The sequence below is a fragment of the Pistacia vera genome, unplaced genomic scaffold (assembly GCF_008641045.1).
Source record: "Pistacia vera cultivar Batoury unplaced genomic scaffold, PisVer_v2 Contig575, whole genome shotgun sequence".
NCBI lineage: Eukaryota > Viridiplantae > Streptophyta > Magnoliopsida > Sapindales > Anacardiaceae > Pistacia > Pistacia vera.
This window is the reverse complement of record NW_022196418.1, coordinates 616,791-688,879: the sequence shown is the minus strand read 5'-3', so window position 1 is coordinate 688,879 and position 72,089 is coordinate 616,791. Positions and strand designations below refer to the sequence as shown.

Here is a 72,089-nt window from a genome sequence, read left to right as displayed (position 1 = left end):
AGAAGACGATGTTTGGTTGGTTTGTAAAAAATTATTCCTGAAATATTTTATGACAAATAGTAGCATNGTGAGATAACTTCTCCCGTACCCGAGAGTGATGAATCCTCTATCAATCCACCATAGTCTTGATACACTCTTTGATGCAGCCAATCACCACTGTATTGACAGCTCTGAAAAGAACTGCGTTAGCTAGTGTCAAACTAAACCATTCGGTGCACAAGGCGCTCCGATGATCTCAAGTCTAAGGATCACATGCACTACCATTCGTTAGAGGATTTGTTCCATAGACACTGGGGTTACCATCCATATGGAATCCTCTAGTAGGTCAATCCAGTGAACTTATGGGGTGTAATCGCCTACAACAAGCGCCCATGTGTTGCACCAGGTTGTCACCAAACAACCTTGACAAGTGAGATCAGTCACTGCCTTTCAACAGGGTCGTTCAACACTATGATAGCCTTACCATATTATCTGTGCCCTTACTTCAGAAAAATACTGGGGCTACAAACGTTTCTAAAATGGCCACCATATGTGCTCATAGGGTTCTCACTATCAAGATTTGAAACACTTGATACCCTCGTCATGGTTCTACCATTCTAAGGACATATAATAATACATATTGCAATAATAATGATTTACACGATATAGAATAAAATGCCTTTTATTATTGATTAATGAACATTATTACAAAGAGTCAATTCTACAATAATTGATTGGCTCTAGGGCATCTACTCTAACAGCTTACCTAAGCTCTGACCACTTATGCTGACTAAGCTCTGCATCACCCTACTTTTACAAGCATAACAGAAGTCCCCTGGTTTTTAAGGTTTGAGAATTGAACCTTGGAAACTATATATTATGTCGTGACTTGATGCTTTCGAAGAGATTCTGGTCAACTCGACTTGATTGAAAAGAGGTCGAGGTGACACTTTTATGCATGCGACCTGAGATGGTCATTATTTTAAGGATGAGCGACCTGCTCTTAGACCACATCAGTGCCATGATTTTGATCTTCCGAAGTTCACAACTTGATTGCACTTGGAATTCTTTACTGAAGACAAGGGATCGTGTTGCTTCAGAACTGATACACGTTGAGAGTAGGATAAGATCGAAGAGTCACGTCGCTTTACAACTGACAAGACGAAGAGTGTTCTTCTTAACGACCTCTTCAGATATTATCCATTGAACTTTTGTAGCGGATACATTTAATGAAATACCTTTTGTTCTGACAGACGTGTCTTATGCGCAATAAGTGCCAGCCATGCGCATTAAATGCGAGCCATGCTAAAACGACATTCCTTATCAGAGCATTAAATGCGGACATGGGCGTATTTAATGTGGAGGAGGGAGAACGTGCTGTCGCTTGAGTTTTTCAACAGAAGAGAACGACGATTTGGTTTCTTGAAGCGTGATGGTCACTCTTCTTTGCTGATCTGCGACATGTGGTTGAGATCAATGGTAAGATGCGTTTTTCTGCCCAAATATCATTCGACTTAGGGAAACCAAAGCGTCATTTCCTTCACTATAAAACCCTAGGTTTACTTTAGGCATTGTCACAATATTCATCTTCTTAGAGAGAGCAAGAGATTTTCGTGAGCTTTGATTCTTTGCCTTTCAAACTAGTGCGCACTTGATATTCAAAGCAAGAGGATTCATTCTTCTCATTCCAGGAGGTAAGGATGGTTTCTCTTGCCATTTTTGCTATTTTTTGCTTTCAATAGTTTCCATATGATGACAGTCTTCTATTAGTTGATCGGAGATGTAATCTTCTCCTTGGGCTCGAGCCATGAATGGTGGCTTTGAGGTTATTCTATTAGGGTTTTTTCTTTTTTTTTTTTTTTTTTTTTTTTTTTTAAAGGGTTTAAGGGAGGAAGTATTTACTTTCTCCTCCACGTCATCGTACGAAATAGTGTATGAGGACTAAACGATTCCCTGCTTGTCGCTTTTACGGACCGCAGTAGAATGGACCCCCCAACGACTAGAGCCAAGGAAGGAACCAGTTTGCCTGTGCAGGATGCTCCTACGGGTCCCCCTCAAGAGATCCTACCGGTGATGACTGCCAAGGATCTTGAAAAGGTAGTAGACTAATACGCTCTCTGCGTGGAGGTCTTCCGAGATAGGACACGCATAGCTCGAAATCTGCCACAGGGGCTGGCTGCAATCTTCGAGAACATATTCAAGAGTGAAGGGTTGATCCCCTTCCACCCTTTTGTCAGGTCGGTCCTCGATCATTTCAGGATCGCACCGCTTCAGCTCACGCCAAATGTGTACATGATAGCTGTGGTTATGTACATTGCGTGCCATGAGAGCGGATTGGGCGAGCTAACCACAGTAGAGCTCGGTTGCTCATACATTCTGAAGAAAAGTAAGGACAGAGATTCTTACTATCTCTCTAAGTGAACTACCATCGAAGTGGGAATACACAATTACCCAAACAATGTAGGAGCATACGAGACGGAGTTCTTTTTCTTTTGTTATGATGGCATTTGTTATTTTCAGGATCCAAGTAGGTTTTCCTTTTTTATGAATTTGTGAACTCTTTTAGTCTTCGCTAACGAGCTCCCCTTTTTTTTCTTTGTAGTTAACAAAACGACCAGGTTAGAGCTCCTCGGCGATTCGGATAGGATTACTGCCTTCGGCTTTCTACTTGAAGAAAGTCGCGATTCTAGATTGCTCGTGACGACTGCGAACTTACGGAAATACGATTTCTTCAACTCGGAAACGACCCTAAATCCCCCACCGAGTAAGTTTCGTACCCTTGGTTTATTCTTTGATTGTGCATGTAGTGAACTGTTTTACTAATGATGTTCACATGCAGCACCTATGCTCCAAAGGTGCCCAGATCACCACGACTGAGGCAGTTCACTTTCCCTCGAGTGGGCACCATCGGACAGACTAGAGCTGTTCCCAACGGTTCCCCCATCGGAGGGGTAACATCAAGAGCTTTGGTATGACCTATAGGGGCTCCTCAGCCTTCAACTGTTCGCCCAAGGCAGAAGACGACGACCCAACGACCTAAGAAGAGGAGGCAAATTTAGACCAAAGAGTCAGAGTCAGAGTCTGAATCAGAAGACCTAGGCCTTTAGTTCGGGAGGTCGTAGCCCTACCAAGCATTCCGCTAGGGAGGGTCTACTGGAGGTGCAACCAACATTGCCATTACTTTAGGAGCACCACGAACAGGATAGAGTGAGGTTGCTGACCCTGGAAAGAGGCCGGGGAAGAAATCGATACGCGACACGACTCCTACTGGAGGCGCGGGCATGGACACTCCAGTGTTGGATTCGATGGGACAACTTCCAAATCATCTACAGCCAGTGGTTTTTACCCTGTTGGAGTGCAGACTTGCAGAAACATTTGAGCAGTTCATGGATTCCAATCATCTAGACCTGATGTCCACATCTATCCAACACCTGAGCAAGGTAGAACGAGCTGTCCTCGACGAGGACTACATTTATCTTTTCTAATAGCAAGCTAACTTTTACTCTTTTTTGTTCGTAGGCTCTGCTCTCCATTCAATTGTCCCTACAAAAGGTCTGGCTGGGAGCTACCGAGGGGGAGGTCGCACTGAGAAAAGAGAATGCGCGGCTCAAACAAGACTTAGAAGTTGCTGAGGCAAAGAAGGAATTATCCATCGCATCAACGAACCAGTACCTGAATGACAGGAATGCTACTCTTCGCATGGTGGATTTTTAGAAGGCTGAGCTAGAGAAGTACAGAGAGGAGATAAAAGAGCTCCAGAGGACAGTGGCCAGACTCTCCAAGGAGGCTAGCGAGAAAGACCAAGATCTTAAAATGACCTCCGAGCAGGCCTTACGAGTAGAGCAAGAAAGGGCCGAGCTATGGGAGGCCTCCGAGAAGCAAAGGTTGGTGCTTGAGGCTGAACTCCAAGCTAGTCAGGGAAGAGTCACTTCGTTGACTGAAGAGATACAGCGTTAAGGGGCGGAGATCGAGTCGAAGGTTGCTGAATTGGCAATTCAATCCATCTATGCCCGACAACCAAAGAATCCTGAAATATATATTTCCGACCTCCCAGAGGAATACCAACAAATTCTTAGCTCCATGGTGTGGCTTGACGATGAGGATACAGCAGAGGCTGCCCGAGGACCCGATCAGGGAGAGCATTCGAGATATGTCCCCGAGGAGGTCGTAGTCGGCCAAGTGGATGGTGATCAGCCTAGGGACGATGAGGTCGCGCCTCCAAGAATTGGGGATGAGGGCCAATAATTGCTTTTGGAATCTTTTCCTGCTCGTTTATGTACTTCCCCTTATATTAATGAAGAAATACATACCTTTTTTTAATCTTTCATGAGTATTTACAATTTCTGTACCCTATGTTATACATGAGATCGCATTCTAACTTTATAATAACATTGGAACAAGTCTATGCGAACAGAATTATAACAAGTCTATGCGAACATAATTATACACTTGGAAAGGTAATTCTTTTATTTACAAGGAAAAGATGAGCTCGGAATTACTGATAATATGGTCGAAGATGTTCCGTATTCCAAGCTCGCGGTACTTCAGAACCATTCAGCCTTTTCAGATGATAAGTCCCCGGCCTTATCACTTTGGCGATGCAGTATGGGTCTTCCCAGTTCGGCCTTAAAACTCCCACACTTGGTTCTCTAGTACCGAGAAAAACTTCCTTTAAAACGAGGTCACCAACCTAGAAGTCTCTTCTTCTGACCTTAGAGTCAAAAAACCTTTTCGTGCGTTACTGATAGGCTGTTATTCTCAATTGAGCCTTGCCGCGATGTTCTTCAACTGGATCCAGACTTGTGCGTATTAGCACCTCGTTGTCTGTCTCGTCGAACAGGTCCCTCCGAAGTGAACTAGTTCCTACCTCCATAAGGATCATTGCTTCGTAGCCATATGCTAGCGAAAAAGGGGCTTCTGAGGTAGAGGTTCTCGGAGTTGTCCTATATACCCATAGAACTTCAGGAAGGTCGTCGGCCTAATTTCTCTTGGCTGTGCCAAGTTTGGCCTTCAGAGTGTGCTTGATGGTTTTGTTGACAGCTTCAACTTGACCATTTGCCTACAGTCTTGCAACCGAGGCGAACTTCTTATAGATGCCCAGCTCGTCGCAAAATTGCTTGAACTCCTCGTTATCGAACTACTTCCCATTATCAGAGATAAGGGTATGAGGAATCCCATAGCGGCACACAATATTTTTGAAGATGAAGTCCTTGAGCTTTTTGATGGTGATCGTGGCCAGGGCTTTGCTTCAACCCACTTGGTGAAGTAGTCTACCGCGACCACCGCATATTTGACCCCTCCTCTACCAATTGGCATAGGTCTGATGAGATCGATTCCCCACATGGAGAATGGCCAGGGGTTGGACATGGTTACCAGCTGGTGGGAAGGAGCTCGCGATACGTTTGCGAACCGCTAACACTGGTCACACGTTTTAACAAAGTTGTAGGTGTCTTCTTGAATCAGGGGCTAGTAATACCCTTGACGAACAACCTTGTTGGCGAGAGATCGTGCGGCCGTATGATTATTGCAGATCCTTTCATGTATCTCTTTTATGATGTAATCTGCTTCTTCATCGGTTACACATCGGAGAAGAGGGGCGCTAAACCCTCTCTTGTATAGCTGATCTCCTATGAGTGTATAACAAGCAGCTCTTGTTCGTAGGGTTCTTGCTTCGACCTTGTAGTTGGGCAAGATCCCATCTCGGAGATACTAAATGATAGGAGTCATCTAGGAAACTGATTCTGCTGTATTCATAGCCTGTTCGGTCGAGCTGACACCGGGGGCCTCAATGAACCGAACAGGAATACTTTCCAGTGCATCCAAGTCCAGCGACGAGGCTATCTTTGCCAAGGCATCTGCCACAGAATTGCTATCTCTAAGGATCTGTGTGATCGTGAAGTGCTTGAACGGCTCGAATACGACCTTAGCCTTCTTCAGATAGCAGATCATATTTTCCTCCTTGGCTTGGTATTCCCCCAAAATCTGGTTGACAACTAGCATGGAGTCGTTATGGATGCTGATCGCAGTTGATCCCAATTCTTTGGCCAATTGCAACCTAGTGAGCAGAGCTTTATACTCGGCCTCATTATTGGTCGCTTTGAACCCGAACTGGAGGATTCCATGAATACAAGTCCCCTCGGGACTTAGGAGAAAAAGACCTGCCCTGGCCCTCTTTTTATTCGATGATCCATCGATGTACAAGCTTTAGGTCGTCAGGTTTAAACAGTTTCCTGGGTGACTTCACCGGCTTGTTGCTCGGATTCCCTTACTGACTGATGGGAGAATTCTGAGATGAAATCGGCAATAGCCTACCCTTTGATAGTTGCTTTCGGTCTATATTACAGATCGAACCGACTTAGCTCTATGGCTCACTTAAGCAATTTACCTGATGCCTCTAGCTTCTAGAGAACTTGCTTAAGTGGGTAACTGGTCATTACATGGATTGTGTGGGCGTGGAGGTAAGGTCGCAACTTTCTGGAAGTGATCAGCAAGGCATAAGCCAATCGCTCCATTTTCGGATACCGTATCTCGGTATCTAGTAGACACTTGCTCACGTAATAAACCGACCATTGAACCCTGTTTTCTTCCCAAACTAAAGCTGCACTGACTGCGTACTGAGAGACGGACAAATACAAGAGCAGAATTTCTTGCGGGAGTTGCTTGGACAGAAGATGTGGTTTTCTGAGGTGCTCTTTAATGCTCTAGAATGCCTGTTTACACTCGGGAGTCCACTCAAACTTCTTATTGGCTTTTAGGATATTGAAGAATGGAAAGCAACGATCTGTTGCCTCGATATGAAGCGACTAAGTGCCGCTATTTGCCCATTGAGACTCTGAACCTGTTTTCGGTTGGTCAGGCTTTTCATGTCGATGAGAGCTTAGATTTTCTTGGGGTTGATCTCTATTCCCCGCTGGTTAACCATGTATCCCATAAATTTTCCTAAGGATACCCCGAATGAGCATTTGAAAGGATTGAGCTTCATTTTGTATCTCCAGAGGATGTCGAACATCTCGACGAGATGCGCTATGTGATCTGAAGTGACATGCGACTTGACTAGCATGTCATCAACATAGACTTCCATCGACCTTCCAATCTGCTCGGAGAACATTCAGTTAACCAAACGTTGGTAAGTCACCCCAGCGTTTTTTAGGCCGAAGGGCATGACCTTATAGCAATGCAGCCCTCGATCTTTGACAAAGGAGGTATGCTCTTCGTCCGACACATACATCAGAATTTGATTGTATCCCAAGTATGCATCCATAAAACTCAGTAGCTCGTGCCCCAAGGTGGCATCAATGAGCTGGTCGATCCTAGGTAGGGGAAAACTGTCCTTTGGGCAACCTTTGTTGAGGTTAGTGAAGTCCATACAGGTCCGCCACTTGCCGTTGGGCTTTTTCATTAGAACTGGGTTAGCAACCCAACTCGGGTAGAGGGCTTCTCGAATGGACCCATTTTGAAGGAGATTATCTACCTCGATTTTCAAGCAGCATATCACTCTAGATCCATCGCTTTCCTTTTCTGGTAGACTAGCCTGGCTTCACTATCGATGTTTAAGGCATGGCAATTGATGTCCGGGCTGATCCTGGCCATATCGGCATGCGACCATGCGAACACATCTATATTTTTTCTGAGGAAGCTGGTCAGGTCGTCAGCGAGCTAGGAGTCGAGATTGCTTCTAATCCTCAATACCCAACTCGGCTCGTTCAGGTCGACTGACACTTCCGATAGATCCTCAATTGGCCCATTGGAAAGGCATTCTTGGATACGAGGATCCATATTATCCTCGGCTAGGCCAGGCTATGGTTCAATCCGAATGATCGCCATTGCCTATTTGGGAATGCCACGGGGGATGCCTTTCCCTTTGCACGCCATCTGCACTACCCTCACATAGCAGTCGCGAGATGCGAGCTGAGATCTGCTTACTTCCCCTATCCCCGGACCTTGGTCACCTTAAATACTTTCTTGGAATTGAAGTTGCTAGGTCCTCTAAGGAATTGTTTTGAACCAGAGAAAATATGCATTGGAATTAATTTCGGAGGCTGGGTTATCTGCTACAAAACCTGCTGACACTCCTCTTGAACAACATTTAAAACTGACTTCATATGAGTTTGATAAAAAATTTCCACCAGATGAAAAGGATGAATTGCTGACAGATCCTAGTATGTTCGGGAGGATGGTGGGAAGGTTATTATATCTAACCATGACTAGGCCAGATATTTCATTTGCTGTCCAGAATTTAAGTCAACACATGCAGACTCCTAAACAATCACATCTAGAAGCAGCATTGAGAGTTATAAGATACGTGAAAAAGGAACCAGCTCTTAGGTTGATTATGTCTGCAAAAGTTACAAAAGATTTAACAGCATTTTGTGACTCAGATTGGGCCTCTTGTGCTGTTAGTAGAAAATCAGTATTAGGATACTGCATCAAGATAGGAGATTCTCTTCTGCCTTGGAAATCAAAGAAGCAAAATACCATAGCAAGATCATCTGCAGAAGCAAAATATAGAAGCATGGCTAGAACTGTTGCAAAACTAGTTTGGTTAACTGGCTTACTTAAAGAGCTTGATGATGAAGCCAAAATCTCGGTGTTACTTTACTGTGATAATAAATCAGCATTACAAATTGCAGCAAACCCCATGTTTCATGAGAGAACAAAACACATAGAGATAGATTGTCATTTTATAAGAGAGAAAATTCAAAGTGGTTTGATCATTACGAAATACATACCAACTGGAGAACAATTAGCAGATGTGATGATGAAAGGGTTGGGAAGGTTACAGCATGAAAAGCTTCTTTCCAAGTTATGCTTGAAAAATATTCATAAGATGCCAACTTGAGGGGGAGTGTTAAGATTCAAGTTGGTATATAGGAGGAAGCTTAGTTAGTTAGAAATCTGTTATGCTGAGCTGTAATTAGTTGAAGTAGTTAGAAGTAGTTAATTGATAGTTACAAGTTTATTTCTTTGTATGTAAACAGCAATGTAACAGACTTTCTTTAATAAATCAAAATTCTCTCTTTTCACGTTACTTGCCCCCAAATTGACAATTAGTTTACAAGAAACGGATTGGCCTATCCCTGCACAAACTAGTCGGGAGTTGGAGCAACTTCCCTAATGAGCCCATGGCAGGATGAAACCAGTAGACCTCAAGCCGAAGAATGGAGCCTGTGTAAGCTTACCCCCTCTCGAGTGCAATGTTAAGGTGACGCAAGGGTAGTTCTACTGTGTCATACTCTAGACCTAGTTAAGGGGCGCTCGGCCCACCAAAGGCATAGGTCTAAACCAGAAGGAAGATCTCTCAAACCTCGCAAATGCTAAGTTGGGAGACTACAAACATGTGGAGTCATGCAAGTGAAAACTGGGCTTAGGAACTGAGCCCCGCTTCAACATCCTCTTTTTTCCCCGGGGTGTTAGGAGCCTTCACCGTCGGTCAAACATTCTGATAGGGAAATTGGGCATCGCAAGTGTAAAGAGTGTACGAGGTTGAAAGGTTTCTCAAAGCATTCACATGGGGTGTGACAGGTGAGACGTAAGGTGTGTTTCCTCCTAGCAAATTGATAATGCTTTTTTAAGACTTTTTAGAAGGGAGGTGCTATGTGAAAAAGGAGTGTAGGAGCCGTTATGAAGAAGGAATTAGGCCATCCCTACACAAACTGGTCGGGAGCTAGAGCGGCTTACTTGGTGAGTCATGGCAAGACGAAACCAGTATACCTCGAGCAGATGAATAGCACACGTGTAGGCTTACCCCCTCTCGAGTGCGATGTTAGGATGCCGCACGGGCTGTTTCGCTGCTTCGATACTCTAGGCCCAAGACAATCATTTCAAAGATAGTGATTTCTTTGGGGAAGAACATCTCACTTGGGTTAATGATGACTGTAACTCATCCACCACTCTCCCAATCTCGACAACTATTCAAGAGTGTACGTCCTTGGAAGCCTTTGTTCTTATGGCTGGTGACCTGAAAAAAATTATTCATTAAGCACAAGCAGCAGCAAGAAAATCAAGAGATTGGTCTGATGTTTTGATTTGAAAGATGAACTGTGTGTGTAAATGGGTTAGTTTATTTTTTCTTCATCTCTAAACTTCTTGCTGGACATGTGGAAATGTTCTTTGATTTGTGCTATGTATGTACTATTTTAAGTTCGGCTTTATTTAGCTCTTGAGCAATATCTCTTAAGAATTCACTTCTGTTTAATTAAAGATGCACACTTCATGAATTTAATAGAACTGTATGCATTAGGGTTGCCAATACATGCACTGCTCAGAATAGTATTCTTAATTTTATGTAGTTAAATACATAATTATTTCTCAATCGGGCATACGTGACCAGAAAATGACTTGTCGGTCATTTAGGCCATACAAAAGGAGAAATTATTTGCTGGAAGAATACTAGAAATGCATGTTAATTGTTCTTGCTTTGTTTACAGTTTAAAAGACTTCACATAATATTTCTATGACTTCTTCCCAACAAAGACACATTAATTATACACTTGAAACTCATAACAAATGTTCAATTTTTATATGTAAAACATCACCTTCTTAGAGTTTACCTACATATTTGAACCAAGTGACACAGGCTGAGAGTTTCAGCCTCAAAAGGCTAACGTATTAGGTGGAGTGACTCTCTCCTTATAAGCCCAAGACCTCCCCAATGTGCTTCTGTCGATCCTATAGCACAAGACAGATCAAGTTTGCACTGATACCATTTGTAATGGGTTAAGAGTTTCATACCCAAAAAGCTAACATGTTAGGTGGATGAACTCTCTCGTTATATGCCCAAAACCTTATCAATGCACTTCCGATAAGAAATTCGTGACATAAGGCACCTAAGACATCTATCGGGAGTTGCTGAAAAGAATTAGCTAGATTGGTGAAATTTTGCGTGTACATGCTTCAGTTAAANTTTTCACGTTACTTGCCCCCAAATTGACAATTAGTTTACAAGAAAGGGATTGGCCTATCCCTGCACAAACTAGTCGGGAGTTGGAGCAACTTCCCTAATGAGCCCATGGCAGGATGAAACCAGTAGACCTCAAGCCGAAGAATGGAGCCTGTGTAAGCTTACCCCCTCTCGAGTGCAATGTTAAGGTGACGCAAGGGTAGTTCTACTGAGTCATACTCTAGACCAAGTTAAGGGGCGCTCGGCCCACCAAAGGCATAGGTCTAAACCAGAAGGAAGATCTCTCAAACCTCGCAAATGCTAAGTTGGGAGACTACAAACATGTGGAGTCATGCAAGTGAAAACTGGGCTTAGGAACTGAGCCCCGCTTCAACATCCTCTTTTTTCCCCGGGGTGTTAGGAGCCTTCACCGTCGGTCAAACATTCTGATAGGGAAATTGGGCATCGCAAGTGTAAAGAGTGTACGAGGTTGAAAGGTTTCTCAAAGCATTCACATGGGGTGTGACAGGTGAGACGTAAGGTGTGTTTCCTCCTAGCAAATTGATAATGCTTTTTTAAGACTTTTTAGAAGGGAGGTGCTATGTGAAAAAGGAGTGTAGGAGCCGTTATGAAGAAGGAATTAGGCCATCCCTACACAAACTGGTCGGGAGCTAGAGCGGCTTACTTGGTGAGTCATGGCAAGACGAAACCAGTATACCTCGAGCAGATGAATAGCACACGTGTAGGCTTACCCCCTCTCGAGTGCGATGTTAGGATGCCGCACGGGCTGTTTCGCTGCTTCGATACTCTAGGCCCAAGACAATCATTTCAAAGATAGTGATTTCTTTGGGGAAGAACATCTCACTTGGGTTAATGATGACTGTAACTCATCCACCACTCTCCCAATCTCGACAACTATTCAAGAGTGTACGTCCTTGGAAGCCTTTGTTCTTATGGCTGGTGACCTGAAAAAAATTATTCATTAAGCACAAGCAGCAGCAAGAAAATCAAGAGATTGGTCTGATGTTTTGATTTGAAAGATGAACTGTGTGTGTAAATGGGTTAGTTTATTTTTTCTTCATCTCTAAACTTCTTGCTGGACATGTGGAAATGTTCTTTGATTTGTGCTATGTATGTACTATTTTAAGTTCGGCTTTATTTAGCTCTTGAGCAATATCTCTTAAGAATTCACTTCTGTTTAATTAAAGATGCACACTTCATGAATTTAATAGAACTGTATGCATTAGGGTTGCCAATACATGCACTGCTCAGAATAGTATTCTTAATTTTATGTAGTTAAATACATAATTATTTCTCAATCGGGCATACGTGACCAGAAAATGACTTGTCGGTCATTTAGGCCATACAAAAGGAGAAATTATTTGCTGGAAGAATACTAGAAATGCATGTTAATTGTTCTTGCTTTGTTTACAGTTTAAAAGACTTCACATAATATTTCTATGACTTCTTCCCAACAAAGACACATTAATTATACACTTGAAACTCATAACAAATGTTCAATTTTTATATGTAAAACATCACCTTCTTAGAGTTTACCTACATATTTGAACCAAGTGACACAGGCTGAGAGTTTCAGCCTCAAAAGGCTAACGTATTAGGTGGAGTGACTCTCTCCTTATAAGCCCAAGACCTCCCCAATGTGCTTCTGTCGATCCTATAGCACAAGACAGATCAAGTTTGCACTGATACCATTTGTAATGGGTTAAGAGTTTCATACCCAAAAAGCTAACATGTTAGGTGGATGAACTCTCTCGTTATATGCCCAAAACCTTATCAATGCACTTCCGATAAGAAATTCGTGACATAAGGCACCTAAGACATCTATCGGGAGTTGCTGAAAAGAATTAGCTAGATTGGTGAAATTTTGCGTGTACATGCTTCAGTTAAAGACAAGCAATAGAAGGTGGTTAAAACTGACAGAAGGTGATGTTGTTCGTTAGCAGAGCCATTAGTTTGTTTGATGAAGCTGTGTGTTTTTTACTCTAAGAAGAGCTTTGCCAAAACTCTGTGCTTTTACACTTGAACAATCAAGTTCAAACTTCAAAGTAGAAGCATAAACAGAGTTATGTTTTTCTTCTTGATTTCAATTACTCAGATTTAATATGTTCTTCCAAAAAGTGTGTTTGTTGATCTGGCATTTTCACTCACCAGCTTGGATTATTTGTAGTATTGTTAGAGTCATGAAAGTGACTCTATTTTGTTGATAAAAAGATCACATGTGTAATTGAATTGAAGTTATATTGAAACAATTAAGAGAAATTATGAATTTATGTATAAAAATCAGATTTTGAGTTTTTCTTACTAATTTGGTTTGTTTGGATTGAAATTGGGGATTGTGTAAGTTGATATTAGGATGTGATTTATTTTCTAGGGTTGATATTGTCTCATTTATGCTGTTAAGGGGTTAAATTGTCATAAAACTTGGGGTTGATTTTGTCATTTTTCAATATGTAGGGACCAAATGGATATTTGCCGCAATGTGTATAAATTTCCAGGTGAAGGTCGTGAAATGGGGGACGCACTAGAAAACCCAAAAACCCTAGCCTCTCACTAGAGTTTGGTCATTGGCCGGCGACGTTTCATCTTCCAAGTCGGCAACCCTTCACCTTCCGCCGGCGAAGCTCCACCCGCCACCGTGAGACACGATTTGCTGCCGCGACGCTTCATATTCCGCCGCTGCGACTCTTTGCATTCCAACCGTGATTTTGGAATTTTTTGGCGACGGTTGGGCTCCCCAGGACCTGATCTTTCTTCCACACGGCTGGATCTACCCATTCCAAGCTTAAGTCGCCGCAAAAATCGTTGAAATCCGCCAAATCGCTGCCACGCCTCTTCATCTTCCAGTTGAGATCTTGCTCATTTCTGGTGACCTTTCACCTCCCCAGGTCCTGATCTAAACTCCCCATCACCAGAGCTTTCCATCGGTACCTTCGGATCCCATTTTCGCCACCATTTTCCAGAAGACCCGCCGAAAAATTAACGTTTTCTAGGGAGTGCGACTATTTGTATTTCAGGCTGTCCGTTGGTCATTTTTTCCTCTTCTTCGCATCATATCACTTTCGGTTACCTCCTCTCCGCCATGATCAGCTTCGTTTCCACCGTTTCAGCCTCCGTCATCACCACCATGAGCGACTGAGTTCCTGGTTGTTTGTTACGGTGTAGGCGAGATCGAGATTGACTCCATTGATCTCCTCATCTGCTCTCGACTAGTTGGTTGAGCTCGAATGTTGGACATTTGGTTAAGTTTCTTGTATTCAGATTATATTTGTTTTCGTTTTAGTTTGTTTGCGATGCTTTAATATTATTCTGATGCTCGACGTGTTGAATTGATAATGTCCATTGAGAACTTTTATTGATATATAACTTTTCGCATAATTGAATGTCGGTTTGAGATTATTGAATGTTGATTATGACTTTAAATTGCTTCAGTACTGATTGCAATCAAGTTGTAGTAGCGTTTAATATCATTTCTACTAGGAATGCATTTGTTGTGTAATTAGTTGATTGGATGATACAGGTTGATAGGTTGTACTTGTTAACGTTGTACCAACTAGTGGTGTTTAAGGGTTTAGCATTTTTCGGTTAGTCAATGATAGTCTTTAACCAATCGATCTGTAACTAAGACGACGGGGAGACAGGATAGATTATACCTAGATTGCCGGGAGATATTTTTATTGATTTGCCTAGCCTTGTAGGTTTAGGAAATTGAAGAGCGAGGAGAGGAATTGTGAGAGTTGGTCTTGAGTCAAACCGAACCAGTAGCGACAACATTTTTAATATCGTGTTTTAGTTAGCAATTTATTTGATGCTTTTAATTTCCTGCAATTAATTAGTTTCCTCAGTTTTAATCAATCATTTTGCCAATTTCTCTTTCGTTAACTCAAATATACATTAGGTCATTAGTCTTGCTCTCTATGGATTCGACCCTGCTTACTGCTAACTACGGTATTTAGGTTTAATTTTGTGGCCGTGACGATCGGCTCGACAAGTATATAAAAAAATGTACTGCGTTTTATCATTAGTTAACTAAAGAAATTTAGATCCTGTGTCAAGATTGATTTTCTTTTTATTTATTGAATTGGTTAATTTTTCTTGTTTTGATTGTAATAATTTTTCCTTGTATACTCATTGTGGTAATATATACTAATGTAGTCTATATTTAGCTTGTGACCTTATTAATAAAAATCAGATTTTTTTTCGTTTTGAAAATTTCCTGTCATGGAGTCGGTAAACATCACTTGTGGATTTGAGATTTGTTCCAGGAAGGCGTCAATACTTGGCTTCAATAGATGGTATATCCAGGGCATATTTTGATTTAAAATTTTCCTTTTTTGCAAAATTAAGGTTTCATGATACACATGTGACATGTCCATCTTAAAACTTTTTCTTTTTTATTTGTTCTTTATGTTCATTGGTAATTTATAACAGAATAAAGACTTCAGAATTATTTTTTCTTAAATGTTGTACGTTTTATACTCGAATTGATTTGGAGAGAAAGAAAAAGATGCATCCAAGTGCTTTCTTCCAGAAGTGACAAATATAATTCATATAAATTTCTAATTAGTTGATGAACAAAAGAGACCGATATCAATAATTCATAGAGTCTATATCTATTATCTTAATTAGGAAGGCTCTCAATTAATTAAGTTAATTAGGAGATGATATCTCTCACCAAAAAAAAATTTCTCCTTAATTGAGACAGATCAAGATTTATAAGCTAATTCAAGTTGCCTCCATCATTATTTTTATTTTCATGACATATAAAATCCCACTAGTCTTAAACATTCCCTTTTGCTTTGGTAATAAGGAAAAAACATTTTGTGCTTTGTGTTAATGACCTGTCCTGCTTTACCTACTTGTTTACGAGGAAATGTAATACTAGAATCTAAGCAATTAGATTATTTTTATTTTTATTTTTGATGAACGGGAGTATCTAAGCTAGCTTGTATGTATCTCAACTAATCATTCGAGATCTTGAAACTATCGGCTTAGTAGAGCTCCATTGGCCACCTCTATTAACAACCGTGAGGGCTCGAATTCAAGAGACCATGTTAGATCATTCTCATGCTCTTTTACCAATAAGAGGACTTGAACTTGAGATACTATGTTAGATCTTCCTCTTGCTCTTTTACCATTAAGGGGACTCGAACTTAGGAGATCATGTTAGATCCTCGTTTGCTTTTTACCATCAGGTCACCGAATGGTGGTTAGCAATTAGATTATTATTTTAGCAATCAGAATATTATTTCAACTAATCCTTCGAGATCCTAAAACTACCGGCCTAGTAAGAGTTTCAGTGGCTACCCCTATTAGCAACCGTGAGGGCTCAAAATCGAGAGACCATGTTAGATCTTTCTCATGCTCTTTCACCATTAAGGGGACTTGAACTTGAGAGATTATGTTAGATCTTTCTTTTGCTCTTTTACCATCAAAGGGATTCAAACTTGGGAGACCATGTAGATCATCCTTTGTTTTTTTACTATCAAGCCACCCAGTGGTGGTTAGCAATTAGATTATTATTTCAGCAACAAAATTCTCATTGCTACAATTTGCATAACTCTAGATATCTTTAAATAATTTTAAAATTAAATTATACTATTTCATCGTAATAACCATTGAAGTGCTTATTTGTGAAGGATATTTCTGCACATAAAAGACAAAAAAAAAGAAGATATTTATATATATAGCTATGCTTAATAATTTTTATTATCAAAATATCAAGATTTTGTTTAAAGGACATATTTAATCATAAAAATCACATGACTTAACTTAATTGCCCTTAATGAAAATAACAAGGACAAAAGTAACTAGAATGTGCTATAATCAATGGCGGATACAGGATTTCTGTTGAGGGGGGGCCTCCACAGCTCCATCATTGTTTGTCAAACAACTAGTGAAAACTTAAAAAAATCACAAAACTTTAAGCAAAGAAAATAATACAATATCAAGAATTTGAGAGAAAAGAATGCAATAACATAATACTTTCCTACTTGAATAAAATGATGAGAAGCAAAATTTTGAGTAAATGTGTTAAGTAAACCTTGACCAAAACCTTTTAAATTATTATTATTATTTATTTATTTATTTTTGGCTTTCAAAGATTATAATATAAATTTTCATAACTTTAACTAGATCTAGCCTAAGCTAAAGTTAATAAAAACTTAAATCAAGTCAATATTTCATTAACTTTTAATATGAATTAATAAAAAAAAAAAAAAGGAATTTTCTTGATATAAACATAGATAGTAACTCAAATTTCTTTGGCTTCGTTTGGCTCAAGTTTGGGAATACTACTTTTAGTATTCCCAATAAAGTTAAACAGTAAAATTGCAAAAACTCATGGCTCCGTTTGGTTTATTATTCTGATGGTTTTTAGAATAATATTTTGAAAAAAGTTAAATTGGGTGGGTATTACGATGTAGGATTTGGAAATTAACAAAAACATCCCCTATGTTTGTTTATTTATTAAATACCCCTATAATAAAATATTAAGAGTTAACAAAAACACCTCTAACTCATCCATTAAATACGGACAGCCGGCCACCACTGTCAGAGTGTGGCCGGAGTGTTTTTGCAATTTATAAAAAAAATATTTGGGGGTGTTTAGTTAAATTAACAAATTTAGGAGGTTTAAAAGAAATTGAAAAATATAGAATAATATTTTGGGAATAATGACATTTTACTGTTTAACGTTTTTGGGAATACTAATAATAGTATTCCCAAAAGCGAACCAAACGGAGCCCACAATATTATTCAACTTTTTTTAAGCCCCCTAAATTTGTTAATTTAATTAAATACCCCTAAATATTTTTTTTAAAAATTGCAAAAACACCCCAGCAATCCACATTTACCGGATTCCGGCCACCAATGTCGGAAGATGGTCGGAATCTGGTATAATGGCGCACTACCGGCTGAATCTGGCCGGTAGTGCACCGATCTAGCCTTTTCCGACCAGATCCACGGTGGATTTGGCCGGAAAAGGCCAGATCTAAGGCCAAAGATCTGGCCGTAACCAGTCGTCAACAATGGCCAACATATGGTCGTCGTTGACCATCAACGACTGTTGTATCTTTGGCCGTCGTTGATTAGCAAATGCGGTGGCTAGATCTAGCCGTAGATCTGGCCTTTGTAGGCCAGATCCATCGTGGATCTGGCCAGAAAATGCCATATCAGCACACGACCAGCAAGATCCAGCCGGTCATGCACCGATACCGTGACTCCGGCCACCCTCCGGCGGTGGTGGCCGGCTGTCCATATTTAATGGGTGGTTGGGGGTGTTTTTGTTAACTTTTAATGTTTTATTATAGGGGTGTTTAGTAAATAAATAAACATAAGGGGTATTTTTATTAATTTCCAAATCCTACATCGTAATACTTGCCCAATTCAACTTTTTTTAACTTTTTTCAAAAAACTTTTCTCAAAAACGTAAAAATGTGAACCCAACAGAGCCTTTAATATTTTGAGTAGCAAAACGGTGACGTTTGAAATATAGGAAAGTGGCGGGTGAAGGGTGAAGAATAACATCCTTTAAAATATAGTTAAGGTTTTAATTTGGGAAAATAGGTTCATTCTTAGACACAAAATACAAAATAAACTTACAAGATCCATGTCTTTTTCCCTCAAATTAGAATAAAAAACCTCTAAAAAAAAAAAGCATGATTCAATCCTAAAATAAATTAATTTGAAATGAACAATACACATACATAAAACTGATAAAACAAAAAACATAGCTAATTGTGACACCTTGAGTAGTGAAAGCTTCAGCAATTTCAGTCTTCAAAAGTTTTAAGATCAAATAGCATGAGGAAGAGAATGAGAGAGTAAAGATTTTTGAAGATAAAATCATAAAAGGCAAGTGGAGCTGTGGAGAAGATTAGTAGAGAGAGTTTTAAATTTTTAATATGATGTGGGCTTGGAATATATATATATATATTACTAGTAAGTTTTTTGAGGGTCTAGATATATGTATAATAAGAGTAATACTTCATTTACAAAGAAATTTTACAAAGATCTCCATACAAAGTGATGTGGTAAAAAATGAATGGAAGAGTGAATTTAATGAGTTTGACTTTTTGTTTCACTCTTCCATTTATTTTTTGCCACCTCATTTTGTATGGAAATCTTTGTAAGATTTCTTTGTAAATATAGTATTATTGGTATAATAATTCTCATTTTTTTAAAATCTGAAGGTAGGCTTGGGTATAAATATTAATAGCAAATTTTGTGGGTGTATATATTAATATTTTTTTTATTTTTTTTTTAACCTTGAGGCCTACCCTCAAAGGGGCTGGATCCGCCCCTGGCTATAGTATTATCTAGTATGATTTAATATGCTTTAATTAAATTATTAAATTGTATTATTAAATTTCGGTTATCAAGTTTTTTTTATAGTTTAGTATAATCTATCGTTATATATTAAGAATATATCATTTGTTGTTTTACTAAAGATATAATTTGTAAATCATTGGATTTTGTGACTAAATTTATTTTTTAAATAAAACTACACATTTTAGAAAATTGTAATTATTGAGTTAGCTATATATATTTAAACTCTTAAAGAAGAATTTACCCTATCAAGGCTGGGGAAGTCTCAACTTTGCCTCTTATTTACTTAATAGATCAACTAGCAATGTCAGTAAGGTTTGACAAGGAAATTACCATATTGAAAAATAAAGTAAGTTGGCTCGGACATCTCAGTTACCAAAAAAAATATGGTGAAAAGGAAAACGAAAGATTATGTATATATAGCAAGAGATTACTTAAGATTTTAATATATAACTAACGCTTTTAAAACAATTCAAACATCATATAAACGTTGTGAAAATTTGACCTGGAGCTGCAATGTGTTGCTGTATTAATTATAAATATAAAAAAGATATAAAATAGAAATAATGTAAGAAACAAACACTTTGGCTCTTCCTTTTTCCCCTTTCCAGCAACAAATAAGAAATTCCAACCATCTTCAAGTTAAATAGTTCCTCCAAAAAGCGTAAACATATCGAATTATAGAAGTGAAAAGATAAAGGGTGTTTACGACTTTAATTTATGCTCCCCTTTTGCATGCGTTACATATTAACTCAGCGTCTTCCAATTAATCATTAAATACCCTTTGCTAGCCTATTTGCGTTAGATTAAAATTACATTTTGCAAATAGAAATCCAAAGACTTTCGCGTTTGTTCAGTATGTAAGTGATTGTTGAACGCAAATTTATATTGTGTTTTAGTTTTATAAACATTAAGTGCCCGAACCTAGCTAATAATTAGCTTATCGCAAGTGTTTAATTAATTTATGTATTGTTCAGGTTGAGTTGAGAGATCAGTGATTCGAGTGAAGGAAATCCACAATGCAGTAAGAAAAACTTACATTTACTGATAACCAAAATTTTGAAAAATTTAACATAGATTCCGGTTGGCAGTGCTGGGCTTATATTGGGGCATATATTTTTGTTATCTTAATTTATCCTTTGCATTACTGCGGATATGTTGTTATGCCTGGAAAAGTAGGGCTGACGCCGAGCCTTGTCAGCATGGGCGGTCAAAGTTTAGGTAGATTCTGCAGCCGTTCAGACGCAGCCACGTAGCATGCTGACGTGAGCGGTATGCTCCTGCACTCCAATCCCTGTACAAGTCAAGGAAATCGCTCGAACAGGTGAGCAAGGGGACATAAAGAAGGATTTGCACGGCAATCTGACCCACTCACAAATTTAGTAATCATTACCTTAATTCATTCCACTATAAATAGAGGGCTTCTCTCCCGTTTGTGGGATTAGCTAATTTCACTCTAGAATAGCTCTCTCTCTCTCTCTCTCTCTCTCTCTCTCTCTCTTGTATTCACTTGTATTCTCAAAGCTATAAATCAGCTTGCTAGATGCAACCTGACCTCGCATATTAATACAACATCAGTGGACATAGAATTCGCTTATTTAAGCATCTGAACCACTTTAAACATGGTTCTTCATCCCTTATTCAATCCAATACCCCCATACACATGTGTTTCTTCTGAGTCCGCTCAGCATTTCTCACGTGCGGTTCGTTGGTGTCAAAATCAAGCATCAACAGTTTGGCGCTAGAAGGAAGGCTTGATTTAGTACTTGTTCTTCATCAGGAGAATCTCTGACTAATCGGTCCCACTACAGCAAATGGCTCACCGATTCGAATTTGAGTGAACCAATCACGGTGATAAAGAGATCCCCCAGGTACAAGAGGAGAGTTCTCCCGAAGGGCCCTCAATCCCACAAAATACCATGGGGGACATCCCTTCAAGCTTATGGCTTGATCCAGCCGTCATGAGCTACTTGGAAAGGTTCAACAATACTCTCCAAATGGTCAGCCAAAGGCTGGACTGATTGGATCGGGTCGTGCCACTCGAATCAAATGAGGAGGTGCAACTGCCAAAAACACCTACAGGTCGCGTGAAAGCATGGAAAAGGGAAAAAGCCCATGCCACGTGCACTATAGCGCCTGAAAGAAAGGGAAAGCAAGTGGTTCACGGTGAATCCAGAGGCTCTGAGGGACCGGCAAACACCGATCATACCTCGGGTAGAATACCCGTGGCATTGCACTCGGTGACATGTCGTGGCCCGAGCCGTCCCGTGTCACGTCGCGCGAGCACTCCCACAAAAGTGCAAGGCGGGGAGATTCCCATTATCGTCGAAATGATGACTCCAATCGTCGTCGTGCAGAAAGTTCCCACTGTCGGCGAGTCAGTTCGCACCACCGCGAAGGTCGGGAAAATTTCGCAAATCATTCAGCGCCATCACACGACTCTAGCCAGCGTGTGTCGAGATTAGCCGAGATTGTCGGCTGAGGCGAGGAGGAATCCAACTTACGGTATTTCCTCAACCACAATCATGAGGGTCAAACCCATATTACGGAAAGTGATCCCCAGGTGGCTCCGCTACCTCAAATTAAGGAGCTACAGCGAGCATTGGATCAGCTAAAAGCTCAGCGAAACGAGCAAGGGTAGGTCACAGAGGTGTCTCCCTTTTCTCCGGCGGTGTTAGCCGCCCCTCTCCTATCAAGATTCAGAATGCCTGATATGTAAGCATTCGATGGAAATTCCGATCCGCAGGATCATCTGTACTAGTTCAACGACCTCATGGAACTCTACCAAGTCTCTGACTTGGCAAAATGTTGTTGCTTGGCAGTAACTCTTACTTCTCATGCCAAGCGATGGTTGAGGTCGCTCCCAATAGGATCAGTCAGCTAGTGGCCTCAGATGAGTTCGACAGTCCTGAGATAGTTCTAGGCGAACAGGAAGTTCTCAATGCCTTTGAGCTACCTCAAGAACATAAGGCAAGAGAGGGACGAGTCCCTCCAGTCTTATATCGACAGGTTCCACAGGGAGCTCCATAAAGTAGCTCATACTCCCGAGGAGTCCGTGCGGACTCTCATCATCGCGGGAGTTCATCCACAGATAGATCTATGGAAAGAGCTGCAATTAGGGGACGATGTTTCCCTCACCCATTTCTACAGTCTTACCGAGAAGTACCTCCACATTGAAAAATCCATGGCGGCGCTCAACCACCATGACTTCGGTCCTTCGAGTAGTGCACTTGCTTGGGGGGAGAATAGGAGGGTTGATCGCTGATAGGCTAATGACGATCAGCGAAAAGGAAAGAAACAGCGATATGAGCCCAAGAAATCATATGCCGTAGTTCCTTGTCACGATCGCAACAAGAGTCACTATACTCCTTTGAATGCCTCGGTCTCGGTTATCCTTGACAAATCAGAAGAAGTCGGCCTGCTTGGGGAACCTAAGCTCCTGAAAAATCCCCCTTCAGCCAGAAATAGTAAAAAATACTGTTGCTATCATCGGGATAATGGGCATCACACTGATGAGTGTCGAGCCTCGAGTCCTTAAGCAAGCAATTGAAGACCTCATCAAGCAAAGGCACTTCAAAGTGTACATCGATGACTTTGCTCTTGTTCGAAAGAAAAATCAAAAGGAACCAAGCAAGAAGCGTTATGGTTGCAGGGGCATTTACAACATAGGGATTATCTTTAGGGGCCACATCTCCCAGGGAATTCGCGAGTTGCCCAAGAAAGGTATGCTGGCGCAGCCCATCATGACCCCATCAGTGTATTGAACATGGCGCGGCATTGCCTAATTTCGCAGAGAGGACAAAATCACCTTCTTCGAGAAAGATGTAGCATGATTGCATCATCCTCATGACGATGCTCTCGTCATCACACCCCAAATAGGGCGGTGCGATGTCCACCGAATGTTGGTGGACAATAGAAGCGTTGTGAACATCTTGTTCATGCGAGCTTTCGAAAGAATGAATCTGGATGAGGCTGATTTGAAGCCTGCCTCTATCCCTATATACGGGTTCACCGGGGATCACTGGATCCCCAAAGGAACGATCTCACTCCCAATCACATTGGGTGACTCCGATGAGGTGACCAAGATCATTGACTTCTTAGTAGTGGACTGCTCATCCACTTTCAATGGCATTTTAGGGCAACCTCTACTGAGAAGCTTCAAATCAGTCACTTCAATTTACCATCTCAAGATGAAGTTTTCCACCCCGACGGGGATAGGGGAAGTTAGCGGATCTCAATATGCATCTCGCGACTGCTATGTAAGAGCAGTGCAGATGGCGTGCAAGGGAAAAGGCATTCTGCATGACCTTCCCAAATAGGCAACGGCGATCAGTCGGATCGAACCATAGCCTGGTCCAGCGGAGGATAACTTGGATCCTCATATCTAGGAAAGCCCTTCCAATGGACTGGTTGAGGACTTATCTGAAGTGTCAGTCGACCAAAGCGAGCTGAGCCGAGTGTTGAAAATTGGAAGTAATCTCAACCCCCAACTCGCCAGTGACTTGACTAGCTTCCTCAAAGATAATATCGATGTGTTATCATGGACTCATGCCGACATGGTCAGGATCAGCCCGAATGTCATTTGTCATGCCCTGAACATTGATAGCGAGGCTAAGTCGGTCCACCAGAAGAGGAGAGCAATAGATCCGGAGCAATATGTTGCCTTGAAGATTGAGGTAGATAATCCCTGCTGAATGGATCCATCCGAGAGGCGCTCTACTCTAGCTGGGTTGTCAACCTGTTCTAGTAAAGAAGCTTAACTACAAATGACGGACGTGTGTTGACTTCACCGACCTCAACAAAGCATGTCCAAAAGACAGATTTCCCTTCCCAAGGATCAACCAGCTCATTGATGCCACTTTTGGGCACGAGCTGTTGTGTTTTATGGACGCCTACTTGGGATACAATCAGACCTCAATGTATGCACCGGATGAAGAGCATACCTCCTTTGTTACAGATCGGGGGTTGTATTGCTACAAGGTTATGCCCTTCGGCCTAAAAAACGTTGGAGCAACTTACTAGCGGCTGGTTAACCGAATGTTTTCTGAAAAATTGGGAGATCGATGGAAGTCTATGTTGATGACATGATGGTCAAATAGCATGTCGCTTCTGATCACATAGCACATCTCGCTGAGATGTTCCCCTTGCCAAAGATCGACCAGCTCGTTGATGCCACTTCTAGGCATGAGCTGCTGAGTTTTATGGACGCCTACTCGGGATACAATCAAATCCCAATGTATGCACCAGACGAAGAGCATACCTCCTTTGTTACAGATCGGGGGCTGTATTGCTACAAGGTTATGCCTTTTGGCCTAAAAAACATTGGAGCAACTTACCAGCAGTTGGTTAACCGAATGTTTTCTGAAAAATCCAGAGATCGATGGAAGTCTATGTTGATGACATGCTGGTCAAATCGCATGTCACTTTTGATCACATAGCACATCTCACTGAGATGTTTGGCATACTCCAGAGTACAGAGTGAAGCTTAATCCTCTCAAATGTTCGTTCAGAGTCTCCTCAGATAAATTTCTAGGATACATGATTAACCAGGGGGGAATAGAGATCAACCCTGAGAAAATCCAAGCTCTCTTCAACATGAAAAGCTCGACCAATCGAAAACAGGTTTAGAGTCTCAATGGGCGAATAGCGGCACTCAATCGCTTCATATCGAGGGCAATAGATCGCTACTTGCCATTCTTCAATATACTCAGTGCCAATAAGAAGTTTGTGTGGACTCTTGAGTGTGAACAGGCATTCTAGAGCATTAAAGAGCACCTCGGAAAGCCACCTCTTCTGTCCAAGCCTCTCCCACAAGAAATTCTCCTTCTGTATCTGTCCGTCTCTTAGTACGCTATCAGTGTAGCTTTAGTTCGGGAAGAGAACAAGGTTCAATGGCCAGTATATTACATGAGCAAGTGTCTGCTGGATGCCAAAATGTGGTATCCAGAAATGGAGCGATTGGCTTATGCCTTGCTGATTGCCTCCAGAAAGTTGTGACCTTACTTCCATGCCCACAGAATCCATGTATTGACCAGTTACCTTCTCAAGCAAGTCCTTCAGAAGCCAGAGGCATTAGATAAATTGCTCAAGTGGGCCATGGAGCTAAGTCAGTTCGATCTGCAATACAGACTAAAAGCAACGATCAAAAGGCAGGCTGTTGCTGATTTCATCTCAGAATTCTCATATCATCCGATAAAAGAACCCAAGCAATAAGCTAGTGAAGTCACCTAGGAAACTGTCCAAAATCTATCGACCTGGAGTCTGTATGTCGATGGATCATCGAACAGAAAAAGGGTCGTGGCAAGCCTTCTCCTCCTAAGTCTCGAAGGGACTCATATTCATGGCATTCTCCGTTTCGGGTTCAAAGCGACCAATAATGAGGTTGAGTATGAAGCTCTACTCACTGGACTATAGTTGGCCAGAGAAATAGTCAACTGTGATCAGCATCCACAGTAACTCCACGTTGATTGTCAACTAGATTTTGGGGGAATATTAGGCCAAGGAAGAAAAGATGATCGGCTATTTGAAGAAAGCTAAGGCCATGCTCAAGCCGTTTAAGCACTTTATGACCACGTAGATTCCTAGAGACAGTAATTCTATTGCAGATGCCTTGGCAAAGATAGCCTCATCACTGACTCAGATGCACCAGAGAGCATTCCTATTCGGTTCATAGAGGGCCCCGGTATTAGCTCACCTGAACAGGCCGTGAATATGACCGAGTCAGTTTCCTAAATGACCCCTATCATTCAGTATCTCCGAGATGGGACCTTGCTCGACGACAAGATCGAGGCAAAAACCCTCGTTACACACTTATAGGAGACTAACTATACAAGAAAGGGTTTAGCGCCCCCCTCATCCGATGTGTAACCGATGAGGAAACAGACTATATCATGAGGGAGATACATGAAAGGATTTGTGGTAATCACACGGCTGCACAATCCCTTACCAACAAAGTTGTTTGTCAAGGGCATTACTGGCCCCTGATTCAAGAAGACACCTACAGCTTTGTTAAAAAGTGTGACAAGTGCCAATGGTTCGCGAATATACCGCAAGCTCCTTCCCACCAGCTAATAACCATGACCAGCCCCTAGCCATTCTCCATGTGGGGAATCGATCTCATTGGTTCCATGCTAGTTGGTAAAAGAGGAGTCAAGTATGCGGTGGTTGCGGTAGACTACTTCACCAAGTGGGTCGAAACAGAGCCATTGGCCGCGATCACCACTAGAAAACTCAAGGACTTCATCTTCAGGAACATTGTGTGCCGCTATGGGATTCCCCATACCCTTGTCTCTGACAATGAGAAGCAGTTTGATAACGAGGAATTCAAGTAGTTTTGCGACGAGCTGGGTATCCATAAGAAGTTCACCTCGGTCGCAAGACCGCAAGCAAATGGTCAGGTTAAAGCTGTCAACAAAACCATCAAGTACACTCTTAAGGCCAAACTTGGCGCAACCAAGGGAAATTGGGTTGACGACCTCCCTGAAGTCCTATGGGCATACAGGACAACTTCGAGAACCTCTACCTCAGAAACACCCTTCTCGCTAGCATATGGCTGGGAAGCAATGATCCTTATGGAGGTAGGAACTGGTTCACTTCGGAGAGACCTGTTCAACGAAGTAGACAATGAAGCGCTCATGCGCGCAAGTCTGGATTTAGTTGAAGAACATCGCAGCAAGGCTCAACTAAGAATAGCAGCCTATCAACAGTGCATGAAAAGGTTCTTCGACTCTAAGGTTAGGAGAAGAGACTTTTAGGTCGGCGACCTCGTTCTGAAGGAAGTCTTTCTGAGTACGAGAGAACCGAGTGCGGGAGTATTGGGGCCAAATTGGGAAGGCCCGTACTGCATCACCAAAGTAATAAGACCGGGGACTTATCACCTCAAAAGGTTAAACAGTTTCGAAGTACCACGAGCTTGGAATGCTGAGCATCTCCACCTCCACCCATATTATCAGTAATTCCAAACTCATTTTTCCTTGTAAAGATTTTACTTTTCTCAAGCTTTGTAAATAATACAAGTTCTTTTGTAAACACTTTTTTCCGCATGTATATGACTCTACTCGCATAGACATTACTTGTACGAATGTTATTGTAAACAGTTAGAACGCGACCTCATATGTAACGCTTGTGAGGAACAAAAAATTGTAAGTACTCACAAAAAATTAAGAAAGCGAAGTCTTTATTTGTTTAATAAAATGGAAAAAGTACATGTAACCAAACATAGGGAAGGCGGTACAAAAGAAATTGTGTGAGTCGGTCTCGTGTCGAACCAAAACCGTAATGGCAACATTTTTATTATAGAGTCTTTATTTGTTTAAATTTCACTATTTCATTATTTGCATTTAGTCTATTTAGTTTCATTAATCTATTGCCAATTTCATTTCCGCTACTTAAAATACATTAGGTTGTTAGTCTTGCTCCCTGTGGATTCGATCCTGCTTACCACTACTACGGTATTTAGGTTTAATTTTTAGACCGTGACGATCGGTCTAACAGCGCACAAGTCAAAATTGGTGTTGGAAGAGACTCCAAACATTGGACTCAACCAATCACCATCTCATCTCAAGTATGCATATACGAATTTGAAGTTCCGAAAAGATGCTTATAAGAATGTCCGAAATTCCAAAGGAAAGACCAAGAGGTGGCAATGGGAAGTGAAGCACCCCACAAGGATCCGGATTGACGAAGGACCATGGGAAAGTCGAGCTTCCGACTATAAACAAGCGCTTCTTAGGAGGCAACCCAAGTCTTTTCAATTGTTCTTCATTTCATTGCTGTTTGAATTTGTTTAGTTTTCTTATGATTTTGAATTAGTTTTAATTTATGTGTTTTTGGGTGTTTCAGGTGAAGTTTGAAGCTAAGGAAAAGGAAAGAAAATGCTCCAGACTTCGCCCGGGCGAAGAAGTATTCTTTGCCGCGGCGAAGCACATCGTATGAAAATGAAGTTGAAAAGTCCCAGACTTCGCCGCGGCGAAGATTGTTCTTTGCCAGGCGAAGTAACCTGAAAAATGATACCGCTTCTGTATTTTTTCGTCTCAGCGAAGAATTTGTCTCCGCCGCGGCAAAACCTGGGTTTTAATTTATGTTGAATGAAGAACTTCGCCGCGGCGAAGCTTGTCCTTCGCCACGGTGAAACCTGACAATTTTTTTTAACCCACCTTCATTCTCTCCATTTTTGCGATTTCAAACCCTAGCCTCCAAAGAATTTCTTTGTCTCTTCTTCAATTTCACCTTTTTCCCTCAAAATTCTTGCACCATTCCACTCCCTTACCTTTTTAAACAATCATGCACCTTTCAATTGCCCCAGTTTTAATAGTCGCCTGACCTTTCTTTTTTGCAAAAATTTTCCTGAAGCACTTTTCTTTTTAGTTTTTGTTTTTATTTCTTTATGTTTTGTAAGTAGGAATTGATGTTGATTTCCTAGTTTTAAGCTCTTTATTTGTTTTTATTTAGATTTTAGGTTTAGTTCAATAAGGTTGAGATTAGGATGTAATTCTTTCATATTAATCGGTGAGGATATCTAACACATTTGGCACCATAGACCTTCAATTGTTTGACAGATGATGATGATGAGGAAGCCAAGGAATGGATGCCAGGATTTAGCACAAGAATCGGCCTTTACAGATTAATCAGGGGAGTATCTCGTAACCTTTACTTTTGTTTTTTTCTATTCCTTGGATGTGCATGATGTGACATTGGGGACAATGTCATTTTAAGTTCAGGGGTAGGGAAATTTTGAGAATTTGTGTGTTTAGTTTGTTTGTGTGTTTCTTTTTGTTGTAAGTTCTTTGATTGTTAAATGTTTAGTGTGTTTTGTGTGTGTTGTGTTGTTGTTGCCTAGATGACTTGCATAAGTCCATGATGAAACTAGAATTGTTGGGATATTATTCTTGGAAAATGTTAAGCATTGCTTCAAGTTTAGGTTCATTGACTGAATTTTGATTGAGGTTTGTTGAGTGGCTCAACCACCATTTTCATTTTTTCGATATGCTTAGAAACATTTTATGTGGTTAGATGAAGTCTTGATAATGTTGGTGGACTCTAGAACCTAGTAGAGAAGTGCTTGAGGCGAAATTCTAGGATTAGACATTGTTGAGGAAATGATTTAGGCATTTTTCGGAACATCTGAGCCTTTCCAGCCGACCCATGAATGAATCTTTCCCTAATCACCCATTTGAGCCTTATGAGATTATCATTGTCTTATTTTCCTTGCAAACAAAAAAAATTGTCCAATCCCTATACCCTAAACACTTTATCATACCCTTTAGGAGAATTATGGACCTAATGCATGACACAAAAGAGCTTTGAGAGGTGTGTGAATAAGTGATGGACCAAAATCTTAAGTTTAGGGGTTGCAAAAATGGCACGAAGAAGGGGCAAGAGACCTCAATGGTGTTGTAAATATTTTTTAATCTGAAAAAAAAAAAGAAAAAAAAAAAAAAAAGAAGAAGCAGAAAAAAATTTCTTTGGTTCAATTCAAAATCAAAAATAAGAAATGCATAAGTTTGAGGGTTGTAAAAAGGTTGACACTTTGATTGGTGGTTGAGAAAGAAAGCGAAGATTGATGTAGCTCTTAGTGTTTGCATGAGGAAAACCAAGTTCTCTTACTTTGTTATCATATCCTTTTCCTTGGAACGCACTACCCGAGCCTAAAGTTACAAGCTTGCAAAGACCTTTTGATCCTTAGCCATGTCTAGTCTATATTAGTGGAGAGTAGTTCCATACTTAGGCTTATGGAGTCTGCCACCATTTGATAAACTTACATTTCTACATAAAATAATCTGGGAAGTCGGAATGTGGACTGAAGTGGGGATCACCTACTCGAGGGACTAATAGAGAAAGATAGTCGATGCAACTTATAACTTCTTGGAGTGTTGAACATTTTCTAGTAATAATTTTTCAACAACCTTAGAGACTTGCATAAATTCTAGGCAATTCTTGTGTTGAGTTTGAGTCTAATTTTTGTTTGTTCATTTTTAGTTTGTTGTTTTGTGTTTTTGGTTGTTTGGTGCTTTTCTTTCTTTGAGTTTTTATTCCTTTTTGCTCGAGGACGAGCAAATCTTAAGTTTGGGGGTATTCGATAATCATATTTTACACTGTGATTTTGCATTGAATTTCGATAGGATTTAGGATACTTTTCATACTATTTGAGCCATAATTGCTACCTAATTCTATTAATTTGTCTTTGCAGGCCTAAACGATGATTTTGAGCATAAATGACAGTTTTGAGCGTAAATTGTGTAACTTGAGCTTGGAAACTCGGAATGACCTGAATTTAGAAGCTTTGGAAAGCTAAGAAGAAGCGCTACAACTTTCATATTTTCGGTTTTTCCTAATTCTGATTGGACAAGGGTGGAAACTTGGCTTGAAGTCGTGAAATGTACACTGGGAACTGAAGAAAAAGGTCTTTGGAAGTGCTTCAGTATTTCTGCCATAACTTGAGCTACAGACCTCTGATTGTGCGGATTTCTGAACGACCAGAAATATAATTTAAAGGGCTACAATTCATATGTTTAACACTTTTCCAGATTCAGACTCTATCATGCTCAAAATTGGCCCGAAAGTCCTCTGCATCAGTTGTAAAAATAAAACGACGCGTTTTGGCTTGCTAGGGCTTGGTCCTTAAGTGAAAAAGGTATAAATTAGAGCGAAAAGGAAAGAAAAAGGGTCTTGGTTCATCATTTGGGAGGCAGCTCATGGAAGGGGAAGATTATTGAAGATTTGGGTTTCAAATTAGAGAAGATTTCTCCATCTTTTGCTTGTTTTTCAATGATGAATCTTGATTCAGTTTGTTTTTGTTCTTTTATTTCGTTTTTGAGTATGAACTAAGTTGTTTAGCTAGGGTTTGATGTAACCTTGATACAATGATTCAAATTTATATGAATTGATTTACTTTGAGTTTTAATTTCATGATTGAGTGTTTATCTCTTTGCTTAATGACTTTTGGATGCTTGATCACCATTCAAATGTGTGTTGTTCACAATGAGACTGAGAAGTGATTTGTGATTGTGCCTCTTGGGATAAATACCGTAGATTAAGCAAACGCTAGAGATAGGTTTAGCGATCTATGAAATCTAGATAGAATTCCATAAAGCTTAAAATCCTTTGAACTATTAATCTTCATTTTGTTGGGTGCGGAAGCTTAATAGGGATAAGTAGGGAAATGTAGCATGAGAATGTATGTTTTACAACTTAGGGAATTCGATTTTCAATCAAGGAATTAGAACTTGGGTAATAGATTCTATGATTTGGGTTAGCGTATCTAGGTGAAATCAACACCCTAGCATTTTTTAGCATTGTTTAATTAGTTAAGTTGTTGGGTTTTACTTTAATTTCATTATCATTCATTTATATTTTGTTAATTTGCATTTAGTTTGTTAATTTTCCATCAATCCAATTTGTTGTTGCTTCAATTAGGACTTAAACTAGAGAAATCGGTACTTAGTAACACTATCCTCATGGGAACGATACTCACTCATCACTTTATTACTTTGTGCGACTAGTGCACTTGCTACATTTGCATGTTGTAGGAAACACGCATCAATGCATTTGGCATAAGCTATAGCGGCGCAATCCTGAAGTGATCTAGGACCGACCTAACTTAACGAAAGGGTGGAAAAGGATCAACCCTCCACTCTTAAAAATATTCTCAAATATCGTAGCCATCCCTTCTGGCGGATTCCGAGCTGTGTACGTCCTTGCTAGAAGACCTCTATGCTGAGGGCGTATTGGTCTACCACTTTCTGAATCTCCTCAATGGTGATTGCCGACAGAATCTCCTGAGAGGGACCCACTAGGGCATCTTGCACCGGCGAGCTAGTTTCCTCACCTGTCCTGGTCGCTGAAGGGTCCATTCTCCTAAGGTCTGAAAAAAGCGACATGCAAGAATCACTCAGTCATCATACACTGTTTCGTATGATGACGTGGAGAAAAAAGTAAATGCTTCCTCCCATAAACCCTAGAAAAACCCTAAAATAATCCTTAAGAGCCACCTCTAATGGCTCAAACCCTAGGAGAAGATTTTATCTCCGATCAACTACCAGCAAACACTGTCACCGCATGGCAACTATCAAAAACAAAAAAGAAATAAAGTGGCAGAGGAACCATCCTTACCTCCTGAGTATGAAGATTGATCCTCCTGCTCCGAGTGTCAAGCGCGCACCAGTCTAAAACACGGAAAATCAAGGCTCACGAAAGTTTCTTGCTTTCTCTGAAGAAGTGAATATTATGCAATTACCTGAGGTGAGCCTAGGGTTTTATAGTGAAGGAAGTGGCTTTTGGTTTTCCCGAAGTCAAACGACATTTGAGCGGAAATCACTTCTCACCATTGATTGCGACCACGTGTCGCTAATCAGTGAAGAAGAGTGACCGTCATCTTCGAGAAACCAAATCGTCATTCTTTTCTGTTGAAACACTCAAGCAACGGCTCGTTTCCCTCCTCCACATTAAATCCGCTCACATCCACATTTAATGCTTTGATAGGGAATGTCGTTTTAGCATGACTCGCATTTAATGCCCATGGCTGGCACTTATTGCGCGCAGGACACGTCTATCAGAGCAAAAGGTGTTTCATTTAATGTATCAGCTGCAAAAGTGCAACGGATAACATCTGAAGAGGTCGTTACATTAAACACTCTTCGTCGTGTCAGTCGCAAAGGGACGTGACCCTTTGCCTTCGTCGCATGTCAGTCGCGAAGCAACGTGACTTTGCTTTCAACAAAAAAATTCACCAAGTGTATTCAGGTCGAGGACCTCGGTCGAAGACCAGAATCATCGTTATGGCACTGAATAAGATCTAGAACAGGTCGCAGATCTTAAAGAAGATCATTTTAGGTAGCCTGCATGGGAATGTTTCCGCAGCCTCTTTGCAACCAGGTCGGATCGACCAGTGTCCATCCGACGCTCATCAAATCAAGGCATAATTGTGTAGTTCTCAAGGTTCGATCCTCAAACCTTAAAAATTAGGGGACTTCTGTTATGCCTGAAGAAGTAGGGCTGACGCCAAGCCTTGTCAGCGTGGGCTGTCAAAGCTTAGGTAGGCTCTACAGTTATTCAGACGAAGCCACGTCGCATGCTGATGTGAGCGACATGCTCTCGCCAGTGCAGTGGGTATGCGCCAGATTGGCGAAATGCTGGAAAAGGTCCACGTGTCCAATCCCCGCAGAGGTCGAGGAAATCACTCTAGCAAGTGAGCAACGGGACATAAAGAAGGATTTGCACGGCAACCTGACCCACTCACAGATTCAGTAATCATTACCTCAATTCATTCCACTATAAATAGATGGCTCCTCTCCCGTTTGTGGGATTAGCTAATTTTTCTCTAAAATAGCATACATTCTCTCTCACTCTCGTGTATTCACTTGTATTCTCTAAGCTATAAATCAGCTCGCTAAACGCGATCTGATCTCATATATTAATACAATATCAGTGGACGTAAGATTCGTTTGTTTAAACATCTGAACCACTTTAAACATTGTTCTTCATCTCTTATTCAACCCAATATCCCCATATACACGTGTGTCTTCTGAGTCAACTCAACATTTCCCACGTGCGATTAGTTGATGTCAAAATCAAGCTTCAACAACTTCCAACCTCACAATTTTGAAAATTGTTCACTAAACACCCCTCATAGAAGTTAAAAATGAAAATCTACGATAATATTAGAGGCTTAAATTTACATTTGGTTGAAAGATAGTGTTTGGTTCATTCGTCAAGTATCGACTGTTGCTTTAACCTTTTTTTTTTATATAAATATTATAGTATTTAAAAAATCCTTACTAATGAATTAGGAATCAACTGATAATGATTTTTAAGATATTCTTATCTATTTGCTCTTCAAAATTTTAAATGGTCAAAATCAAGAGTTTATAGAGTCAAATAATATAAATTAAAAAGTTTGAAGATGTTGTCTCTTAAATTTTAGAATTTAGGTGAACAGTGATACATCACGCTATTAACCGGTTAGATTATCAAGCTAATTTTTAAAATAATGTCATGTGTAGACTAGTTTTGCATCATATATTTATTATTATAGTTTTGCAAAATACAATTTCATTAAGGAGAGAAATATGTTTAGTAAATTAAAACAACCCTTACGTTTTGAAAAAATTATAAAACAGCCTCATAATTTCGAAAATGGTTCACTTATTAGGGTTTAAATGTACCGTGTGAAGGTTAAAAATGGAAACTTAATGTATATTACAGAGTAAAATTGAAATTTAATTTAAAGATAATATTTTGAGTTATTGTCAAGTGTCGACTATTTCTTCAAAGTAATTTATTTTTTATAAATTTTATTAAGATTTAAACAACCCTCGACTAATGAATTTTGAGTTCAATTTATAGTGATATCAACTCGACCCTCAAATTTTTCAAAATTACAAACTTGTCCATGTACAATAAAACATCTCTATAGTAATACTTTATATAAGAATAACCTCTATATAATTATAAAACATTACAATCCCAACTTGGGATAGTTATAAATAAGAATAAACTCCACATTGTAATAAGTTATAATTTTTCTAATTCCTGTCTTAAGAAAGTTGCTTCCACATAATAATAATTATACATATATTGCAAAGAAAAACAAAATTGTTATGCTACATTAAAGGTTTAAGATGAAATAAATTTTTTATCTAAAGTTGTTTGGGACAATGATTTATGCTTAAGAGTTGTTACCACATCTTTTAATTTTGCAGGCATAGAATAATTTGCTAGCATAAACACCTTTTTGTTGAATCAAAATATTTCTACCTTTTTAAGCATGTTTAGAGCTTCTACACACGAAACTTTTTGTATTTCCTACTATCATCCTCAGGATTATTTGCTTTCTCTTTTTATCTAATTGTAGCAATAACTACTAAAATAATGAATTAAAATCCTAATACATACTACTAAAACGTGAATTACAAAATAACTAAGTCAAAACAATAATTTTTGTAACTACGTCTCTATTAAGTTATAACATCTTCATAGTAATAAAATTAATTTGTCCTACCATTACGATAATACAAAGGTTTTACTTAAGATTTTGGTAATCTTCCAAAACCAATAGTAATTACTGTTGGTTAAATAGATGGTATTCTAATTACCTCAATTTTCTTAGGTATTTTAAGATTACTTGGTAATGTTAATTTTATTATAATTTTACCTTTTATTAATAAAATTTTTGAACAATAATGCCCTTATTTAAAAATTAATTTACATGAACCTATCATTACAATTTTACCCTTAATTGTTTAAGTTTTTGGACAGTAATGCCCTTATATTTAAAACAAATTGCTAGCCACCCAAGACCATCACCACCTGCTAGCAATATTGCGATTAACCACCAATAATAGTCTCATTATTCACCGACCAAGATTGGCCTCTAGCAAGGCATCATGGCCACCCAACAAGTAGAGATCAACGAACAACTAATACCTATCAACGGTACGGTTACTATGTTAGAGTAGGTGCTCCAAAGCCAATCATATTATCGTATATTGACTCTATGGATCATGATTATTCAATCTATAAAAGGCATCGTTTATATTATGTAAAGCATATCTCATATGTATGTATTAATATTTTCTTAGAGTGGTTGAACCGTGATGAGGGAATCAAGCAGTGATAAGTCTTGATTGTGAGATCCCTATGATCAATTATGGTGGTCATTCTAGAAACATCCATAACCCTAGTATTATCCTCACTTAGGGCACAAATAATACGGTAAGGTTATCATAGCGTTGAACAATCCTACTGGAAGGTATAGACAGCTCTCACATGTCAAAGTTGTTTGATGACAACTTGGTGTGACACATGGGTGCTTGTTATTCACGAGTTCACTGGACTAACCCATAAGAGGATTCCATATAGATGGTAACCCCAATGTCCATGGAATATATCCTCCAACAAATGGTGGTGCATATGGTCCTTAGACTTGAGATTACCGAAGCGTCATGTGTACTATTGGTATAGTTTGACACTAGCCAAACGTAATCTTATATAAGGTTATCAGTGTGGTAGTGATTGGCTTCATTGAGAAGTACATCATGGCTATGGTAGATTGACAAAGGATTCATCACTCATAGGTGCAGGAGAAATTATCTCAGTGAGATATTCAATAAGAGACAACGACCTTGAATCAGTGGCCACAGTGGAATCAAGTTGGTGCTCGGTTGGTCTATTGGTCTGATAACCAAATCTAAATATGTCAAGGTGGTTTATACTTGAAGCTGACATTATTTCTATACTTCAAACCTTGATGAGATAATAGATGATGAAATGATTTGATTGTACGGTAACCATACTGTTAACAGGTGGCGAATACACTGGATCCGAATATGTCGTGTGTCCATGATGCCTTGGTAGAGGCCAATCCTAGTCTGTGTGTAATGAAATGATTAATAGGGTGTTGATTATGATATCACTCACTACCGAAATGATGAAGAGCCTACGGGTTACACAATTAAAAGGCAATTTAAAGAAGATAATGAGTGAAGGGCATTTTTGTCATTTATTGAAGAAGGGGTATTTTGGTAAATCTTACGGAGCAATTAAATTTGCTAGAAAGTTGTTGTTTGATCTAATTCCGTATTTGGATTTAATTGTAAGATTGATTATTTATAAATATATTTGTAAATAATAAACGTCATTATATATATATATATAATATATTATATATTAAATACTGAAAAATTATTATTAGATATAAATATAATGGCCTAATACCCGTTAGTGTTTTCTTCAGAAATCAAAGAAACTAATTATTTAATTGTGAAAGGGTATATTGGTAATAACTCTAATTAGGGAAACTAGGGTGTCCTATAAAAGGCACTTTTCCCTAAATTTCCCTAATATTTCATGCATTGCCAACCGAGAGAAAGAGTTGAGAGAATTTTCTCTCTTAATTTTCTTACTCCCTTCTTCTTTAAACATCACAAATCAAACTATAAAGTGATTGTGTGTTTGATCTTGCCTTTGTGTAGACATCGTGGTGTTCACTTTTATCCTTGAAGTGTGAGCGTTTTTCAACTTTCAACAATCAAGCGGTGGAGTCATCAACGTGGTAAGAATCTAAAACCTTAAATGGGTTCTATGTTCTATAACATGTAACAATGTATTTCTCATATAGGGATCTTGGGACTTTAGGTTTTAATCGGTAAATTTTTGTTTTCCCCCGCCTATATCTTTAATTAAATCCAACATACTGTGCAATCCAATCCTTTCATCATACATTATCTCTTCAAGGCTGAGGTAATGTCATCCTTAGGTTGTGCTCTTGATGTAGTTGTGTTTTGGTTATAACTAACGACCGAAATAAAATCGGATTTGAGCGACAACTCAATTACATGTGGTCATAGATTTTATGGTCGCTACCATATAACCGAACTGGGCAGTGAGATAAATTCTCTCATAACCAAGACTGAAAATCCTTTGTTGATTCACCATAGCTATGATATAATTCATGATGTAGCCATCACCACCGTACTGATAACCCTATATAATCATAAAACATTACATCTTAACTTAGGATACTAATAAATAAGAATAAACTCCACATTGTAATAAGTTACAATTTTTCAATTCCCGTCTTAAGAAAGTTGCTTCCAATAATAATATTATTTGTATATAAAAAAAAATGTTACACTACATTAAAGGTTTAAGATGAAATAAATATTTATCTAAAGTTATTTGAGATAATGATTTATGCTTAAGAGTTATTACTACATCTACAGGCACAAAATAATTCCCTAGCATAAATACCTTCTTGTTGAAGTCTAAATTTATACTTTTTAAGCATGTTTAGAGCTTCTTGGGACGAAACTTCCTGTATTTCCTACTGTCATCCTCAAGATTATTTTCTTTTTATCTAATTGCAGCCTATCTAAATAATGAATTGAAATCCCAATACATACTACTAAACGTAAATTACAAAATACAAAGTCAAACAATAATTTTTTTAACTACATCTATTAGTTATAATCTCTTCATAGTAAAAATTAGTTTGTCCTACTATTACGTTATACAAAGGTTTTACTTAGATTCCGGTAATTTCCCAACCAATAGTAAATTAGTAATTATTGTTGGTTAAATAAATGGTAATCTGATTACCTCCATTTTCTTAGGTATTTTAAGATTATTTGGTAATGTTATATATTACAATTTTACCCCTTATTAATAAATTTTTGAATAATAATGTCCTATTTAGAAATTAATTTATGAATCTGTCATTACAATTTTACCTTAATTAATTAAGTTTTGGACAGTAATGCCCTTATATTAAAACAAATTGCAAACCACCCAGACCACCACCACCTGCTAGCAACCCCCGTCGGCCACCGCCGACCAACATGACCAATAGCGCACAACACGACCTGGATCTAGTCAGTCATGCATCATTTGCCATATCCAGCTAATCCACCATGGATCTGACCAGAAATGGCCAAATCTACTGCTAGAGATTTGGTCGTTGACAACTATTTCTGGTCAAGATCTAGCTGTTAACAACGGCCAGAACTTCTGGTCATTGTAGATCTAAATCTATTCGAAAACGACCATATCGGTGCACGACCGACCATGCTTCGTTTTGGTAACTACCGATTGTCGTCCGATATGGTGACCGACGATTGGTTGTCCTCTTGGGTAGTTAGAATGCTTTAATTAATTTTTAAACTTTTGGTGATGATGTTTAGCTAAATTATAAATGTAGGTGGTTAAAAAAAATAATTTAAAAATAATAATTATTAAATGGAAAGACGTTTAATATTCATATAACATACTTACCAATTTATTCTTCCTAACTAGAGCCGACGTGGACCGTGTCAGCCTATAGCACGACAAGGCACAACACAAAAAAAGCACGGCACAGTATGGCCCACGATCATGCAATCGTGTCGTGGGCCTTAAAAGCACGTGGGCCGACATGACATAAAAAAAAAAAAAAAAAAGCCTAATTCTAGAATTTAGAAATTAATAAAAATGAAGATATATAATCATTCTTAATCCTAATTTCTAAATTTGTTTTATAATTTATAATCATAAGTATAAAAGTATTGAAATTCAATTAATATTCATAGTGATTATATATATTTTTTAAATAATAATATAAAATGTCACAAAAAAACATATACATATAATATTTTTATAATTTATTAATATAATCAAAATTATAAATATTAAAAAAAAAAATTGTAAACCGACCCCAAAGCATCAGCCGACCCCACGACATAGCACAATATATAAGGTCATGCCGTGACCTTCAGATTTAGTACTTCGAAGCCCATACAACCGACAAGACACAATTTCTACTAGCCTTAGCACGACATAACCCATGACAACCAGACCTTAAATTTTAAGCAAAGCACAATCCACTGTCAGACTTTACTCCCAACTATATTTAAATATAACATATCCACCATTTTATTCCAATCTAACCAACACATTTTCCAAAATTTGATATTTCTTGAATCAAACGCACCTTTAAGTCATTTTTGAATAAAGTTGAATGCTATAAATGTTATTGCCATTCCATATCTTGCAACCCAAGAGTCTACCTACCCCAATCCCAAACCCCATTAAAAACCTTTCAGATTTTGAAACATCAAGAAAATGTATACACATCTTAAAGTCCAATTCAAGAATACATATAAGCCACAGCATTATCAATAATCTTTATCCAAGCACCATTGATCTTTAAAAATAACGTTTAATAACAGTATCAAGGTTCAATAATGGCTTCCCAATAAAAAATTATTAACTGTAGATTCTCAAACGTCCGGATTCAGCTACATCGCATCAAAATATCATAAGAGTTCATAGCTGAATAAACTCAAATGGCAAAGCAAAAGGGTAGCATTTAGCACCCAACACCGAGCCTGATTCTTCTTCCTGCATTCGGCAAGCATATCCATGTGAACTGACACTTGCTGATGTCGTTTCCAAAGTTGTTGATGCACTACAAAAACCAAATGTCTATAGAATACTTTAATGACCCAAATCAATATATATATATATCAAAAGATTATTCCGGAAGCATTGCAAGTAAATCTAATAAAAACCAATATAAACATAACTTTGCAAGTAAATTATAGAAATTTAAAATAAAACTTAGACAGTACCTCAAATAAGAAAACAAAGAACTATCACACGGATTTAAAAATCAACTTATTGACTGTACCAACAAGAACAAACAAACTCAAAATTGGTTTCAATTCTTCTAGCCAAAGAAAATGATTTATCTCCTGATTCATGCTTTCAAAACCCGTGCAGCAAACTTCAATACATTGGTTTAACTAGAAGCAAAGTAATTCTTTTGCTTCCAACTTATCCACTATTTTCTTCTAGAACAGACTTAAACAGTTGAACAGTCTGCATATCAAAACACGTCTAATATAAAGCGGAATAAGAAAATATACATACATCTTGGAATGCCTTGGAGTGAATAACGCAGGCATCAGGGCTGGCAGGCTGTTTGTAGTTGGAGCTGGAGCAGCAGCAGCAGCGCAGCCTCAAACCACAGTTTCATGTTGGATGGTTCGAGGACCCAGACAGCATCCACAGCCCTGTGTGCCACTGCTTCCAGTACCAAAAGCCTGCCAAACACAGAGGACAAAAGTTCAGAATTGCTGACTCAAATCAGAATTTAACAGCCATAGAAACCTTTTTATAAAATTGTATATGTAATAATCTGACAAAACTGATAATCTTAACATACCCTGACTATGTTTGAGCCAATGCCTCCAACAGCGATCCACCACCACCACTTTGAGCTGGAGCTGGAGGAGGGGCACGTTGAACTGCATAAAACAGAATATCAGACATTAAACCCAAGTGCATATCCAATTTTAAAATATGGTAAGAAAAAACACATTGAAAGTACATTATTTATTACACACTATAAACTACAAACAATATGTTGTGTGTTTATTTGAAATATACAAAAAAAGCACCTGGTGTAGGGGTGCGCTACGTCGGGGAGCAGGCGGGGTGCAGATCTTCCTACAGAAGAAAGTAAAATCACCATTGAATCAATAGAATATCCCGTCACAGCAGTAGACACAGACAACTTTGAGCAGTCTCTCCACAAGAACATTAGACCCAAAGCCTTTTATAGTTTAAAACAGTTTTAATATACATACCAATAACCTAAACCAAGAAAAATTTACAGCCACAGTATCACATCTTGGACCCAGTTACCTCAATATTCAATGCAGAATCATAACCAAATAAAATATCTCAAATAACACACCCAAATACTCTATACTAACCTACAAATATACTCTAGACATTAACCATACACACAAGCTTGACAATATAAACGCTTACCCCTATCGTTTGCAAGCAATTAACATCCCAATCACAACAAAATCTAAACACTAAAAAACAATTTTCTATCACTAACCCCTGCAGCAACAGTTATCATTCAAAACCCAAAGAGCTTAAACTTCGGATGGCAGCCAAGGGAGTTAGCCATACCCAGGGTCTTGTGTTCGAGTTCGACAATTACTGGGTTTACCCCCAAAAATAAACTATAGACTTTGTCATTGAAACCCTAAAACCATCAAACTTTGCATTTTAACCCTAAAGCAGCAAACTTTATCATTCGGAACCCTAAAGCAACTCACTTTATCATTCTACACAAACTAATTAGACTTAATTCACTTTTTCCTTTCAAAAAAATAAAATAAAAAAAAAAAAACCCCAAAACATTTTCATGATTATTTCGCACAAACAAAATCACCAAATCAAATGAATAAAATGAACATAAAATTCAAAATAGATCTGAACGGCCCACTTCCCTCCGGAGCTTCGGCGAGGCATGTTGTTTAATACGTCGGCTGAACAACGAAAGATAGAAATTTCTAGGAAAATGTTTGAGTGTTTGATTATCAGACTCGTAGAATACCTGAAGATCTGTTTATAATCCTGTCGGATAATCCGGTGTGGTCAGGACCACTGGTACTAATGACTGTCAATATCACGTTAGTCTGTTTTGCTGAAGCGTGTGTTTTTGAGAGATGATGTTTAATGCGTAAGGACATGTGCGTCTGACGGCGTTGTATCGTTACTCGACTTACAGCGCTTTTTTTCTTATTTTATTTTTTTGAAAAAAAAAATGATGGATATTCCTTCGAATTTAGAACTCATGACTACTCACTTGCAAAATACTAATGGAATAGTTTAATAAAATATTATTATTAAATTATATTGCATATGTTAATTCTAATTGTAATAAATTATATGAAATTTAGAGAAAATGACAATTGTTAAATGAACAAGAAATATTTGATTACGTATCTTACTAATAAGTACATAAAAACATTTTTAACGAAAATCTAAAAAAGTTTGAATTAAATTAAAATCCTATTTGTTAATTTAATATATTTTATCATGTATATTGTTTTATAATATTGGGTCTATTTGAAACCTACAATGATTATTTTTTTGAATGAACTAAGAGAATTTTTTTATTTTAAAATATCCTTTTAGCACCCTATTATGTAATACTAGATGGCACACCCGCCGTTGCGTGGTTTATTATATATTATTTTTATTTTATTATCGATTTTTATATTTTAAAATATAAACGACTATTGTTTCACAAAAAATAAGTCAAATATTGATTAAAATAGAACATTTTATTATTGTTTTTTTTTTTTTTTTTAAATTAGGTTTTATGTTTAAAGATTGCTGAGAATCGTTATATGTTGTCATTTAGGATGTCGTTAATTGGTCCCCATATTTGCTACTTATTGGTGTTGATAAAATAGAGATGATTCACATGCATTAATTAAGTATGAGTACAGATCTTTCACATTCCTCTTTTAATTTGATAAAATGCAAGTGATGAAGATTAAAAAATGGTCAGTTTATAATTCAGCAGAATTGAATTAATTGAATTCATCCATGAAGTTGAAAGTCCCGCAACTTATGAAAGTGTTTTTTGACACAAATAAATTAATTAATTGAAGAACAAATAATATTGGAACATTTTAGTGATGGGAATATATTCCCTTTTCAAAGCAAAAGAGATTGCAACACTTTTCTTACAACAATCTGTACATATAATGTAATTGAAATGATAATTTTGCCCTTCTTAAATAGGATTTCCTGCATGGAATATCATTGCTTTGAGGCCCAACAGTTAATCTTTCACCATTTAAAAGGTTGCCCACACCATGAAATAGCAAAATAAAATAAATAAAACTTGTCATCCTTCATCATTCAACCACAACTCTATTCGCCACAAACACAAACTATTACTGCTACAGAGTCCCAACAAAACATGTATAACCTATCTAAGAATGTAGTTTGTAACTTTTTGATAAAATATGCTTCATTGATAAACACTTTGCAATATAACTTGTTTATAAGACACAGAAAACAAAAACAATGGACAATATAATATATATATAAATTATATATATATATATATATATATTATATAATATATTATATAATATATTATATATATAATATTATATATTTAAATGGTTCATACTGTGTCTACGCCAAAAATGAAGTGTTCATTAAATTATTCTAATGTCACCCCCATCATGCTCACCGTGACCATCACTGCCAAAGGTTGGCTGTTAATAAGAATCAAACTGAATCAATTTACGTTCAGAAATAAATCATATAAATATGAAATTCATAAACAAACAATGGTTTGAATTAAGCACCTGTGAGTGGGGCAATGTTGGCTACACTTGGAATGACCACTTCCGGTTGCTCAACAGGTAGTGTATAGTTGTTCTTGTAGGTGGAACAACTCTTAGTCAAGCACAGAGAGAAAGATGGGAACTATAGTTCCAAGCTCCATGAATATATCAAACTGATAATGAAACAGGCATATTGATTCTCCAAAGAGCTTGATGCTAGAGTTCGTCCTCAAGTCAAGAGGTTAGCAAATTAGCCAAATATGAATATGAATATCCAAGAATTTGTCAAACATCCATGTGTTTTAATCCAAACTTAAGTTCTACGCAAAAGTTCACTAAAAACTTAAAATTCTATTTGAAAAACTCTTCTCTGCAAGAAGTTTGATTTTATACTCAAAGAAAATATGAGTTACTAAATTTAGTCGGTGTTTGCATAAAAACACCAAGCAAAAAAAAAAAAATCAACTGTATTTAGACATTAAGAAAACTTAAAGAGTAAGTGCTTTTAAGATTACACTAAGTTGGCAGATAAATCATCAATTTTTACTCTATAAAAAAGATTACCTTTCGAATATGGTCTCTGCTTTCCGTCATGTTAGCTTCTGGGTTTGGAACTATCAAGTTCATTTATGATAAAAAAAACAATTAAAGGATGTTACTCATTTATCCCATCACACACACATGCACATGCACACACATAAACACATATGTATATGCATTAAATGTACAAGTAAGAGAAAGTTTGTGCAATTCTTGGAAGCTAATACATTGTGCAGTAGCCAAAACATATCATATCCAATTTGATGGAGATCTATGGACAAACCACTCCATTATGCTGTGTACCATAATCAATCTATAACTTCACATGGAAATATATGTAATGTATGAAAGAAATAATACCAAACATTGACGAGTTAGATGTCCATCACTAATACCATGTTGGTTCCCAAAAGCACTACCAGTAGCAATAGAAGTTACCACTCCTCAATTGATCTTACGTCTCTTCTAGTTTTCTACTAACTCTTGTGTTATATAAAGGGCTGCAATCTCACAATACAACATCATAAGTTCACGCCTTAGCTAACATATCTAAAGAAATAATGAGAGGAAACAAAAAAGAAATGAAACATGTTAGAATCATTCACAATGGCTCAAAAACAACCTCATCAACCTACGAGAAATCTCAATTCAATTACATCACAAAAACAATCAAACACCGCCATCAAATTTCCAATAAACATTTGAATTCTTCACACAAACATACCTGCCTAGGAAGGTCAAGGCTAACACGATCAAGAATCTTGAAATCAAACATCTTGAACCTCATAACATGCCCTGACTCTTCTTCCTCCACGAAACAACCTCAGATTCAACTCGGAAACAACCTTCCTCGAAGATGAACACTAAACTCCAAAACTTCTCCTCTGAAACATCACACATGACTTTGACTTCCCACAAATTGCCTACTAATCAGCCTTGTTGACAATTCCCACTTAAACTCCATCTCTCAACACCGTCCAAACCCGGACTGAACCATCCCACATATCGCCATATAGCAATCTGTAAAAAGCCAATTTTGGATCATTCTGAGAACAAAACAACTGTAGATGTTTAGTTCTCATGTCATTTTAGGACATATAAAAAAAATCAATATTTAATCTAATCATTGAATTATACAAAGAAATGAATCATTCAACATATATAGAATAAGTTTAAGTTCAATTGTTGAGAAACTTATTCACTACTTAATTAAAAAACTTTTAAAATTTAAATCCAACCCATAAGTTATACAATGAAATGGAATCTTTAAAAGTGGATTAAAGGTGTAAAATAGTAATGTAGAATTATGTGTTAACTGTAGAATATAGTATTTATATTAGCTTCTGGTATCATCATTCTGGGCAATAAACTGTGAATCTTTTATTGATTTTATTGAAATAGAACTGTTTATATATATAGTTCTATTCTTTTCCTTGAGGATACCAAGTTCCTTTTTCTGGCAATAATCAGGGATTCAAGTTTCCGAAATCGAATATTACATGTATAGTTGAGTCTGTTATTTCTAACAAAGCATTCATTATATCTCTATTCATGACTCTAGCGTGTTGAGTTTGTCCAGCATGACTTTAAGGTTTTGTAGAATACCTTCCAATTCAGGTGAACCATCTAACGTTGCTGCTTGACCCTGCTAAAAATAAAAATCGACTTTAAAAGTAAGATATGTAGAAGGAATATAAGAGCATCATTGATGTTATTTACCGCACCTCCTTCTGTTTGTTTGGATTTTGGATTGACTATTGGTCTTTTGTCTTTCATTTGTTAATGGTATCTGTGAAATGAAAAAATATTGGAAGGGTTTATGGATTGTTGAATTCTCTACTCTTATATAGCTTAGATGTCATTAAGTAATATTATATGATATTAATGATCACAACAACTGTTCGTGTTTTGTTCAATGTAATGGATTATTGCTAATTAATAGACTTTTGATATTTTTTAGTAAGTTTTGCATGTTATTGGTTTAGGTTATTTTGATTTAAATGTTTTATTGTTATTGAATGAGTTTAAAATTTTCAGATTTATATTAAGGTTAATGATAATACGTTTTATAAAAAACTTTAATTGAATGTGAAGGGTAAAGATATATTAATATTATATATAATTGAATGTAAGGGGTAAAGATATATTAATATTAATAATAATTAATTGAATGTGAAGGGGTACAAAAATATTAATATTATTAATATAATAATTAATATGCTGAATGAACGTTGAATATTAGTGGATTAATAAAGTGTATTATTGAATTCTTGAATGTAAAAGATATGTTATATCTTTATCAAATTAAAAGAGGAATATGAAATATCTCAAATTAAAGAGGAATGTGAAAGATTTGTATTGAATACATTAATTGAATGCATGTGAATAATCCCTATTATAGCAAGCCCATAAACAGCAAACACGTGGACCTTAACGACATCCTACATGCGATCATATTCAATCCTACTTGCGTCAGAAGAAGCAGTATGCCTCAGCATTATATTCATATTATATTAAATGTTAATGATAATACGTTTTATAAAAACATTTAATTGAATGGAAGGGGTAAGATATATATTATTTAATAATTAATTGAATGTGAAAGGGTACAAAATATTAATATTAATTAATAATAATATTAATATGCATGAATGACGTTGAATATTAATGGATTAATAAAGTGCACTATTGATTTCATGAATGGGAAAAGATATGTTGTATCTTTATCAATTAAAGAGGAATGTGAAAGATTTGTATTGAATACATCAATAGAATGCATGTGAATAATCTCTATCATAGCAACCCAATAAACAGCAAACACGGGGACCAATATACGACATCCTACATGGCGATCATTTATCAATCCTACGTGTGTGTCAGAGAAGCAGTATGCTTCAGCTTATATGAATGCATGTGAATAATCCCTATTGTAGCAAGCCCAATAAACATCAAAACCGGGACCAATTAACACATCCTACATGACGATCAATATCAATCCTACAAGGCGTCAGAAGAAGCAGTATGCTTCAGCATTATATAAATTATAGATAAACAATGAATCAGACTAAATTCATCAACAAACATATAATCATGCATCTTATTATTATTAATTATTTTAATATTAATAATGTATCTGTACCCTTTCACATTCAATTATTATTACTAATATTAGTATATCTTTACCCCTTCTTCCTTTCTTTCTTGTCCACCCAACTAATTCACTTTGGAAAGTCAATCTAAAATTGCCTCATTTTCCCAGTTGACCCTCGTGAATTGCAGATTCATTTGTATTCCTCTCATGTTTGAATTAAAAAACCAAAAAATTTATGACCGTTAAATTGTGAGCACAAAAATATGCATTTAATAGTTTGTTATGTCATGATTTAATCAATAAATTAAATTATTATTTTGAATGGTTACTCATGGTAACTGAAAGGTTGAAGTTGAAAGCATTATAATATAAACAGTTCAAAGTGTTATGTGCAGTTTGTTAGGTTATTTTTGTTTGAAATTAATTCCGTATTGCTATAATTAGTCAATATAGTTGTCCATTTTATAGTACAATTCCTGGTTATATATTGTTTATTAAATACATTTAATATTGTATGATAGTATCAAAGTGTTTTGGGGATAAGTCTGCTATACTATTGTTATTACAGGCTTTTGATTATTTACTTGTTTTTGTATGCATCATATAATATCCTGTTCACTGGGTTTCTGGACTTTTAGTTTCTGAAAGTTGATGTTGAAAGCATAATGATATTAAAGTTCAAAGTGTTATGGAGTGGAGTCTGTTACCACATTTTTTTATTTATAGGTTTCTATTATTTACTTGTCTTCTAATTACAATATAATATTTCTATTGACAGGGTTTCTTAGGTGTCTTAGAAAAAAGCAACGATGGCTAGATTCACCCAATTGATTGCACGATTAGAAAGAAATCAGAGGATTCTGAATTGAGAAGGAAAAGTGTACTGGGGACATAATTTTGTTACAAAAAAGAATCGAGAACTGTAAATGAATTAAAAGACAAACGAGATTGTAAAGTCGTTGAAAATCTTGTGCAAGAGCTAGGAACAACTTGATGTCCTAAGAACAGGAAAGAATTACTGATGAAAACGCAGACTTACAACTTGCTCTTGAAAAAACAAAAAAAAACAGAGAGATCAAGCTGCTGATATTCTGACAGACATGTTTATCAAAACCCGAAAGCAGTGTCTACATGCTATTAGTTTAGGCTATAATTGCTGCAAATGTTTGCATGTTTTGGTTATACTATTTTGTTTATTACTAACAGATATATTCAATGTTTGTAGATGTTAACTGTTTTATTATTATTAAATTAGATCAAGAGAACTCTCACATTCATGATAAATGTTTTATATTATACGTTATCTTTCATCATTTCATCTAATTGAATGTGTAGGGGTACAGAACGTGAAAGGTAGATATATATAAATATTCATTATAATTAAATATGCATGAATAAATGCGACAGTTAAATTATATTAGAGTAGGTGATTGTTTGAATTTCGTGAATTTGATGAGTGCTGTATCACTTAAGGATTCGTTGCTTTGAATCCTATATATATGTGGATATATTAACAATTTGTTACATGATTTATCTGAAGAAAGAGAGGTAGTCAACTTTTAATTGTGCTGAAGCATTAAATCGGTTTTCCCAGAAGTCGGTGCTGTTTTTAGAAGAAGCCATGCTGGAAGACAATATCTCTGCTGATGTCAATAATCTTTGAAACATTAACTTATATAAAGTTCGTAGGAAAACCTGTTAATTGCTTTGTATTTTTGAAACTGTTTGTAAATATTATGTATACACTAACAATTGAAATTTTGCATTTTGCCAGAAAACATGTTGCTAAAATAGATACGAATATCTACTTTGTGTTAGTTAGTAATAATATTACATGATAATATTTAAAAACACAGAAAAAGAAGAAAAGAACAACAATTTTCTCAAAATCTCATTTTTTTTCCTTCTAGAGCTTTGATATCTCTTACCAACACTGAAGGTTCATCATATATTTCTGCTTTGTCATTTATTCGGGCTCTTGGTGTTCTGTTCCTTCACCCTTTTCTTTACTTATGTTTGAGGTACCTGAATTAGAAGATTGCATTGTACTACATTGTTCTTGTTCTTCGAAAGATGATATGGTAGTTGATGTTTTGTCAGTAATTTTTGGTGTTAAAGCCTGATGTTGAATCGCATCTGCTGTTGATGAATCATTTCCATCTTCCTCTTCAACTGCCTATAATTTTTGTATAAACTATTAGTAGCATGTTAATGTCAAGCAACTATTGCTATCATTTGAAATTTTAAAAATGTGTTACTTAAAATAAAAAATAAAATATACTGACCTCTTCCAATCGCTTTAGCTTGTAATGATTTTCTAGTTCATCATTGACTGGAAAATTTTTTAATACAGTATAAGTCTCATATCCTTGTTTCAAATCAGTTTCTGACAACTTAATTTTGAAAACAAAAGTCTTTCCACAAAAAGCATTTACAACATATGGAATTCTTTCATGATTGTTTTCCTGGGTTTTCAATAACTGGGAACATGACAATCCAACCAATTTCTGGCATACTAAATCAAACATTATAAAAGCCGCTTCAATAGTGCCATCTGTAACTGCAATATCAACTTTATACCTGTTATAACAAACAATATTCATTCATAAATATCAAATGTTAACGTTATAATGCATTGTCTTACAACAATTATTTAATTTTCAATAAAAAACTGATTCACCTCATTTGTGGAAATTTTATCTCCTAGTTGCATTTAACACAGTAGAAATTGCTATTGTTCATATCAGGAATTTTCTTCTTACAAACACTGCAAGATAAATAACACCAACCAAATCTGCCATTGACTCCAATTATTTTTGCCTTTATTGTATATTTTGTAATCCGATCCCAGTTATACCACATGAGGCTGGTAAGATATTTCAAAGATACTCTATTTTGAAACATCTCCTCCTCAACCGATATCTCATTTAGCTTTCTCTTTTGTAATTGAACAACTGGAATATTTTCATTACTGCAAATCATACAGCAAATGAGACATAAATTGTATAATTATTTATTAAAATATTTGAAGAAAAGGCTGCTAAAACACGTACTTTCTCTACAAAAGATAGACCTCGTCAATTTCCAGATTGATATAGATTCTTGATCCCGAAGTACTATTAAGATATATCTTACTTGTACATTTAAAATCACGAATTATTGAACCATAAATTTCTATCCAATATCAAAAGCCTAAAATACCTTGAAACTCTTTAACGTTTGTTGATGTGATAACTATGACAACTGATTTGTCATCTCCCATTAGCAAGCTCTCATCAATTTTTTTTCGAAATTTCTTCCTATAATGAAACTCTAAATGTCTCCCTGAAAATAACATCGATGTANATTATTAGATGAATAAAATAATAATGGCCTAATACCCGGTTAGTGATTTTCTTCAGAAATCAAAGAAACTAATTATTTAATTGTGAAAGGGTATATTGGTAATATACTCTAATTAGGGAAACTAGGGTGTGCCTATAAAAGGCACTTTTCCCTAAATTTCCCTAATATTTCATGCATTGCCAACCGAGAGAAAGAGTTGAGAGAATTTTTCTCTCTTGAATTTTCTTACTCCCTTCTTCTTTAAACATCACAAATCAAACTAGTAAAGTGATTGTGTGTTGATTCTTGCCTTTGTGTAGACATCGTGGGTTCACTTTTATCCTTGAAGTGTGAGCGTTTTTCAACTTTCAACAATCAAGCGGTGGAGTCATCAACGTGGGTAAGAATCTAAAACCTTAAATGGGTTCTTATGTTCTATAACATGTAAACAATGTATTTCTCATATAGGGATCTTGGGACTTTAGGTTTTAATCGGTAAATTTTTGTTTTCCACCGCCTATATCTTTAATTAAATCCTAACATACTGTGCAATCCAATCCTTTCATCATACATTATCTCTTCAAGGCTGAGGTAAGTGTCATCCTTAGGTTGTGCTCTTGATGTAGTTGGTGTTTGGTTATCGAACTAACGACCGAAATAAAATCGGATTTGAGCGACAACTCAATTACAATGTGGTCATAGATTTTATGGTCGCTACCATATAACCGAACTGTGCAGTGAGATAAATTCTCTCATAACCAAGACTGATAAATCCTTTGTTGATTCACCATAGCTATGATATAATTCATGATGTAGCCAATCACCACCGTACTGATAACCTCTATATAATCATAAAACATTACAATCTTAACTTAGGATACTAATAAATAAGAATAAACTCCACATTGTAATAAGTTACAATTTTTCTAATTCCCGTCTTAAGAAAGTTGCTTCCACATAATAATAATTATTTGTATATAAAAAAAAATGTTACACTACATTAAAGGTTTAAGATGAAATAAAATATTTATCTAAAGTTATTTGAGATAATGATTTATGCTTAAGAGTTATTACTACATCTACAGGCACAAAATAATTCCCTAGCATAAATACCTTCTTGTTGAAGTCTAAATATTTATACCTTTTTAAGCATGTTTAGAGCTTCTTGGGACGAAACTTCCTGTATTTCCTACTGTCATCCTCAAGATTATTTTCTTTTTATCTAATTGCAGCAATGACTACTAAAATAATGAATTGAAATCCCAATACATACTACTAAAACGTGAATTACAAAATAACAAAGTCAAAACAATAATTTTTTTAACTACATCTCTATTAAGTTATAATCTCTTCATAGTAATAAAATTAGTTTGTCCTACTATTACGATTATACAAAGGTTTTACTTAAGATTCCGGTAATTTTCCAAAACCAATAGTAAATTAGTAATTATTGTTGGTTAAATAAATGGTAATCTGATTACCTCCATTTTCTTAGGTATTTTAAGATTATTTGGTAATGTTAATATTATTACAATTTTACCCCTTATTAATAAAATTTTTGAATAATAATGTCCTTATTTAGAAATTAATTTACATGAATCTGTCATTACAATTTTACCTTTAATTAATTAAGTTTTTGGACAGTAATGCCCTTATATTTAAAACAAATTGCAAACCACCCAAGACCACCACCACCTGCTAGCAACCCCCGTAAGCCACCGCCGACCAACATGACCGGAATAGCGCACACACGACTGGATCTAGTCAGTCATGCATCAATTTGGCCATATCCAGCTATATCCACCATGGATCTGACCAGAAATGGCCAAATCTACTGCTAGAGATTTGGTCGTTGACAACTAGATTCTGGTCAAGATCTAGCTGTTAACAACGGCCAGAACTATCTGGTCATTGTAGATCTAAATCTATTCGAAAACGACCATATCGGTGCACGACCGACCAATGCGTCGTTTTGGTAACTACCGATTGTCGTCCGATAGTGGTGACCGACGATTGGTTGTCCTCTTGGGTAGTTAGAATGCTTTAATTAATTTTTAAACTTTTATGGTGATGATGTTTAGCTAAATTAATAAATGTAGGGTGTTAAAAAAAATAATTTAAAATAATAATAATATTAAAATGGAAAGACAGTTTAATAATTCATATAACATACTTACCAATTTATTCTTCCTAACTAGAGCCGACAGTGGACCGTGTCAGCCTATAGCACGACAAGGCACAACACAAAAAAAGCACGGCACAGTATGGCCCACGATCATGCAATCGTGTCGTGGGCCTTATAAAAGGCACGTGGGCCGACATGACATAAAAAAAAAAAAAAAAAAAAGCCTAATTCTAGAATTTAGAAATTAATAAAAATGAAGATATATAATCATTCTTAATCCTAATTTCTAAATTTGTATTTATAATTTATAATCATAAGTATAAAAAGTATTGAAATTCAATTAATATTTCATAGTGATTATATATATTTTTTAAATAATAAAATATAAAATGTCACAAAATATAACATATAATATATTTTTATAATAATTATTAATAATAAATCAAAATTATAAATATTAAAAAAAAAAATTGTAAACCGACCCACAAAGCATGCAGGCCGACCCACGACATAGCACAATATATAATAGGTCATGCCGTGAGCCTTCAGATTTAGTACTTCGAAAGCCCAATACAACGCGACAAGACACGAATTTCTACTAGCCTTAGCACGACATAACCCATGACACAACAGACCTTAAATTTTTAAGCAAAGCACAATCCACTGTCAGACTTTACTCCCAACTATATATATAAATATAACATATCCACCAATTTATTCCAATCTAACCAAACACATTTTCCAAAATATTGATATTTCTTGAATCAAACGCACTCTTTAAGTCATTTTTGAATAAAGTTGAATGCTATAAATGTTTATGCCATTCCATATCTTGCAACCCAAGAGTCTAGCCTACCCCAATCCCAAACCCCATTAAAAACCTTTCAGATTTTGAAACATCAAGAAAATGTATACACATCTTAAAGTCCAATTCAAGAATACATATAAGCCACAAGCAGTAATCATATGAATCTTTTATCCAAGCACCATTGATCTTTAAAAATAACGTTTTAATAACAGTATCAAGGTTCAATAATGGCTTTCCAATAAAAAATTATTAACTGTAGATTCTCAACTACGTCCGGATTACAGCTACATCAGCATCAAAATATCATAAGAGTTCATAGCTGAATAAACATCAAATGGCAAAGCAAAAGGGTAGCATTTATGCACCCAACACCGAGCCTGAGTTCTTCCTGCATTCGGCAAGCATATCCATGTAGAACTGACACTTGCTGATGTCGTTTCCAAAGTTGTTGATGCACTACAAAAAACCAAAGGGATACTAGTTAGAATACTTTAATGACCCAAATCATATATATATATATATATCAAAAGATTATTCCGGAAGCATTGCAAGTAAATCTAATAAAAACCAATATAAACATAACTTTGCAAGTAAATTATAGAAATTTAAAAAGTAAAACTTAGACAGTACCTCAAATAAGAAAACAAAGAACTATCACACTGATTTAAAAATCAACTTATTGACTGTACCAACAAGAACAAACAAACTCAAAAATTGGTTTCAATTCTTCTAGCCAAAGAAAATGATTTATCTCCTGTAAGTTCTATGCTTTCAAAACCCGTGCAGCAAACTTCAATACATTGGTTTAACTAGAAGCAAAGTAATTCTTTTGCTTCCAACTTATCCACTAAGTTCTTCTAGGAAACAGACTTAAACAGTTGAACAGTCTGCATATCAAAACACGTCTAATAATAAATAGCGGAATGAAGAAAATATACATACATCTTGGAATGCCTTGGAGTGAATAACGCAGGCATCAGGGCTGGCAAGGCTGTTTGTAGTTGGAGCTGGAGCAGCAGCAGCAGCAGCAGCCTCAGAGACCACAGTTTCATGTTGGATGGTTCGAGGACCCATGACAGCATCCACAGCCCTGTGTGCCACTGCACTTCCAGTACCAAAAGCCATGCCTAAAACACAGAGGACAAAAGTTCAGAATTGCTGACTCAAATCAGAATTTAACATGCCATAGAAACCTTTTTATAAAATTGTATATGTAATAAATCTGACAAAACTGATAATCTTAACATACCCTGAGCTATGGTTGAGCCAATGCCTCCAAGCAGCGATCCACCACCACCACTTTGAGCTGGAGCTGGAGGAGGGGCACGTTGAACTGCATAAAACAAGAAATATCAGACATTAAAACCAAGTGCATATCCAATTTTAAAATATGGTAAGAAAAAACACATTGAAAAAGTACATTTATTTACAAACATAACTACAAAAAATATGTTGTGTGTTTATTTGAAATATACAAAAAAAGCACCTGGTGTAGGGGTGCGCTACGTCGGGGAGCAGGGCGGGGTGCAGATCTTCCTACAGAAGAAAGTAAATCACCATTAGAATCAAAAAGAATATCCGTCACAGCATAGACACAGACAACTTTGAGCAGTCTCTCACAAGAACATTAGACCCAGCTTTTTATAGTTTAACAAACAGGGTTTAATATACATACCAATAACCTAAACCAGAAAAATTTACAGCCACAGTATCACATCTTGGACCAGTTACCTCAATATCAATGCAGAATATCAAACCAAAAAATATCTCAAATAACACACCCAAATACTTCTATACTAACCTACAAATATACTCTAGACATTAACCATACGACAAAGCTTGACAATATAAACGCTTACCCCTATCGTTTTGCAAGCATAAACATCCCAACACAAACAAATATCTAAACAATAAAAATAACAAAATTTTCTATCCTAAACCTGCAGCAACAAAGTTATTCATTCAAAACCCTAAGAGCTATAAACTTCGGTGGCAGCCAAGGGAGTTAGCCATACCCAGGGGTCTTGTGTTCGAGTTCGACAATTACTGGGTTTACCCCCAAAAATAAAACTATAGACTTTGTCATTGAAAACCCTAAAACCATCAAACTTTGCAATTTTAAACCCTAAAAGCAGCAAACTTATCATTCTGAACTAAAAGCAACTCACTTTATCATTCTAACACAAACTAATAGACTTAATTCACTTTTTTCTTTCAAAAAAATAAAAATAAAAAAAAAACCCCAAAACATTTTCATGATTATTTCGCAGCAAACAAAAATACCAAATAAAATGAATATAAATGAACATAAAATCAAAATAGATCTGAACGGCCACTTACCTCCGGAGCTTCGGCGAGGCATGTTGTTTATAGCGTCGGCTGAACAACGAAAGAGAAATTCTAGAGAAAATGTTTGAGTGTTTGATATTCAGGACTCGTAGATACCTGAAGATCGTTTATATAATCCTGTCGATAATCCGGTGTGGTCAGGACCACTGGTACTATGACGTGTCAATATCACGTTAGTCTGTTTTGCTGAAGCGTGTGTTTTGAGAGATGATGTTTAATGCGTAAGGACATGTGCGTCTGACGGCGTTGTATCGTTACTCGACTTACAGCGCTTTTTTCTATTTAATTTAATTTTGAAAAAAAAAATGATGGATATTCCTTCAGAATTTAGAACTCATGACTAATCTACTGCAAAATACTAATGGAATAGTTTAATAAAATATTATTATTAAATTATATTGCATATGTTAATTCTAATTGGTAATAAATTATATGAAATTTAGAGAAAATGACAATTGTTAAATGAACAAGAAATATTGATACGTATCTACTTAATAAGTACATAAAAACTTTTTTTAACGAAAATCTAAATAAGTTTGAATTAAATTAAAATCCTATTGTTAAATTTAATATATTTAATCATGTATATTGTTTTATAAAATGGGTCTATTTGAACCTACAAATGAATTATTTTTTTGAATGAACTAAGAGAATTTTTTTATTTTAATAATCCTTTTAGCACCCTATTATGTAATAATGATGGCACACCCGGCGTTGCGTGGGTTTATTTATATATATTTTATTTTATTATCGAATTTTTTATTTTAAGAAATTAAACGACTATTGTTCACAAAAAAATAAGTCAAATAGATTATAATAGAACATTTTATTATTGTTTTTTTTTTTTTAAATTAGGTTTTTATGTTTAAAGATTGTGAGAATCGTTATATGATTGTCATTTAGGATGTCGTTAATTGGTCCCCATTTGCTATTATTGGTGTTGATAAAATAGAGATGATCACATGCATTTAATTAATGTATGCAGTACAGATCTTTCACATTCCTCTTTTAATTTGATAAAATGCAAGTGATGGAAGATAAAATGGTAGTTTTAATTCAGCAGGAATTGAAATATGAATTCAATACATAGAAGTTGAAAGTCCCGCAACTTATGAAAGAGTGTTTGACACAAATAAATTAATTAATGAAGAACAAATAATATTGGAACATTTGTGGTGGAATTATTCCCTTTTCAAAGCAAAAGAAGAGTTGCAACACTTTTCTTACAACAATCTGGTACATAATAATGTAATAGAATGATAATTTGCCCTCTTAAAATTAGTAGTTCCTGCATGGAATATAATCATTGCTTGAGCAACAGTTAATCTTCACCATTTTAAAAGGTGCCAACACCATGAAATGAGAAAAATAAAATAAAATAAAACTTGTCTCCTTCATCATTCAACCCAAACTCTATTCGCCACAAAACACAAACTATTACTGGCTACAGAGTCCACAACAAAAACATGTAAACCTATCTAAATGTAAGTTTGTAACTTTTTGTAATAAATTGCTATTGAAAACATTTGCAATAAACATTGTTATAGACACAGAAAAAAAAAACAAATGGACAATATCTATATATATATAATATAATATATATATATATATATATATAATATAATATATATATATATATATATATTATATATATAATTTAAATGGTTCATACTGTGTCTACGCCAAAATGAAGTGTTCATTAAATTATTCTAAATGTCACCCCCATCAATGTCACCGTGACCATCACTGCAAAGGTTGGCTGTATAATAAAGGAATAAACTGAATCAATTTACGTTCAGAAATAAATCAGTAATAATATGAAATTTCATAAACAAACAATGGTTTGAAGTAGCCTGTGAGTGGGGCAATGGTTGGCTACATGGAATGACCCACTCGGTTGCTCAACAGGTAGTGTATAGGTTGTTCTTGTAGGTGGAACAACTCTTAGTCAAGCACAGAGAGAAAGATGGGAACTATAGTTCCAAGTCCATGAATATATCAAAAACTGATAATGAAACAGGCATAATTGATTCTCCAAAGAGCTTGATGCTAGAGTTCGTCCTCAAGTCAAGAGGTTAGTCAAATTAGCCAAATATGAATATGATCCAGAATTTGTCAAACCCGCATGTGTTTTAATCCAAATTAAGTTCTACGCAAAAGTTCACTAAAAACTTAAAAATTTATTTGAAAAACTCTTTCTGCAAGAAGTTTGAGTTTATAATCAAAGAAAATAATGAGTTACTAAATTTAGTCTGGTTGCATAAAAAACACCAAGCAAAAAAAAAAAAAATCAACTGTATTTAGCATTAAGAAAACTAAAGAGTAAGTGCTTTTAAGATTACACTAAGTTGGCAGTAAATCATCAAATTTTTACTCTATAAAAGAAAAGATACCTTTCGAATATGGTCTCTGCTTTCCGTCATGTAGCTGCTGGGTTTGAGAACTAATCATTCATTTATGATAAAAAAAAACAATTAAAAGGATGTTACTCATTTATCCCATCACACACACTGCACATGCACACACATAAACACATATTGTATATGCATTAAATGTGACAAAGTAAGAGAAAGTTGTGCAATTCTTGGAAGACTATACATTGTGCAGTAGCCAAAACATACATATCCAATTTGATGGAGATCTATGGACAAAACCATACCATTAGCTGTGTACCATAATCAATCTATAACTTCACATGGAAAATATATGTATGAAAGAAATAATACCAGACATTGACGGAGTTAGAATGCCATCACTAATAACCAGTTGGTTCCCAAAAGCACTACCAGTAGCAATAGAAGTTACTCACTCCTCAATTGTTTACGTCTCTTCTAGTTTTCTAGCTAACTCTTGTGTTATATAAAGGGCTGCAATCTCACAATACAAACATCATAAGTTCACGCCTTGTCTAACATATCATAAGAAAATAATGAGAAGGAAACAAAAAAGAAATGAAAAATGTTAGAATATTCACAATGGCTTCAAAAACAACCTCAAACACGAGAAATCTCAATTCAATTACATCACAAAAACAATCAAACACCGCCATCAAATTTCCAATAACATTTGAATTCTTCACAACACATACTGCCTAGGAAGTCAAGGCTAACACGACAAGATCTTGAAATCAAACATCTTGAACCTCATAACATGCCTGACTCTTCTTCCTCCACAGAAACAACTCAGATTCAACTCGAGAAACAACCTTCCTCGAAGATGAACACTAAACTCCAAAACTTCTCCTCTGAAACATCACACATGACTTTGACTTCCCACTTGCCTACTAATCAGCCTTGTTGACAAATTCCCACTTAAACTCCATCTCTCAACACCGTCCAAACCCGGACTGGAACCAATCCCACATATCGCCATATAGCCAATCTGTAAAAAGACAATTTTGGATCATCTGAGAACAAAAACAACTGTAGATGTTTAGTTCTATGTCATTTTAAGGAACATATAAAAAAATCAATATTTAAATCTAAGTCATTGAATTACAAAGAAATGAATCATTCAACATATATAGAATAAGTTTAAGTTCAATTGTGGAAACTTATTCACTACTAATTAAAAAACTTTAAAATTTAAATCAACCATTAAGTTATACAATGAAATGGAATCTTTAAGAAGTGGATTAAAAGGTGTAAATAGTAATGTAGAATTAGTGTTAACTGTAGAATAAATAGTATTATATTAGCTTCTGGTTCATCATTCAGTGGGAACATAAACTGTGAATCTTTTATTGATTATTGATAATAGAACTGTTTATATATATAGTTCTATTCTTTTCCTTGAGGATACCAAGTTCCTTTTCTTTGGCATAATCAGGGATTCAAGTTCCGTAAATCGAATATTACATGTATAGTTGAGTCTTATTCTAACAAAGCATTATTATATCTCATTCATGACTCTAGCAGTGTTGAGTTTGTCCAGCATGACTTAAGGTTTGTAGAATACCTTCCAATTCAGGTGAACCATCTAACGTTGCTGCTTGACTGCAAAAATAAAAAAATCGACATGTAAAAGTAGATATGTAGAAGGAATATAAGAGCAATCAGTTGATGTTATTACCGCACGCTTCTGTTTGTTTGGATTGGATTGACATAGTTGGTCTTGTCTTTCATTTGTAATGGTATCTGTGTGAAATGAAAAAAATATTGGAAGGGTAGGATTGTTGAATTCTCTACTCTTATATAGCTTTAGATGTCATTAAGTAATATTATATGATAATTAATGATCACAAAAACTGTTCGTGTTTTGTTCAATGTAATTGGATTATTGCTAATTAATAGCTTTTGATATTTTTTAGTAAGTGTTTGCATGTTATTGGTTATGGTTATTTGATTTAAATGTTTTGTTATTGAATGAGTTTAAAATTTTCAGATTTATATTAATGTTAAATGATATACGTTTTATAAAAAAACATTTAATTGAATGGAAGGGGTAAGATATAAATTTAATAATAATTAATTGAATGTGAAGGGGTAAAGATATATAATATTAATAATTAATTGAATGTGAAGGGGTACAAAATATTAATATTAATTAATAATAATAATTAAAGCATGAATGAACGTTGAATATTAGTGGATTAAAAAGTGTATTATTGAATTTCATGAATGTGAAAAGATATGTTATATCTTTATCAAATTAAAGAGGAATATGAAATATCTCAAATTAAAAGAGGAATGTGAAAGATTTGTATTGAATACATTAATTGAATGCATGTGAATAATCCCTATAGCAAGCCCAATAAACAGCAAACACGGGGACAATTAACGACATCCTACATGGCGATAATATCAATCCTACGTGGCGTCAGAAGAAGCAGTATGCCTCAGCATTATATTCATATTTATATTAAATGTTAAATGATAATACGTTTTATAAAAAACATTTAATTGAATGTGAAGGGGTAAAGTATATTATTATTAATAATTAATTGAATGTGAAAGGGTACAAAAATTTAATATTAATTAATAATAATAATTAATATGCATGATGAACGTTGAATATTAATGGATAATAAAGTGCACTATTGAATTTCATGAATGTGAAAAGATATGTTGTATCTTTATCAATTAAAAGAGGGGTGAAGATTTGTATTGAATACATCAATAGAATGCATGTGAATAATCTACTATGCAAGCCCAATAAACAGCAAACACGTGGACCAATTAACGACATCCTACATGGCGATCATTTATCAATCCTACGTGGTGTCAGAGAAGCAGTATGCTTCAGCATTATAGTAATGCATGTGAATAATCCTATTGTAGCAAGCCCAATAAACATCAAACACGTGGACCAATTAACGACCTCTACATGACGATCATATATCAATCCTACCTGGCGTCAGAGAACAGTATGCTTCAGCATATATAAATATATAGATAACAATGAATCAGACTAAATTCATCAAACAAAACATATAATCATGCATATTAATTTATATTAATTAATTTTATATAATGTATCTGTACCCTTTCACATTCAATTAATATTACTATAGTAGTATCTTTACCCCTTCTTCCTTGCTTTCTGTCCACCCAACTAATTCACTGGAAAGTCAATCTAAAATTGCTCATTTCCCAAGTTGACCCTCAGTGAATTGCAGATTCATTGTATTCCTCTCATGTTTGAATTAAAAACCAGAAAAATTTATGACCGTTAAATTGTGAGCACAAAAATATGCATTTAATAGTTTGTTATGTCATGATTTAACTACTATAATTAAATTATTATTGAATGGTTACTCATGGTAACGAAAGGTTGAAGTTGAAAGCATTATAATATAAACAGTTCAAAGTGTTTATGGGGTGCAGTTTGTTAGGTTATTTTGTTTGAAATTAATTCCGTTATTGCTATAATTAGTCAATATAGTTGTCCATTTTATAGTACAATTCCTGGTTATTATATTGTTAGTATATACATTTAATATTGTATGATAGTATCAAAGTGTTTATGGGGTAGAGTCTGCTATAACTATGTTATTTACAGGCTTTTGATTATTTACTTGTTTTGTATGCATCTATAAATCTCTGTTCACTGGGTTTCTTGGACTTTTAGTTTCTGAAAGTTGATGTTGAAAGCATAAAGTATTAATAGTTCAAAGTGTTATGGAGTGGAGTCTGTTACATCATTTTTATTTATAGGTTTCTAATTATTACTTGTCTTCTAATTACAATATATATTTTATTGACAGGGTTTCTTAGGGTTCTTAGAAATAAAGCAACGATGGCTAGATTCACCCAATGTGATTGCACGATTAGAAAGAAATCAGAGGATTCAGAACTTGAGAAGGAAGTGTACTGGGACATAATTTTGTTACAAAAAGAATCGAAGAAACTGTAAATGAATTAAAGACAAACAGGAGATTGTAAAAGTCGTTGGAAATCTTGTGCAAGAGCTGAGGCAACACTTGATGTCCTTAAGAAACAGGAAAAAGAATTACTGGATGAAACGCAGACTTACAATTGCTCCTGAAAAAAAAAAAAAAACGAGAGATCAAGCTGCTGATATTCTGACAGACATGTTTATCAAACCCGAAAAGCAAGTGTCTACATGCTATTAGTTTAGGCTATATTGCTGCATGTTTGCATGTTATTGGTTTTACTATTTGTATTATTACTAACAGATATATTCAATGTTTGTAGATGTTAACTGTTTATTATATTAAATTAGATCAAGAGAACTCTTCACATTCATGATAAATGTTTTATGATTATAAGTTATCTTTCATCATCTATCTAATTGAATGTGTAGGGGTACAGAACGTGAAAGGGTAGATATATATAAATAATATTCATATAATTAATATGCATGAATAAATGCGAGCATTATAATGATAAGGTGTATTGTGAATTTCGTGAATTTGATGAGATGCGTTGTATCACTTAAAGGATTCGTTGCTTGAATCCTATATATATGTGGATATATTAACAATTTGTTACATGATTTATCTGAAGAAAGAGAGGTAGTCAACTTTTAATTGTGCGAAGCATTTAAATCGAGTTTCCCAGAAGTCGGTGCTGATTTTTAGAAGAAGCCATGCTGGAAGACAATATCTTGCTGATGTCAATAATCTTTGAAACATTAACTTATATAAAGTTCGTAGGAAAACTGTAATTGCTTTGTATTTTTGAAACTGTTTGTAAATATTTATGTTACACTAACAATTGAAATTTGCATTTTGCCCGAAAACATGTTGCTAAAAATAGATACGAATATACTCTTGTGTAGTTAGTAATAAATATTACATGATAATATTTAAAAACACAAGAAAAAGAAGAAAAGAACAACATTTTCTCAAAATCTCATTTTTCCTTCTAGAGCTTTGATATCTCTTACCAACAGCTGAAGGTTCATCAATAATATTTTCTGCTTGTCATTGTATTTGGCTCTTGGTGTTCTGTTCCTACCCTTTTCTTTACTATGTGTTTGAGGTACCGAATTAGAAGTTGCCTTGTCTCCATGTTTTGTTCTTCGATGGATGATTTGGTAGTTGATGTTTTGTCAGTAATTTTTGGTGTTAAAGCCTGATGTTGAATGCATTGCTGTTGATGAATCATTTCCATCTTCCTCTTCAACTGCCTATAATTTTTGTATAAACTATTAGTAGCATGTTAAGTCAAGCAACTATTGCTATCATTTGAATTTAAAAATGTGTTACTTAAAATAAAAATAAAAATACTGACTCTTCCAATCGCTTTGCTTGTAATGTTTTCTAGTTCATCATTGACTGGAAAATTTTTTAATACAGTATAAGTCCATTCCTTGTTTCAAATCAGTTTTGACAACTTAATTTTGAAAACAAAAGTCTTTCCACAAAAAGCATTTACAACATATGGAATTCTTCATGATTGTTTCCTGGGTTTTCAATAAGGGAACATGACAATCCAACAATTTCTGGCATACTAAATCAAACATTATAAAAGCCGCTTCAATAGTGCCATCTGTAACTGCAATATCAACTTTATACCTGTTATAACAAACATATTCATATAAATATCAAATGTTAACGTTAAAGCATTGTCTTACAACAATTATTTAATTTTCAATAAAAAACTGATTCACTCATTTGTGGAAATTTTATCTCCTAGTTGCTTAAACACAGTAGAAAATTGCTTGTTCTATCAGAATTTTTCTTACAAACACTGCAAGATAAATAACACCAACCAAATCTGCCATTGACTCCAATTATTTTTGCCTTTATTGATATTTTGTAATCCGATCCCAGTTATAACACATGAGGCTGGTAAGATATTTCAAAGATACTCTATTTGAACTCTCCTCCTCAACCGATATCTCATTTAGCTTTCTCTTTTGTAATTGAACAACTGGAATATTTTCATTAATGCAAATCATACAGCAAATGAGAAATAAAATGTATAATTATTTATTAAAATATTTGAAGAAAAGGCTGCTAAAACACGTACTTTCTACAAAAGATAGACCTCGTCAATTTCAGATTGATATAGATTCTTGATCCCGAAGTACTATTAAGATATATCTTACTTGTACATAAAATCACGAATATTGAACCATAAATTTCTATCCATATCAAAAGCCTAAAATACCTTGAAACTCTTTAACGTTTGTTGATGTGATACTATGACAAAGATTTGTCATCTCCCATTAGCAAGCTCTCATCAATTTTTTTCGAAATTTTTCCTATAATGAAACTCTAAATGTCTCCCTGAAAAAACATCGATGTAAGATAATCAAATTGTACACATTATTACGATATTCAAAAAAGAACTTACTGTTCAATCTGCAAAATGAGATATGTTATAACTGTTTGTTGATTGATTTTTTCAATCTCACCTACTCCATTAAAATTAACATCTGTAAACCATTACTGATTTAGAATTACAGTAGAAATATAGATGTACAACATGAATAGTAATAAAAGGTTTACCTATAACAAAGATGTGTCATTTTTTCTATTTTGCGATCTTGATACCAGCAAATTGAAATTTAAACTATGGAATAGCAAACTGTTACTTCCTTGATCCCTCGATGGAAGTATCATGAGAAATTGTAAACGATAAACACCTTCAAGAGCTTGTAAGTAGCAGCACAGGATGACCTTCACATTTTTAATCAGATATATATGGCCTTCACGAATTGGTTCTAAATTTTACAACTCTATTTTTTGGTATAGTCCCATGCATCACATCATACTATAAAAATTACAAATAAAAAAGGTAATGACTTACACAATTTCAGTGTTGGTAAAATTATATAATTTAACAAAATATAATATAACTTTCATCAATAAGATCATGTCAAGATAATCAGCCGTTGTCCCTTCTGAATTAAAACATTCCCACATCTAGAAACCCTGACAATCAATATCCAATCATCTCGCAATTGATTAATATCTTTAAACAAAATATTCGAAACTATCATAACTATCCTGCAAAGATATATCCAAAGACGTGTGATATTTCAAATTGTATTTTGTTATGTTTATATAGGAACAACAAAATGCGAAAAGGCAGAATAGGCAAGAGACTATTTCTCGTAAATAGTACATTTATTGAACATATTTAGTGCATAGTTTCCACTAAATTGATGTGATAACTGAAGGGTTGATGAATATTACATGTTCAGATTAAATGTACATATGTAATAGTTAAGAGATTGTGAAAATAGTTAGATTTAGTGAATATATTAAATATTATGAACAACAAAATGCGAAAAGGCAGAATAGCAAGAGTGTTTTCGTAAACAGTTACATTTATTGAAAAATTTAGTGCATAGTTTCCATAAATTGTTGTGATAACTAAAGGGTTGATAAATATTATCATGTTTAGATTAAATGTACATATGTAGAATATCAATAGTTAAGAGATTGTGATAAATAGTTACATTTAGTGAATATCTTTAAAATATTATTTGAGAAAATAACTGGTAATTGAAACCATGACTATTAGAGCAAGCCCAATAAACAACAAACACGTGGACCAATTAACAATATCTACATGACGATCATATATCAATCCTATGTGTCTTCAGAAGAAGCAGTCTGCTTTAGATTAAATGTACATATGTAGAATATCAATAGTTAATAATTGTGATAAATAGTTAGATTTAGTGAATATATTTAAAATATTAGGAACAACAAATGCGAAAAGGTAGAATAGCAAGAGAGTTTCTCGTAAATAGTTACATTTATTGAACATATTTAGTGCATAGTTTCCATAAATTGTTGTGATAACTGAAGGGTTGATGAATATTATCATGTTCGATTAAATGTAATATGTAGAATATCAATAGTTAAGAGATTGTGATAAATAGTTAGATTTAGTGAATATCTTTAAAATATTATTTTGAGAATTTTAGGTAATTGAAACCATGATTATTATAGCAAGCCCAATAAACACAAACACGTGGACCAATTAAGAACATCCTACATGGCGATCATATATCAATCCTACGTGGCGTCAGAAGAAGCAGTCTGCTTCAGGATTATAATATATTGATTCTTTTAAACCATCTATCATTTTCATCTTTCAATCAATTATGGGTTAATTTAATACGCCCTTTGAAAATACTTAAGTTAAAATATCATAATGATATTAAAACATTAAATACCTAAGTAGGGTTTGATATTTTTTAAGTGTTTATGATATTTTTAAAGTGGTTTCGCTAATTTTAGAGGATATTCCAAATAAATAAACCCTAATTTTTTAGTAATATATATATGAGCTTTATAGAATAATTAGGTTTTGGGGAAACTTTAGCTAATCCATGTTTTCTTTGAACTTTATATAAATACTCTATCAAAAATTATTTCACTATATATGTTGAACATATCCATAACTCATGTATAGACTAATACTCTTTTTAATTTTTAAAAAAAAAAAAAAAAAATAAAAAAAAAAAAACTTTCAAATTATATACTGAAGTAAAAATTAAATTATTAATCCTACAATTGCCCCCGACAATTTTTCATATTTTAAAAACGTTGCGAAATTGCTTTATTGACGATGCCATCAAATATCTCTCTCTCAATGTATGTAATAAGACAAGCATTTGATAAATGATTTTTCATTCGATTTCACTGTCAATTTTTCACAATCTTCATCGTAGAAAATGTTCTTTCAACACTTGCAGTTGTAACAGGCTCCACTGGTGAAAAGTCACATGGATAAAACTAAGCAAGACGGATCAACTTCTTTTTGTCAAAAGCAGAAAATTAATCATTTGGATTTAAACATGCCATACAAAGAAGCAACTTTGTATTCAATTGATTAAAACGATTGTTAAGCTCTTTGAGTTGTAAATCTATGGTAGCATAAAAGCATTCCACCTGATAATGATGTAAATTTGTAACTTGATGAACTTTGCATCGCGGTCGCCCTTTCATTTCAAAATTGTCATTCATATTTGAATCAATAATAACATTTTCTTTACTAAATGAAGAAACTCTAGTTAACAAACCATTTCATCCATCATCTTTGAACATTTGTAGCCTTTATTTTGATAACTTCACTAATTTCATTGCATTAACAATATCTTGATCTTTTCTTTGTAAGGCGTTTGATAATTCATTTGTAAAGTCTAACACAGTCTTCATTAAATGTAAGCTAAATATGAAATCAAAAGAGTGTATAAACTCTAACAAAGTAGAAGCTTGAGCTTTTTGTTTAGGATCTGAACCATTCTCAACAACATTATCAAGAACATCTACCACATATGGAAACATAACAATCAAAGATGCAAGCGTACCATAATGTGAAACCCAATGTGTATTTCCTACTCTTTTAAGCATAGCTTCTTGATTCAATCCACGTCCACTTGTAAGTTTATCATTTGCTAATGCTTCAGAAACATGAGCAATTTGACGTTCTTGAAGGATATCTCACTCCAACAACACTTACTAGATCAACTACCGTGTTATAAAAGACTTCTAACTTGAACATCATTTTTTGCAATAGCAACAAATGTAAGTTGAAGCTGTTGAGCAAAATAATGAATATAGTATGCTAATTGATTCTCCCTCATGATCAAACTTTTTAACCCATTGAATTCACTTATCATGTTACTAGCTCCATCATAACCTTGCCCTTATACCCTTAATATACTTAATTCATGCTTGGAAAATAATGAATCAATTGATAACTTGAGAGAAGAAGCACTTGGATCATGTTAAACACCTCTGGTGGGACACCCATGATGGGACCCACCTATGTTTTTATCTAAAATAAAAATGTGTTAACTGCTTCAACAGTTACTACACAAACCTAACTCCAAGCAGTTACCTTGATAACTTCAAGTTAACTAAATATATATAATTTGTAGAATTTCAAATTACAATACGTAGAAGAAGAAGAAGAAATATAGAAATACTTCTTTGATTGTTTTTGCAATTTGGAGGATTTGGGTTGGGAAATTTTTCTATGCAAAGCTATACTACAACTTGGGTCCACAAGAGGTATTTATGCTGTGAATTTGTATTGCAATTCATTACATTGTGTACAAACAATGTGATTGCAATTAGGTACAAGTTCATAAGATCTTGGGAATTAATTTTGATAATCTGTCTGACTACATTATTCTATTTTCCAACATTGGTGTCAGAGCATGTTCATAATCCCTGTTTATTACATGTTGTTTTGCCATGATTTTATTTAGTGTATTATGCCTTGGTGATCTGTGATAAATACTAGAATTTTTTAAATGCAAATTTGGAGTACATTACATGAGAAACCCGTAATTGTATATGACATTTTTTTTTAATTAAAACCCATAACTATAAATAGAGCATAACTTTTAGTATAAAACATATATTTTTTTGCTTTTGGTGTCACTAGAATACTTGTTGAAAGAGCTTTCTATCGATATATTATTTGCCAAAAACGGAGTTTGGATTACAAAGTTATGGTGGTTTAAAGTTTTGGGAGAAATCGTCGTTTGGGCAAATTTGACCACCATTTATTACGGAGATTTGGAACGGCAACAACATTTGTGTTGCCGTTGGCATAGGCCATAAGTCCACATTTAATTTTCTCTCTTAAACACTGGAATTTTGACCCAAAAAGGACTATGAAATTTGCAAAAATCTGGCTTTAAAATTTACAGAAATCGAGTCAAGATGACCAAGTCAAAGTGAGTCAATGGGTCAAATAGACTCGTCAAGGTCAAACCGACGCAATCAACATCCAACCCAATCAGTCAATGGTCAACTAGGTCAAACCAAATCAGTCAACATCCAACCTAATCGGTCAACGAGCTAGTCAAATTGAGTCAATATATATTGGTACGACTATTAGTCTTATTAGATAGCTGGGAATCTCTTCTTTCGCCTATTAGCGGTGTGACTATGACTTTCTTCTTGAGAAGACTGCTTTCCTTTGAAAGAGTTGTGGGCATAGCTAAACTTTCTCAAATGCGGGATCGGGATTTCCCAGTAGAAGAGATCTAGTCTAGGTCATTTCTTTTGCTAGAGAATATGTTGTTGTCGGCATAGCTGATGCAGTTAGCTCAAAAGGAAGTTCAGTCACTTGCGGATCCAGATTCAATAATTGTTGAGTGAACAAACCCAAGTCAATAGCCAACCAGGACTTGAGAGATGTGAAACCTTAAGTGGCCAAGATAGGACTGAAAGAAGGCAGAACATGGATCCGTACGGGGAGAAGAGAATCTAGGCTCTCTAAACTAAACTGATTGGACAACTTTCAAAGGTGTAAATAGCTATGGCTTCGTTTGGTTGGATTTTGGGAATACTACTTTTAGTATTCCCAAAAAAGTTAAACAGTAAAATACCCAAAAACTCACAATATTATTCAACTTTATTCAATATTTTTTAAACCCCCTAAATTTGTTAATTCAATTAAATACCCCTAAATATTTTTAATGTTTTTGTTACGGCGACTCCGGCCACCCTCCGGCGGTGGTGGCCGGCTGTCCGTATTTGAGGGTGGATTGGGGGTATTTTTGTTAACTTTTAATGTTTTATTATAAGGGGTGTTTTGTAAAAAAACAAACATAGGGGGTATTTTATGAATTTGTAAATCCTACATCGTAATACCCGCCCAATTCAACTTTTTTTTTAACTTTTTTTAAAAAACTTTTCCCAAAAACACAAAATTGTGAACCAAACGGAGCCTATATTTGACCTGACCTAGTTTCAAAGGCTTGATTTGATTGCCCCTTGGGAGAAGTTGAATCAAGGCAGATGGCCTATTTTAATTTGATTTGAACTCATTTGAATCTCATGACCCATGATCCTTAGGAAGGGTAGAAGAGCTCGATCCCAAACCAGGCTCCGCTCAAGGCGATGGATGACTATCACTTACTCTTTTCCCTACGACCGAGTGAGCAACTGTTCTTGCTGTTCTTGAATCAGTTGCAGTTGATTTGGGAAGGTGATCCCATATCGGTATTCAAAGTCGTTCCGGAGAAAGGTTAAATGGATTTAAGAGCGAAATAAGCCGGTTATCCTCTTCTTAATAGACGCTAGCCCCGGCACCGGCTTGGGCTATATATATATATATATATATATATATTTATATGTCTCTTGCTCACCTAAGATTCAAACCAAGGACCTCATATATATATATATATGTCTCTTGCTCACCTAAGATTCAAACCAAGGACCTCATGGTTGAGAGCCTTACAATTGGCCCACTGAGCCTATTATCTATAAAAGACTATATATATATATATGTCTCCTGCTCACCTAAGATTCGAACCAAGGACCTCATGGTTGAGAGCCTTACAATTGGCCCACTGAGCCTATTATCTATAAAAGACAAAGCACCAACTTAGGATTCTTTAGTCATAATTGGGGCTATTTTTTAATTTATTTAATAAATAAACAATTATGTCTATGTAAAATATATATTTATTTATTTGGAAATAAATAAAAGAATATTAATTAATTTTTTTATTCTTGTATTTGTTATAGGAAGTGAATTCATGGCATTGATTAGAAGAACTCCAAAGGTTATTAGGACAACTCACCAAAGAGAAAAGGTGGATACCATGATGAGGACACTTTGTGGTTATAAGTTTGAACCAAATGGAAAAGAAAATGAGTTAGTTCGACTAGTGAACCAAATGGAAAAGAAAATGAGTTAGTCCGACTAGTGAACCAAATGGAAAAGAAAATGATATAAGAAATTGTTTGGGAAAAGGGGTTTACTTTGGGAGGATATGAAGTTTAATGCACTCCAAACAACTCTCAATTACCCAAGTCTTGCTGGTTTCCTTGATCTAATATGGAAAAAGATGGAGTGTAAAGGTTATCAACTCTTATTTGAAAATTTCAACAAGGAATATTTAAACTGGGGTGCTAAGAGGACAATTGGTGTTTCTACTCGTAAGGGACACCATAAGATGATAGGAAATCCATTGCCTAAGATCCATTATGAGCTAGATAAGGACCTTATAGATAGGCTTCATAAGTTGTTCGCAGTCCATATAATGGAGTATATGATGTTAGGTTTAACATGGTTAAAAACCCAACGGAATACTCATTTAAAATTTTATCAAACCTTTAATCCCACGATCTGGGTATTGATTTAATTATTTCCATGTTAATTCACATACAAGGTTTGCGAATTACTTACTATCGTTTGGAGGCTCTTTCTCTTTAGTCTTCACAAATCAATTTAAGTGTAGAATCGCACTTCGATATCCACACAGAGAGAATGCAGAGGAATCAAAGATACCCAATTGCTAGAGAGGGTATGAAAGTGGCACTAGGGTTTTTCTCTCTCTCAATTTTGTTCTTAATTTCGATTGAATGAATAATCTCTTTTTAAACCTAATTTTAAGTTCTTATATAGGCAACTTAAAACCCCATTCCAATTTGGAATAGGATACTATTCTTTTTCCTTGTTTGGTTTTAATCCCAAACCAAACAAGAATAGTATTAATTAGGTTTCCTAATAGCATCAATATATTTAAATATATATTACTCAACTAATTAGGAATTTAGTTTTTCAATTAATATTAAACATATAATTTAATACAATTAATACAAATAT

General features: G+C 35.6%; 1 protein-coding gene across 1 annotated transcript; it reads right to left on the bottom strand.

The window, feature by feature from the left end:
- Positions 1-53,887: 53,887 nt before the first annotated feature.
- Positions 53,888-56,129, bottom strand: LOC116109219 (uncharacterized protein C6C3.02c-like). The gene is given in 6 exon segments (XM_031395447.1): positions 53,888-54,192; positions 54,679-54,863; positions 54,986-55,069; positions 55,223-55,230; positions 55,233-55,272; positions 56,077-56,129. Coding segments are annotated over 6 exon segments (438 nt in total). The 5' UTR covers positions 56,099-56,129; the 3' UTR covers positions 53,888-54,093.
- Between the last annotated feature and the right edge of the window lie 15,960 nt (positions 56,130-72,089).